This window comes from Hylobates moloch, unplaced genomic scaffold, assembly GCF_009828535.3.
Source record: "Hylobates moloch isolate HMO894 unplaced genomic scaffold, HMol_V3 SCAFFOLD_1, whole genome shotgun sequence".
Lineage (NCBI taxonomy): Eukaryota > Metazoa > Chordata > Mammalia > Primates > Hylobatidae > Hylobates > Hylobates moloch.
Genome location: NW_026652276.1, coordinates 86,872,577 through 86,944,665, shown reverse-complemented (window position 1 = coordinate 86,944,665; position 72,089 = coordinate 86,872,577). Strand labels below are relative to the sequence as shown.

Below are 72,089 nucleotides of genomic sequence, written 5' to 3'. Positions count from 1 at the left end.
GAGATATCCTCATAGAGCACAAGAATGGAATAATAAGAAGATCCTTGGATTTTACATACATTCATATTCGCTCTTTGTGTTGTAAAGTTCTATAGGTTTTGACAAATGCTTAATGTCATGTATATTAGAACCAACAGGAGGTATATATGTGGATATATACATACATATATATATGCATATGTGTATGTATGCATATGGATACACACAAATATATTAACACACATATATACATATTAACACGTGTGCATATATATATATATAGAGAGAGAGCGAGAGAGAGAGAGAGAGACTTTTTATGGGGATTTGCTCATATGATTATAGAGGCCAAGAAGTCCCATCTGCTATCTGTAAGATGAAGAATGAGGTAAAACAGTAGTGTAATTCAATCTCTATCTGACAACCTAAGAACAAGGGGAGCTGATGGTAAAACTCCCAGTCTAAGTCTGAGAACTGAGAAAATATAGGTGGGGTGCAGAATTGGTCTGGAGGGAGGGTAGGGAAAGTACTAAAGTTCAAAAGCCTGAGGATCAAGACCTTCAATGTCTAAGGACAGGAGAAAATGAATATCCCAGACCAAGAAAAGAGAGAGAATTCAGGGTTACATTGGGTCTTCAATGGATTTAATCATGCTCTCCTACATTGGTAAGTCGTCTTTATTCAGTCAGCTGATTCAAATGCTAGCTTCTTCTGAAAACACCCTCACAGACGTACACTGAAAACGTGGAAGTGACTTTGAAACTGGGTAATGGACAGAGGTTGGAACAGATTGGAGTGCTCAGAGGAGGACAGAAAGATGAGGGAAAATTTGGAACTTTCTAGACTTGTTAAATTATTGTGACCAAAATGCTGATAGTGATATGGACAATAAAGTTCAGGCTGAGGGGGGTCTCAGATGGAGATGAGGAAGTTATTAAAAATGGGACCAGAGGTCACTTTTGTTATGCTTTACAAAAATGGTTGGAGGAATTGTGCCCCTGTTCTAGAGGTCTGTGGAACTTGGAACTTGTGATAATTCAGTGATAATTTAGGTTATCTGGCAGAAGAAATTTCTAAGCAGCAAAACATTCAAGATGTTGCCTGACTGACTCTAGCAATCTATGCTTATATTCATGAGCAAAGAGATGATCTTAAATTGGAACTTATATTTAATAGGGAAGCAGCACATAAAGGTTTGGAAATGTTCCAGCCTCACCATGTGGTAGAAAAAAAAAATTTCCTGGGGAGGAATTCAATCTGGCTGCAGAAATTTGCATAAGTAAAAAGAGCCAAATGTTAATACCCAAGAAAATAGGCAAAGTGCTTTGAAGTCATTTCAGACTTTTGTAGCGGCCCCTCCATTACAGCTCTGAGGGCTGGAAGGGAAGAATGGTTTCATGGATGGGCCGAGGACCATGATAACAGCAAAATGTTGGAATGCTGCTCCTTGTACCTCAGCTGCTCCAGCTCCAGTTGTGGCTAAAAGGGCCCCAGATACACCTCAGGCTGCTCCTCAGATGGTACAAGCCATAAGCCTTGGTGGCTTCCATGTGGTGTTAAGCATCCAGGTGTACAGAGAGCAAGAGTTGAGGCTTGGGAGCCTCTGACTAGATTTCAGAGGATGTATGGAAATCCCCAGATGTCCAGGAAGAAGTCTGCTCCATTGGAGGAGCCCTCATGGAGAACTTCTACTAGGGCAGTACAAAGAGGAAATGTGGGATTGGAGCCCCCACACAGTCCCCACTGGGACACTGCCTAGTTGAACTGTGAGAAGAGGGCCACGGTCCTTTAGACTCCAGAATGGTAGATCCATTGACAAGTTTCAATGTGCACCTGGAAAAGCCACAGGCACTCAATGGCAGGCCATGAAAGGAGCTGAGGAGGTTGTACCTTGCAGAGCCACAGGGGTTTAGATGTTCCAGGTCTTGGGAACCCACCTCTTGCATCAGCATGGCCTGGATGTGAGACAAGGAGTCAAAGGAGATTATTTTGGAGCTTTAAGATTTAATGACTGTCCTGCTGGGTTTTAAACTTTCGTGGGGCCTGTAGCCCCATTGTTTTGTCTGATTTCTCCTTTTTTGAATGGGAGTATTTACCCAATGTCTGTACTCCCATTTTATCTTGGAAGTAACTAACTTGTTTTATTTTACAGGCTCTTAAGTGGAAGGCACTTGCCTGGTCTCAAATGACACTTTGGACTGTGGATTTTTGAATTAATGCTGAAGTGAGTTAAGACTCGCAGGACTCTTGAGAAGAGATTATTGTATTTTGCAATGTGAGAAGGACACAAAATTTGGAAGGGCCAGGGGCAGAATGATGTGGTTTGGATTTGTGTGTCTGTACAAATCTCATGTTAAGTTGTAATTCCCAGTGTTGGAGAAGGGCCCTGGTAGGAGGTGACTAATCATGATGGCAGATATCCTAGCTGTTCTTGTGTGAGTGAGTGGGTTCTCATGAGATCTGGTTGGATAAAAGTGTGTACCACCTCCCCCTTCACTCTTTCCCTTGCTCCAGCTATGTAGGACATGCTTGCTTCCCCTTCACTTTTTGCCATTATTGTAAGTTTCTTTAGGCTTCCTCAGCCATGCTTCCTGTACATCCCGTGGACCTGTGAGTCAATTAAACCTCTTTTCTTTATAAATTACCCAGTCTTAGGTAATTCTTTGTAGGAGGATGAGAATGGACTAACACAAAAACAATTTGCATGTTGTAGTGTAGAAATAACTTTTGAACTTGATTGTGTAGAAATAAATCTTCAACTCTATTAGTTTTATAAGATACTGATGAATTGTCTTCCAAAATGGCTGTCTCATTTTGAATCTCACCAACAATAAATGTAAGTTCCTTTGCTCTGCAATTCTCATCAGCATATTAAACTGTTAGGGTTTTAAAAAATTTTATTTTAGCTTTTCTACTAAGTGTGTACTGATACCTTGTTTTTAACTTCCAATTTCAAATGACAAATGATGTGAGAAGATTTTCATATTATTTGACATATATATGTCTTCTTTGGTGAGCTGTCTGTACAGTTTGATTATCTGATTGTATCATTTGTTTTCAGAAAATGTAAGTCCTCTAACTTCATTCTTGTTTTTCAGTATTATTTCTTCTCTTCTAGTTTGTTTTTTACCTTTCTCTGTAAATTTTAGAAATAGTTTGTTCATATACATAAAATAGCTTGCTGGTACTTTCATTAGAATTGTGATAAATCTGTAGATCAAGTTGGAAAGAATTAACATCTTAACATTATGGCATCTTCCAATCAATAAATATGGAATATTTTTTATTTAATTGTCTCCTCTTTAAATTTTTTCTCTAGACTTATAATTTTCTGTATTGAATTTCTATAAATATTTAGATTTACACATATGTATTTATGTTTATGCTATCATAACTAGTATTATGGTTCTTATTGCAAAATCAAATGTTTCAGCATGGATGTAAAACAATTGACTTTTGTTTACTAACCTCATGTCATGTGACCTTGCTATAATTGCTTATTAGTTTCAAAAGTTTGTTTGTTTTTTAGATTTGTGGGGAATTTCTATTAGACAATCATGTCATCTTTGAACAAAGACAGTTTTATTTCCCTTTACAGTCAATAAATGTTTTATTTTCTTTTCTTGTCTTATTGCAATTGTTAAAGTTTCCTGTACAATATTGAAAAGCAGTGGTGGGAATGGACATCCTTGCCTTGTTTCTGGTCTTTGAGGAAACGTGTCCAGTTTCTCATCATTAGGTATGATTAAAGCTGTAGAAAAGCTGTGGATTGGGGGTGAAAATTTATATATCCAGTTTTATCAAGTTTCAATTCCTAATATGTTCAGAGTTCTGATCATGAATATGTTAGATTTTGTCAAATGTTTTCTCCGTCAATTGATATAATCATATAATTTTTCTTGTTTGGTGTTTTGATGTGGAAGAATATATTAATTGATTTTTAAATGTTGAAACTGCTTTACACAACTGGAATACATCTTACTCTGTTGTGGCATATAATTCCTCTTTTTACATTGTCAGATTTAATTTGATAATTTTTTATTGAGAATTTTTTGTCTTTGTCCATAAGATTAGTTTTCTATTCTTGAAATGTCTATTTGGTTTTAGTAAAACTAGAGTAATGCTGGACCTATAGAATTAGTTTCAAAGTATTCTCTCTGATTCTATTTGTTGGAAGAAATTATAAAGAATTGCTATCACCTCTTCCTTCAGTGTTCGATAGAATTCTCATGTGAAACTGCCTGGGCATGGTGATTTCTTTTTTGGAAGATTATTAATTATCAATTCAATCTATTTAATGGTTACAGGCCTATTAGGAATATCTGTTTGTCCTTGGGCAGGTTTTGATAGATTGCATCTTTCAAATAATTGACCCATTTCAAGTAAGTTATTAAGTTTTTGGAAATAGATACATTCATAACATTTGCTATTCTTTAATATTCATGAAATCAGTATTTATAATTACTTATTCAATTTTGAAATCACTAGTTTCTATCTTATTTTGTTGTTGGTTAGCCTGGCTGAAGGATGTAATTTTATTGATTTTTTTGCAAAGGACTAGCTTTTGTTTACATAAAATTTTGTTATTAATTTCCTGTTTTCAGTTTTATTGATTTCTGTTAAAAGTTTTGCTAAAGTTTTGCTTCTTTTTTTTTTTAATACTTTAAATTCTGAGGTACATGTGCAGAATGTGCAGGTTTGATATATATATGTGCCATGATGGTTTACTGCACACATCAACCCATCATATACATTAGGTATTTCTCCCAATGCTATCCCTCCCCTAGCCCCCCACTCCACACAGGCCCCAGTGTGTGTTCCTCTCGTCGTGTCCACGTGTTCTCATTGTTCAACTCCCACTTATGAGTGAGAACATGCAGTGTGTGGTTTTCTTTCCTTGTGTTAGTTTGCTGAGAATGATGGTTTCCAGCATCATCCAGGTCCCTGCAAAGGACATGAACTTATCCTTTTATATGGCTTCATAGTATTCCATGGTGTATATGTGCCACATTTTCTTTATCCATGCAATCCTTGATGGGCATTTGGGTTGGTTCCAAGTCTTTGCTATTATGAACAGTGCCACAGTAAACATACGTGTGCATGTGTCTTTATAGGAGAATGAATTATAATCCTTTGGGTATGTACCCAGTAATGGGATTGCTAGGTCAAATGGTATTTCTAGATCTAGACCCTTGAGGAATCATCTCACTGTCTTCCACAATGGTTGAACTAATTTACACTCCCTCCAACTGTGTAAAAGTGTTCCTATTTCTCTACGTCCTCTGCAGCATCTGCTGTTTCCTGACATTTTAATGATCGCCATTCTAACTGGCATGAGATGGTATCTTATTGTGGTTTTGATTTGCATTTCTCTTAAGACTAGTGATGATGAGCTTTTTTTCATATATTTCTTGGCTGCATAAATGTCTTCTTTTTAGAAGTGTCTGTTCATATCCTTTGCCCACTTTTTGATGGGGTTGTCTGTGTTTTTCTTGTAAATTTGTTTAAGTTATTTGTAAATTCTAGATATTAGCCCTTTGTCAGATGAATAGATTGCAAAAAATTTCTCCCAATCTGTAATTTGCCTGTTCACTCTGATAATAGTTTCCTTTGCTGTGCAGAAGCTCTTTAATTTAATCAAAACTCATTTGTCTATTTTGGAGTTTGTTGCCATTGCTATTGCTGTTTTAGTCATGAAGTCTTTGCCCATGCCTATGTCCTGAGTGGCTTTGCCTAGGTTTTCTTCTAGGGTTTTTATGGCTTTAGGTCTTACATTTAAGTGTTTAATCCATCTTGAGTTAATTTTTGTATAAGGTGTAAGGAAGGGGTCCAGTTTCAGTTTTCTACATATGGTTATCCAGTTTTCCCAACACCATTTATTAAATAGGGAATCCTTTCTTCATTGCTTGTTTGTGTCAGGTTTGTTAAAGATCAGATGGTTGTAGGTGTGTGGTGTTATTTCTGAGACTTCTGTTATGTTCCCCTGGTCTCTATATATGTTTTGGTACCAGTACCATGCTGTTTTGGTTACTGTAGCCTTGTAGTATAGTTTGAAGTCAGGTAGCATGATGCCTCCAGCTTTGTTCTTTTTGCTTAGGATTGTCTTGGCTATGCGGGCTCTTTTTTGATTTCATATGAAATTTGAAGTAGCTTTTTCCAATTCTGTCAAGAAATTGGAAAAAAAATTAGTGCTATATTGGGATAGCCCTGAATCTGTAAATTACTTTGGGCAGTATGGTCATTTTCACGATATTGATTCTTCCTATCCATGAGCATGGAAAGTGTTTCCATTTGTTTGTGTCCTCTCTTATTTCCTTGAGCAGTGGTTTGTAGTTCCCCTTGAAGAGGTCCTTCACATCTCTTGCAAGTTGTATTCCTAGGTAATTCATTCTCTTTGTAGCAATTGTGAATTGGAGTTCACTCATGATTTGTCTGTTATTGGTGTATAGGAATGCTTATGATTTTTGCACATTGATTTTGTATCTTGAGAATTTGCTGAAGTTGCTTATCAGATTAAGGAGATTTTGGGCTGAGACGATGGGGTTTTCTAAATATACAATGATGTCATCTGCAAACACAGACAATTTGACTTGCTCTGTTCCTAATTGAATACACTGTTTTGCTCTTTCTTTCTTGATTATCCTGACCAGAACTTCCAATAGTATGTTCAATAGGAGTAGTAAAAGAGGGCATTCTTGTCTTGTGCCAGTTTTCAAAGGGAATGCTTCCAGTTTTTGCCCATTCAGTATGATGTTGGCTGTGGGTCTGTCATAAACAGCAATTATTATTTTGAAATATGTTTCATCAATGCCTAGTTTATTGAGAGTTTTTAGCATGAAGGGCTGTTGAATTTTGTCGAAGGCCTTTTCTGCATCTATTGAGATAATCATGTGGTTTCTGTCGGTAGTTCTGTTTATGTGATGGGTTACATTTATTGATTTGCATACATTGAACCAGCCTTGCATCCCAGGGATGAAGCCAACTTGATCATGGTGGATAAGCTTTTTGATGTGCTGTTGGATTCATTTTGCCGTATTTTATTGAGTATTTTTTCATCGATGTTCATCAAGGATATTATTCTGAAATTTTCTTTTTTTGTTGTATCTCTGCAAGGTTTTGGTATCAGGATGATGCTGGCCTCATAAAATGAGTTAGGGATGAGTTCCTCTTTTTCTATTGTTTGGAATACTTTCAGAAGGCATGGTACCAGCTCCTTCTTGTACCTGTGGTAGAATGTGGCTGTGAATCCATCTGGTCCTGGACATTTTTTGGTTGGTAAGCTATTAATTGCTGCCTCGATTTCAGACTTGCTATTGGTCTATTCAGGGATTTGACTTCTTCCTGGTTTAGTCTTGGGATGGTGTATGTGTCCGGGAATTTATCCATTTCTTCTAGATTTTCTAGTTTATTTGCATAGAGGTATTTATAGTATTCTCTGAGGGTAGTTTGTATTTCTGTGGGATCTGGGGTGATATCCTTTTTATCACTTTTTATTGCATCTATTTCATTCTTCTCTCTTTTCTTCTTAATTAGTCTGGCTAGTGGTCTATCTATTTATTGATCTTTTCAAAAAAATACCTCCTTGATTCATTGATTTTTTGAAGGGTTTTTCATGTCTCTATCTCCTTCAGTTCTGCTCTGATCTGAGTTATTTCTAGTATTCTGCTAGCTTTTGAATTTGTTTGCTCTTGCTTCTGTAGTTCTTTTAATTGTGATGTTAGAGTGTTGATTTTAGATCTTTCCTGCTTTCTCTTGTGGGTATTTAGTGCATAAATTTCCCTCTACATACTGCTTTAAATGTGTCCCAGAGATTCTGATACATGTGTCTTTGTTCTCATTGGTCCCAAAGAACATCTTTATTTCTGCCTTAATTTTGTTATTTACCCAGTAGTCATTCAGGAGCAGGTTGTTCAGTTTCCTTGTAGTTGTGCAGTTTTAGTTTCTTAATCCTGAGTTCTAATTTGATTTCACTATCTGAGGATTTCCGTTCTTTTGCATTTGCTGAGGAGTGTTTTACTTCCAATTCTGTGGCCAATTTTAGAATAAGTGCAATGTGATGCTGAGAAGAATCTATATTCCATTAATTTGGGGTGGAGAATTCTGTAGATGTCTATTAGGTCTGCTTGGTGCAGAGCCTGGATATCCTTGTTAATTTTCTGTCTCATTGATTTGTCTAATATTGACAGTAGGGTGTTAAAAATCTCCCACTATTATTGAGTGGGAGTCTAAGTCTCTTTGTAGGTCTCTAAGAACTTGTTTTATGAATTTGGGTGCTCCTGAATTGGGTGCATATATATTTAAGATAGTTAGCTCTTCTTGATACATTTATCCCTTTACCATTTTATAATGTCGTTCTTTGTCTCTGTTGAGTTTGTTGGTTTAAAGTCTGCTTCATCAGAGACTAGGATTGCAACTGCTGCTTTTTTTGGCTTTCCATTTGCTTGGGAAATATTCCTCCACTCCTTTATTTTGAGCCGAAGTGTGTCTCTGCACACGAGATGTGTCTCCTGAATACAGCACACCAATGGTCTTGACTCTTTATCCAATTTGCCAGTCTGTATATTTTAATATGGGCATTTAGCCCATTTACATTTAAGGTTAATAAATTTGTGTATGAATTTGATCCTGCCATTGTGATGCTAGCTTGTTATTTTACTCATTAGTTGATGCAGTTTCTTCATAGCATCAATGGTCTTTACAATTTGGTATGTTTTTGCAGTGGCTGGTACTGTTTGTTCCTTTCCATATTTAGTGCTTCCTTCAGGAACTATTGTAGGGCAAACCAGGTGGTGAAAATAATCTCTCAGCATTTCCTTCTCTGTAAAGGATTTTATTTCTCCTTTGCTTATGAAGCTTTGTTTGGCTGGATATGAAATTCTGAGTTGAAAATTTTTTTCTTTAAGAATGTTGAATATTTGCTGCCACTCTCTTCTGGCTTGTAGGTTTTCGGCTGAGAGTTCTGCTCTTAGTATGATGGGCTTCTTTTTGTGGGTAACCTGACCTTTCTCTCTGGCTGCCTTTAACGTTTTTTCCTCATTTCAACCTTGGTGAATTAAATGATTATGTGTCTTGGGGTTGCTCTTCTCGAGGAATATCTTTGTGGTGTTCTCTGTATTTCCTGAATTTGAATGTTGGCCTGCCTTGCTAGGTTGGGGACGTAATATCCTGAAGAGTGTTTTCCAGCTTGGCTCCATTCTCCCTATCACTTTCAGGTACACCAAATGTAGGCTTGGTTTTTTCACATAGTCCCATACTTCTTGGAGTCCTTGTTCATTTCTTTTCACTCTTTTTTCTCTAATCTTGTTTTCTTGCTTTATTTCATTGAATTGGTCTTCCATCTCTGATATCCTTTCTTCCACTTGATCAATTCAGCTATTGATACTTTTGTATGCTTCACAAAGTTCTCCTGCTGTGTTTTTCAGCTCCATCAGGTCATTTTTGTTCTTCTATAAACTGGTTATTCCAGTTAGCAATTCCCCTATCCTTTTTTGAAGGTTCTTAGCTTCCTTGCATTGGGTTAGAACATGCTCCTTTATCTCAAAGGAGTTTGTTATTACCTACTTTCTGAAGCCTAATTCTGTTAATTTGTCAAACTCATTCTCCGTCCAGTTTTGTTCCCTTGCTGGCAAGAAGTTATGATCCCTTGGAGGAGAAGAAGTGTTCTGGTTTTTGGAATTTTCAGCCTTTTTGCACTGGTTTCTCCCCATCCTCATGGATTTATATACCTTCAGTCTTTGAAATTGGTGACCTTTGGATGGGGTCTCTGAATGAACGTCCTTTTTGTTGATGTTGATACTATTCCTGTTTGTTAGTTTTCCTTCTAACAGTCAGGCCCCTCTACTGCAGGTCTGCTGGAGTTTGCTGGAGGTCTGCTCCAGACCCTGTTTGCCTGGCTATCACTGGAGGAGACTGCAGACCACCAAAGAATGCTGCCTGTTCCTTCCTCTGGAAGCTTCGTCCCAGGGGGTACCTGCCAGATGCCAGCCAGAGCTCTCCTGTATGTTGGCCCCTACTGGGAGGTGTCTCCAACTCAGGAGCCACGGAGGTCAGGGACCCACTTGAGGAGGCATCTGTCCCTTTTCAGAACTTGAATGCTGTGCTGGTCGATCTGCTGCTCTCTTCAGAGCTGCCAGGTAGGGACATTTAAGTCTGCTGAAGCTGCACCCACAGCAGCCCCTTCCCCCAGGTGCTCTGCCCCATGGAGGTGGGGGTTTTGTCTATAATTTCCTGACTGGGGCTGCTACCATTTTTTCAGAGATGCCTTGCCCAGAAAGGAGGCCTTCTGGCCGCAATGGCCTTGCTGAGCTGGGGTCCACCAGTTTGAACTTCCTTGCAGCTTTGTTTATACTGTGAGGGTGAAACCACCTACTCGAGCTTCAGCAACCGCCCCTGCCCCGACCAAGCTCGAGTGTCACAGGTTGATCTCAGACTGCTGTGCTGGTGTGAGAATTTCAAGCCAGTGGATCTTAGCTTGCTGGGCTTTGTGGGGGTGGGACCCACCAAGCCAGATCACTTTGCTCCCTGTCTTCAGCCTCCTTTCCAGGGGAGTAAATGGTTCTGTCTCACTGGCATTCCAGGTGCCACTGGGGTATGAAAAAAACTGCGGCTAGCTCGGTGTCTGCCCAAACAGCCACCCAGTTTTGTGTTGGAAACCCAGGGCCCTGGTGGTGTAGGCACTGGAAGGAATCTCCTGGTCTGTGGGTTGCGAAGATCATGAGAAAAGCACAGTATCTGGGCTGGAGAGCATGGTACAGTCCCTAATGGCTTCCCTTGGCTGGGAGAGGGAGTTCCCCAACCCCTTGCACTTCCCAGGTGAGGTGACGCACCACCCTGCTTCGGCTCACCCTCCTTGAGCTGCATGCACTGTCCAACCAGTCCCAGTGAGATGAACGAGGTACCTCAGTTGGAAATGCAGAAATCACCCACCTTGTGCATCAATCTCACTTGGAGCTACAGACCGGAGCTGTTCCTATTCGGCCATCTTGCCAGCCAACTCAAGTTTTGCTTATTTTCTTGTGGATGTTTTAAGCTTAGATTTCTCTTCCTTCTCTAGTTTCCTATGGTAGAAACTTACATTATCGATGTTAGATATTTCTTTTTAAAAATATTCACTCAATTCTATAAATATTCATCCGAGTAATTCTTTGGCTATATCAAATTTTCCTAAGTTGTAATTTCACATTTATTTATTTAAAAATATTTGCTTAACTTGCCCTGAGGCCATTAATAATGGCTCACAGTTGTAATTCCTGCACTTTGGGAGGCCAAGGTGGGCAGATTTCTTGAACTCAAAGAGTTTAAGACAAGCCTGTGCAACATAGCCAAGCCCCATCACTACCAAAAAAAAAAAAAAAAAAAATTAGCTGGGCAAGGTGATGTGCTGTAGTTCCAGCTACTTGGGAGGCTAAAGTGGGAGGATTGCTTGAGCCCAGGAGGTGGAGGTTGCAGTGAGCTGAGATCATGCAACTCACCCCAGCCTGGGTGACAAAGCCAGACCCTGTCTCAAAAAAAAAAAAAAAAAAATTCCTGGGGACTTTGTTAAGCTATGCATTACTTAGAAGTGTGTTGTTTAATGTAATGTAATGTAATTCAATTGATTTCCAATTTAATTTTATTGTGCTCTAAAAACATATTTTTTATTCTTTTAAATTTGTTAAAGTGTGTTTTATGGCCCAGAATGTGGTCTATCCTGGTGAAGGTTCCAAGCTTAAAAAGAATGATTAGTCTGCTGTCCCTGGATGTAGCATTCTATAAATGTCAGTTGGATTCAGCTGATTAATGACGCTAGTCATTTCATATACATTTTTACTGATGTTCTACCCGCTTGGTCTATCAAGTGAAAAAGAGATTTCTAACTTACTTTGATGTATTTAGACCATTCACATTTAAAGTAATCATTGATAGAGTAGGGTTAATATCTACCACGTTTGTAACTATTTTCTAATTTTTTGCACTTGCTCCTTCCTTCTTTTTACCCCTCTTTTCCTGCCTTTTCTGGTTTTAATTGAGAATTTTATGTAATTCCATTTTTCTCTCCTTTTCTAACATATCAATTATACTTTAAAAAATTATTGTCCAGGCATGGTGGCTCACACTTCTAATCTCAGCACTTTGGGAGGCTGAGGCAGGAGGATCACTTGAGCCCAGGAGTTCAAGGCCACATTGAGCTGTGATCATGCCACTGCACTCCAGCCTGAGTGACAGAGCAAGACCGTGTCTCAAGACAAAAAAAAAATGTGTTTCCTAAAGTTTGCAATATGATTGTAAAAGTAATGTAATTCCTGTTTGAATTAACACTAGCACTTCTCAACTAGTGCAGGTACATATAACAGAGTATACTCAATTCCTCCTTCCAGTTCTTAAAGAGAACATTGCAGTTATTCATTCATTTCTCTATCTGTTATAATCACACAATACATTGCTACCATTATTACTTTGAACAATTATCTACTAAGTCAATTAAGAATAAGAAAAATAATAAATATATTTTACCTCCATTTGTTTTTTCTCCAGCACTATTTATGTAAATCTGAGTTTCTGACTTACATAAAGTTTCTGATTTTCTGCTAATCTGGCTGGGAGTTGAGCTGTGATTGAAGGTTGCCACAGTTATAGGTGTCAAGATTTTCTAATTTCCCCTATGGCTGTTGTTTTACCCTCCTTTGTTATATTTTGGTTCCCTAAGGATTCCTTCTAAAATACAGTCTGTGCCTTGCAGCTCCTCCTGCTCTAATCAACTGTTACTATACCAGAGCCCTGAGTGTTGGTGTTCTATGATGTTATGATTAAATCTCAGTCTTTTAATGGGCCTGTGTCCCTGTGCTGTAACCTTTATAAGTGTTTCTTATGTTGTTTTGTTGTTTGTTTCCCTTTCTTCCTTCTGAGGTGAGGTAGGAAGGCTAGACTTGACTAGAGTTGGGTAATTGCCCTTTCGCAGAATAGGTAAGACAAATTTCTGATAAAATCTTCTTCGCTAGATTATAGGCCTTTGTTATATAAAACACACTGGGCATATTTCAAGTGTTCACTTCTTTCCTTCTCTGCCAATGGCTAAAGATGTTTTTTCTTGGCTCTTCACAATGACTACCTAAAGGAGTTCCTGGAGGTAAAACCCATGGAAGTGTGAGGACTCTCTAAGACTGAATGCCCAGGAGCTTCTCACTCTCAGGCTAGCTCACACCCAGCATCCAGAAGTTCATCACAAATACTATATGTGTCCCTTCCAGTTTATGGCTCAGATGGCTTCTGCTCCACTAAGGTAATCTCAGCTGTGCTTCTCTATACTAACCACTCTTTTCAGATTTCAAAATAGTGATTTTCCTTGTGTTCTCAATTCTTTGATGGATCCAAAAATAGTCATTGATTCTGTTCCTTTAGCTTTCTTCTTGTTCTAGAGACAGATGTAATGATTTTCCAGCACTGTACATTTAGGAGCTAAAATTAAAAGTCCTCAAAACTGGTTTGTAAAATAAGAAGGCACCTTGATGAATTCTATGCTGATAATTGAAAAACTTACATGCAACTCTGTTATTGCTCACTTATTATCACAACACATGTGAATGAATTTTGGGAAGCATTGTCAGTCATCATTGTCATCATCATCATCACCAACATCATCATCATCATTTTGTTACACTTCCCCAGGATGTAAAAGTTGGTAAAACGTGGTGGTGAAATTGTGTTTTCAACACAACTTCTTAAAGAAAAAAGTCTGCAAGTGCCTGTAATCCCAGCTACTTGGGAGGCTGAGAAAGGAGAATTGCTTGAGCCCAAGAGGTGGAAATTGCAGTGAGCCAAGATCGTGCCACTGCACTCCAGTCTGGGTGACAGGGCAAGACTACATTAAAAAAAAAAAAAATCCTTCCTGTGAAGTGACACCACCTACCTAAGGATTTACTTCAGTTACATACAAGAGCATATCTAGATATAAAACATAAGTATAAATGTTTGTCTAATATAACAATTTCAAAATGAAAAAACAAAAAGGAGTAAACAACTTACCAGTGGCTTAATACATCAAAAAGTAGAATTGATGCATTTTTAGAATCATGTCTTCAGACTGATCAAGGACATCAAATTCTTTAAGACAGATGACTATTCTGGGATGAATTTTAAAATGCAGTGTACATACCTCTGCAAACTATACATAAAATGATAAGAAATTCTTGCTAACATTCCTAATGCTAACTTTCATGGGAACCAGACCTCTTGGGAAATATAGTCCTTTAGTGTAAATGCTTAAATACAGAGTTATGTGAGCTGTGCAGGCAATATGAAATATGATGAGGTTTACTTTTAGCTAGGACTTAACTGAGCCTTAGAATGATTCTGGAATGAGACTTCCAATGGTGAAAGATAAATGTCTAAATTTACTGTCCCTCTTAATTCTAAACTTTTTCTGTAAATCCCCCCATTCCTCTTTATTAATGTAGTACAAGAATAAAAGACAAATTAGTGAAACCATGACCTAAGAATTTGTTTGCAGTACCACTGATTATGCCATTTTTTAATTCAAATGACTTTAGTGGCTAAGGTTTAGGTCCACCCCAAATTCTTATTTTTTGAGGCTTTTGAAAGTTATTTGCATAATTGCAAATAACCTAAAATTATTCTTACAGACATACAAAAAGTAACGATTTTGTAAGTATTTACCAAGGGTGGGTGGTATTCCGCCTATTATAAAGAAATTTGTGTGATTTTAAAAAGTGTTCTTATTCCTAACACAAATTTATTTTTGCCTTCTCCTTCAGTGCTCAAAATAGAAAGAAGATTAAAAAAAAAACACACGCTAAATCTAATTCTCTCATCATTTTCTTAAAGGCTAATGAAAGGCATTTTCAAAAAGGAATAATCCAATTATCAATGATGGTTCAATCCAAGAAAAAAATTTAGTTTCTCAATAGGCACCCATGAAGAACTGTTTATGGGCTGGCCAACAAAACAACATAAAAGTTAATTTATACATAAGCTTATAATAAATACAAACATATGCATGAGTGCTAGATTATTTATAAAATGTTACATGTTTACAGAGGTCAAGACTTTTTTTTCTTGTGTATCTTATAGCATATGGTATAGGCTAAAATTAGGGTAAACTTCAAACTAATACATTATCACATGTTTATGGACCCATCACCTCTACCATACTGGGAGCTTATCAAAGGTGGTATTCATTGCCTGTCATATACTGGATCCTAAATACATTGCTGTTAAATGCAACTGCCCAAATTCAAATGTATGTGCTATGACTTCTTTCCCAAAATATGTTGTGAGATCCTTGAAGGTAGCCACATTTCTTTGATTCTTTTTTTTTTCCTTCACCTTTTGGTGCTTAGAACATGGTCAGTTGATCAGTATACCCCAAGGAAAGTGTGACCATTGTTACAAATCATTGATTCTGGCCCGGATCACAGACTTACTTTCTTTGGATCATGCAATGACTTTTAAGAACTAGAATTAGGAGCCAATACTTTTAACCTTGGGAAATGTTATATTTTTTAAAGAGATCTAGATGTTTTGCTTTAATCCAAAAAATTGGTAGGTGCAGCCACAAAAGACCTACACTCATACCTACCATCCTCCACTGAAGATGCTCCTGTCAAGGTGGGGAGAGCACACTCCACTTAGCACAGTCTGCTACCAGGTTGTTTTGCTTATTTACATTACTTCCCTGGATCCTCTGAGATTTGAATTTTCTACCATTTATCTTCTTTAAATACTACTTTTCATGAAGTGTTCTGGATATACTAGTCTCAGTGGATGCTCTAAGGAAAAAAAATCACAACAACAACAAACTTAACTAAACTTGTTTACCCAACATTTTCAGACACTGTTGGCTGCAGAGGCCTTTAATGATACGTAACAGATGTGTAATGATACATAACAGAACTGGCAATTCATGGTACCTATTTCATATTTATATTAGTAAGTTAAATGTTCTCACCCACTGAAAAAATATGATTTGTCTTATCCAGGATCCTTTAGTTTGAGGCAAAGTTTATATGCTAACATATTTTTGTGGAGCAAAAGGATGAAAAAGATTTGCAGTTGCAGGGTAACAAGAGTATGGGTAAAAGGAGATTAAAACAGAGAAAGAGGAAACGCTATCCTAAGGTGGTACTCCACTAAGCCAGTCAGGCTTCATAATGACATGTAGCTGAATGCTCAACAACACTAGGTACCACTGGACTGGCCATATGGAGCCATCATGCCTTAGAACAACCATTGCTGGTTCCTTGTTGCCTTCTGTCTCTCCAAAATTCCCTGCCTATTTTAAGTTAGTTAGCTGTCCCCTCCAGGTAGACACTAGGAAAGCCATATTCAGCCACAAGCATTAGGAGATGATATTGCCAGTGACGCCTAAGAATCTTCAGTAGGCAAATGGTCCAGAAGGTAAGTAGGAACTATCAAACCTGGAAGGTAGATAAGAGTTTGATATACTCCTTATAAGGTGATACTTCACTCTGAAAATTTAATGCAGCAAGAACAAAGCAGGAGTTTTCCAGTTTGTATCTGTTTCCACTAAAATCATTGCATTTCTGCCTTCCAAGACTGGCTATCTTCCATTCTTACATGAAATCAAAAATATTGCAAATGTATTCACAATAATTATGTTTAAATGTACTTTATGTCAATAATGTACAAATAAAGATTGTAACTAAAACCTGCTTTCTTCCTTGGAAGACAATAACTGTTTTAAAAAAATGAAGACAAAGTGTAAAATCCCATTTATACTCTCTGGGATCTAAGTTTGAAGAATTATAACAAATATACCATAATATTTTCTGCTAATGATGTAAAGAGCTTAAAATTATCGTTTCTTTAGAAAGAAAAGTTTCTTTGTGGTATACTTACACCATGGAATACTATGTAGCCACTGAAAGAATGAAATCATGTCTCTTGCAGCAACATAGATGGAGCTGGAGGACATTGTCCTAAGTGAGGTAACTCAGAAATAGAAAGCCAAATATTGCATGTTTGCACTTATAAGTGGAGACTAAACAATGGTTACACATGGACATAAGATGGAATAATAAATACTGGAGACTCCAAAACGGGGAGACAAGGGATGAAAAATTATTTATTAGGAACAATGTTTACTCTTTGGGTGATGGGTACACTAGAAGCCCAATTCCCACCAGTATGCGATATATCCATGTAACAAACATGCACACGTACCCACCGAATCTAAAATAAAATTAAATCTTTAAAAATAGAGAATTCTCTTTCAGGATACTAGATATGAGGAGAGTATAAAGAAAGATTCAATTATTTCATTATTTGATAGACACATTTATTTTCCATTGCTTCATTTTTGTTTTTCCACTCTATATTCCTATGTTCATTTTTTTTCACCTAGATATTACCTTTTTCAAAAAAATTCAGAGCAATTTTAGGTTTATAGCAAAATAGAGCAGAAAGTACATAGAGTTCCCATAAGACCCCTGTACACACAGAAGCACAGCCTTGTCCACTACCAATGTCTTACACAGAGTGGTAAATTTGTTACAATCAGTAGGCATACACGGACACATAATTATCACTCAAACTCATGGATATGACCTTTGATGTTGCATCTAAAATGTCATTCAATACAACAGCAAATACAAATAGCAAAGAATTCTCAGTCTCTCCACCTACAAACACTTCACACTTTATTCTTCTGCATTTTTGCATAGGAGATTTTCCCCTATGTTATAGTCGAAGAGTTTTATTTATAGTTTACATTTATGTGTAAAATCCCTTTAGAGTTAACTTTTGTAAATGGTATAAGGTCTGTATCTAGATTCGTTTTTTATCACGTAGATACTGTATCCAGTTGTTCCAAGCACCATTTGTTGAAAAAACTACCTTTTCTTTGTTTCTTTGCCTTTGTTTCTTATCAAAGATCAGTTTACCTTATTTGAGTAGGTCTGTTTCTGAGCTAGCTATCCTGTTCCATGGATCTATTTGTGTATTCTTCTGCCCACTATGATACTGTCTTGATTACTGTAGCTTTACAGTAAGTTTTAAGGTTTGATAGTGTCAGTCCTTTCACTGCTTTTCTCATTCAATATTGTGTTGCCTATTCTGGGCTTTTCTCCTCTTCATATAAACCTTAGAATCAATTTGTCAACATGTTCAAAATATTTTGCTGGGATTTTGACTGTGATGGCATTAAATCCATAGACATGTTGATAATACTGAGTCTTCCTATCCATGAACATGAAACATCTCTTAATTTATTTTGCTCTTCTTTAATACCTTTCATCAGTGTTGCAATTTTCTTCATATATATTTTGTACTTATTCTGTATATGTATTTGTGGAATTCCTAAGTATTTCATTTTGGAGGGTGCTAATGTAAATGACACTGTGTTTAAAATTTCTAATTTCAGCTGTTCAAGTTTGGTATGAATGCTTGCTTAAAATTCACAATACTGTAAGGTGAGTTTTATTATATTTTTTATACACATGAAGCCACTGAGTCTTATAGAAGCTAAGTAATTTGGTCTTGGTTGCATCAACAGTTAAGTAGCAAATGGAATTTGATCCCAAAACTTTCTGGCTTCAAAGTTCTCCCCCACCTCTATGACTCACAGCCTTCAGTGATCACAGTAATCTACACACAGCTATCACACATTTGATGGAAAATTACAAATATTGCACAACTATAGTACTGTGGATACCTTCAGTTCCTGAGTCTCTTCAGGAACAGGATTTAATATAAAATGGTTGTTGATAACATAGTTTACAGTCTCTTCATCTGTTCTTCTGCTCTCAGGTGAGTTTGCCCAAGCAAAGGTCAAGTTTGAAGACCATAAGCATTTTACATGCTTTGAAAAGGGAGAGACTGAAGTTATATTTTCCTAGTCATCTTCGAATATGATCTCAGAATATAACCATGCCACAAAATATTTCAGAAAGCAACTCATTTGGAGAATTAAAGATGGCTTTGCTTTCCCCAAACTTCACTGAAATTAAGACAATTTTAATGAATTTTCAAAGACTGAGCAAGATATTTTTGGCAACATTACTTCTTACCTGGAACATTCAGAAAATATGTAAACTCTCAATGTCTTGTTGAAAACATGCAACAATTATTCTGTAAATGTTCCCAACACTTTACATATATATATATATATGACAATTTTATTGTGCTTTCTTCATGCAGCTGCCTTCTCTTCTCATTTCAATTAGTCTTAAATACAGTTTTCCTATATTGTAACAAATACTTGTATCCGTCCATAAATAAATTCAGGCTGTTTAGGTAAATGAAATTACAACATGTAAATATTGTTTTACATTTATTTATTCAGAAGAAGCAATTGTACAAACAGAAAAGTTGGAGTAGTGAATCATCCACCTTATAATGCAATCAAAGATAGCACTGGTATTCCAGTGGTAGCAAATACCTGCATATTCCCAAACTTGTCTTGTATACTTACACCATCTCTTGGTATAAATGAAGTTTTCTTTTTCAAGTTTTCCTTTCACTCTACATATACTTCAAGCACACCATTTATACCAGTGGCTTCAAGTCTCAACTGAAATATAGATTCTAAATATTGACCATTGCCAAATCTATGTCTCTAGCACAGAATTCAAAAGTTTTGGAATACTATGCAGCCATAAAAAAGAATGAGTTCCTGTCCTTTGGAGGGACATGGATGAAACTGGAAACCATCATTCTTAGCAAACTAACAAAGAACAGAAAACCAAACACTGTATGATCTCACTCATAAGTGGGAGTTGAACAACGAGAACACATGGACACAGGGAAGGGAACATCACACACAGGGTCCTGTCGGAGGGTAGGGGGCTAGGAGAAGGATAGCATTAGGAGAAATACCTAATGTAAATGATGGGTTGACGGATGCAGCAAACCACCATGGCACATGTATACCTATGTAACAAACCTGCACATTCTGAACATGTATCCAAGAACTTAAAGTATAATTTAAACAATAAAATAAATAAGAATTACTCACCCATTAAATAAAAAGATAATGTATTTTCCAGTGTGCTTTACTTTTATTTTCTTAGGCTCTATTTTTACATTTCCATTTTTCTTTTTGACCTCTCAGAGGATGCTACACTATAATTTCATGGGTATTCCCTATACATATTCAGTTGGTCCCTACTTGTCTCTGTTCTCCCAGGGACTTAGCCTTTGCACTGATGTCTTCACTTCAGCTTACATGTACTCTATTCTCAATGGCCGACTCTTCTTTCATCACATCTGAAGGCTTTTTCTCCTTCTATCTGACACACAAAAAATTCCATTTTTATATGAATTTAAAAAATTTTTCCATTATAATCTAAATTTCTTGTAATTATATGTTTTAATAAGTCTTCTTTTATGAAGATCTAATTTCTGACTGCATCTTCCCTTATAAAATATTCTAGATGACTGTAACATATATGTTAACATTTTTCTAGTACTTACCAATAGAAACCATTACATTGTTTTTTATATGCATTAACTCAGTTAATCTCATTTCAACACTATATTTGGCAGATATTATTATCTCAATTTCAGAAATGAGGAAATTTAAATATACAAAGTTAACTAACTTGTACCAGGTCACACCAATAGAAAGTGCAGGTTTTAAATCCAGGCTATCTGATTCCTGAGTCTGTCCTCTTTTCCTCTATGCTATATTGCTTTGTTATTAGGTAAATATGAAGCATTCATTTAGAGATAATTGTGGCTTCTATGACACAATAAGAAAACTGAAGAGGTTACTATAAAAAATAATGGGTTTTGAAATTAAAAACCCTTTTGTCAAAATACCAGTTTTATTTAGTAGCGGTGTGACCTTGAACAGTTCATTCCATCAGAAAACAATACTGAACATTTAAGAATTAAAAAGCTGAAAAATAAAAGGGAGTGGGAAGATAATCCCAAAGGATATGAAAGTAATAAGGAAAACAAAAGATAACTCAAAATTTGTATTACGCAATTTAAAAGAGCTCTAAAAAAACACATACATAAAACAAGAACAGATTACTGTAAGAAGTTTCCAAGAATTAAATACATAATTATCAAAGTTTCAAAAGTAATAATAATTAATAGAATGCATAATACATGTAGCTGAAGTCTGAGTTTGTGAACTGGAAGATGGACAGAGAAGAATTCTTGGGGCAAGTGTAAAATTTCAAGCCTGATACTGAACACAGTGGAAGTGGCGTCTTTAGAGAGAAAAAGAGAAGCAAATATCCTTGAACAAATACTGATGTCTAAAAACAAAAACGACAACAACAAAAAAAGGGCCACTCTACATTTAGTGAAAAAACTGGGGAAGAGTATTTCTTACTAAACGATCTTGATGAAATTTAAGAATACTAAGAATCAAGAGGAAAATTCTCCAAACCTCCAGAAAGAAAACAGGGATAACCTACAAATCAGTAGGATCAGATTTCCATACACTTGCACATATGAATCTGTAGAATAATGATGACAAAAATCTGAAGGAAAGGATTTTAAAATCTTATTTTTATAATCAACAGACCTATCTTTAAATACTGTTACACATTTTTAAAATACTCAAACTCAGAAATTATATTATTCACATAAACCTAGAAACCATTTCTGAACAAAATAATTGCAGCAGTATATGCCAATAAAATACAAAGTAATACCAAACACCGAAGCCATAGAATACAAGAAAAGTGAATTAATGTCTACTAATAAAATGTATAATTAATATAAGATAATTGTTGCTATTATGATTGTATATGTTTTCTTTCAAATGGAGATTTCTGAAATAGAAGAAACACAATGGAAAACATTTATTAGCAATGTGAAAATAAAGTTGCAGAAGATTTAAGAGAAGGGATGGGCAATAGTCAAGTTGAAGAAGAAGGTCTTGTCTTATTTGAAGAAAAGCTGTACCTACTGATTATTATATAGCCTTAATTTTTTCTGTCTAAGAAAAGCAGAATAGTAGAATAAAAGTAAAACAATAATAAAATAGAAATAGAAAACTTTGACTCTAATAACAGACACAAAACTAAACATATCAGTTACCAATTACAATGTTAGATAGACATTAGACAAAACATATCAATGACTATAATAAATGAATGTTTAAAATTTCTCCCCTCTTACACATCTAAGACATTCAAAAGGAATTTTCTTTAGTGCCCCATATCATTCTAACTTGCACATGTCTTACTTTATTCCTTTTTGTTATCTCTTGCTCCTTCATGGGCCCTAATTTCTTTAAGCATTAATAATGGAACATGACTGATGTGTTACTAAGAGGAAAATGTATACCCTTAAATTATTCAGTTCTAAATGACCCAGGTGTCTAGACAATTGTGAAGGACCTTTTTCAGGGGAACAGATTAAGTCAGATTTTATTTAACAGCCTGTTACCATAATACATAATTGTTAAATATTTAGAGATATGATGTCTAGGTTTCTATCTTTACGCCCACTCTATACGCTGCTAATGTCACAGGTGGGCCTGTACTTAGATTTACAAATGTGTTTGACAATGTTTTGCACATTATTTTTGTTGCATCCTCCTCTTTCTTCCAAGATTAATTTCTATTTTGATGATATTTATACTTAGTGTTCCTCTAATGAAGGTTTGTGAATTGTAATCCTCCTCGGTCTAGGCCAGGGAACACCTTCATTTTGTTCTTATAATTTGAATCATAGGTAGAAAATTCTGGGAGATGTTTACCTTCAGCATCCTCAAAATATGATTCTGATATTTTTATTATTTATTTTGTTGGTAATGAATCTGCCAAGAATCCAGTGATTTTTCCTTACAGCCTATCTCTTGTTTCTTGCCTCTTTAATGATTTTCTTTATTTTTCATGTTCTCAGTTCTCTACAATGCAACTTAGGTGCAAATTTATGGTTTTTATTCTACTCAACAAAAAATAATATCCTTCTTCAAACTGGAGACTGGTAACTTTTATTTGATTTTTGATGTTCAGTTTTTTGCAAGTAACTCAAATTACCTCCCAAGTACACCAAAGCAGGCCTATTGGATTTTTCTCCCAGTATAAGCATTAGGGCCTAACCTCAAAAACATCCAGAAGCAAAAACCCCCGTGAGCTTTCTAGATTTAACATTTGCTCACAGCTCTTCCGTTTAGGCCCTCCTTCTTATAAAGCAACCTGGAATTCTCTTTTCTGGGATTCAAATTCAGCTAAGTACATATTAGTTTCTGCTTGGTCCTACCTATCTACATATATATGGGTGAAGGGTATTAAGATCTTTCCTCATCAGTTTAACCAGTCTCCATTACTGATTCAAAAATTTTCTCTCTCCTTCATTTGCTCACTAAGGTAATCTCAGTTTGGGAATAAAATTTTTGTTGATATATAAAGAAACACTGGAAATTTCTTATTATTTCCTTACTACTTTTTTTTATCAAGAATTAAGTAGAGGAAAGAAGATATTTATGACATCCCTACATCCTTCCATCCTATTTTTAATGGTAAATCAAGGAAATCTACATGTTATCCTGTGAGTCACTCTGGTCATTATGTTCCATTTATGATATCATCTAACAACATGTCCTTCTCTCTTTTTGTATTTCCCTAAACCAAAAACTATATGTGAAATATCTCTTACCACAAAGATTTTTAGTACTCACACAATAACAAAAACATATGAGACTGGCAAGGTAGGGTGGCAGGGAGACCCTGTGTAAGAATAGTGTTATTTTTCACTTGGAATAGGGAAACTTATCCTTATTTCTAGGGATACCTGGAAGTCTGGTACTAATCCTTGATCAGAAAAAAAATGAAGTGTAGATGCAATAGATAGTGATTATCATATCCCTTTTAAAGCTGGAAACACCACTAGAGAAATCCTCTACTATTAATAGCTTGTCTACATTCTTTGGGATATATAAATAAATGTTCTGTATTTGGTTTAAATGGTTTCCCAGCCTGTCTTTAGCTGTGTGATATGTAGGAAAAAATGACTGCTCTGTTCTGTGGTTGGGCTTCCTGGAAACTGATCTACCTCACACTGATCTGATCATTTCAGTATCTGAATGTGAAGCAAGTCCTATGTGGCTGAGAAGGATCCTGAAGGGCTGCAGCTGTAAGTTTGAGACATCTCTGTGACTTTCTGCTCCTTGTTTCTCCTGTTGAGTGTATATTTTAACTTCCTTAAAGACTTTATTCCATCTCATCCTGTGGAGTCTTGTGAGTCCTTTCAATTAACTGACCCAGTGTAATTGATGCAGGTATAAATAAAATATGTAAAGTATCACTCTATTTATTAAAGACACTATAAGAGGAAATCTCTAAATCTCTATCTCATTTTACAGATAGAGAAAATAAAGTAGAGAAGCTACACGATTTGTACCATATTGTAGAGTAAATTCTAAATTGCTGTATTTTTAATTATATAGAGGAATGGTTATTGAGTTAATAATCGTAAGAATTGTGATTCCAACAAAGATCAAAAAAGACAAAGAAAAGCATTATATAATAGTAAAGGGTTCAATTCAACAAGAAGATCTAACTATCCTAAATATATATGCACCAAACACAAGAGCACCCAGATTCGTAAAGCAAGTTCTTAGAGACCTCCAACGAGAGCACAATAATAGTGGGAGACTTCAAAACTGCACTGATATTATTAGATGAATTATCGAGGCAGAAAAGTAACAAAGATATTCAGGACCTGAATTTAGCACTGGAACAAACAGACCTACAGACTTCTACAGAACTCTGCACCCAAATGCAACAGAATATACATCCTTACTACCACATGGCACATACTCTAAAATTGATTATATAATCAGAAGTAAAACACTCCTCAGCAAATGCAAAAGAACTGAAATCATAACAGACTCTGGGACCACAGCACAATCAAATTAGAAATCAAGACAAAGAAATTCACTCAAAACCATACAGTTTCATGGAGATTGAATAATCTGTTCCTCAAGATTTTTGGGTAAATGATGAAATTAAGGAAAAAATCAAGAATTTGTTTGAAAATAATGAGAACAAAGATACAACATACCAGAATCTCTGGGATGCAGCTAAGGCAGGGTTAAGAGGAAAATTTATAGCATTAAATGCCCACAACAAAAAGTTAGAAAGATCTCAAGTTAACAACCTAACATCACAACTGAAAGAACTAGAGAACCAAGAGCAAACCAATCCCAAAGCTACCAGAAGAGAAGAAATAACAAAAATCGAGCTGAACTGAAGGTGATAGAGACATGAAAAACCATTCAAAAGATCAACGAATTCAGGAGCTGGTTTTCTGAAAAAAATTAATAAAATAGACCAATAGCTAGATTCATAAAGAAGAAAAAATAGATGATTCAAATAAACACAGTCAGAACGACAAGGGGGATATTACCATTGACCCCATAAACATACAAACGACCATCAGAGAATATTACAAACACCTCTATGCATATAAACTAGAAAGTCTAGAAGAAATGGATAAATTTCAGGACACATATACCCTCCCAAGACTGAATTAGGAAGAAAATCCCTGAACAGAGCAATAACAAGCTCTGAAATTGAGGCAGTAATAAATAGCCTACCAACCAAAAAGAGCCCAGGACTAGACAGATTCACAGCTGAATTCTACCAGATGTACAAAGAACAGCTGGTACCATTCCTACAGAAACTATTCCAAAACAATTGAGAAGGAGGGACTCCTCCCTAACTCATTCTATGAGGCCAGCATCATGCCGATACCAAAACCTGGCAGAGATACAACGGAAAAGAAAGCTTCAGGCCAATATCCCTGATGAAACTCGATGCAAAAATTCTTAACAAAATACTGGTAAACCTTATCCACCACGACCAAGTAGGTTTTATCTCCAGGATGCAAGGTTGGTTCAGCATATACAAATCAATAAATGTGATTCATGACATAAAGACGACTAAAGACAAAAACCACATTATTATCTCAATAGATAAGCAAAAGATTTTTGATAAAATTCAACATCTCTTCGTGTTAAAAACTCTCAATAAACTAGGAGCTGAAAATATTAAAAGCCATATGCAATTGACACACAGCCAACATAATACCAAATGGACAAAAGCTGAAAGCATTCCCCTTGAAAACTGGCACAAAACAAGGATGCCATCTCTCACAACTCCTATTCAACATAGTATTGGAAGCCCTGGCTGGGGCACTCAAGCAAGAGAAAGAAATAAAGCACATTCAAATAGGAAGAGGGGAAGTCAAACTATCCCAGTTTGCAGATGACATGATCCTATATCTAGAAACCCCATAGTCTCCACCCAAAAGCTTCTAAAGTTGATAAACAATTTCAGCAGTTTCAGGATACAAAATTAAGGTACAAAAATCATTAGCATTTCTATATACCAACAACGGTCAAGCCAAGAGCTAAATCAGGAATGAACTCCCATTCACAATTGCCAAAAAAAGAATAAAATACCTAGAAGTACAGCTAACAAGGGAGGTGAAAGATCTCTACAAGGAAAACTACAAAACACTGCTCAAAGAAATCAGAGATAACCCAAACAAATGGAAAAATTTTCCATGCTCATGGATAGGAAGAATCAATATCATAAAAATAGACATACTACCCAAAGCAATTTATAGTTTCAGTGCTATTCCTATTAAATTACCATTGACATTCTTCATGGAACTAAGGAAAACTATTTTAAAATTCCTAGGGAACCAAAAAAGAGCCTAAATAGCCAAGGCAATCCTAAGCAAAAAGAATACAGCTGGAGGCAACATGCTACCTGACTCCAAACTATACTAAAGGACTATAGTAACCAAAACAGCATGGTACTGGCACAAGAACAGACACATAGGCCAATGGAGCAGAACAGAAAACCCAGAAATAACACTGCACACCTACAACTATCTGATCATTGGCAAATCTGACAAAAACAAGCAACGGGGAAAAATTTCCTATTTAATAAGTGGTGCTGGGATAACTGGCAAGCCATATGCAGAAGACTGAAACTGATCCCCTCCCTTACATCTTATAGAAAAATTAACTCAAGATGGATTAAAACTTAAATGTATAACCCAAAATTATAAAAATCTGGGAAGACAACCTAAGCAATACCATTTAGAATACAGGGGCAAAGATTTTATGACAAAGATGCCAAAAGCAATTACAACAAAAGCAAAAATCGACAAATGGGATCTAATGAAACTAAAGAGTTTCTGCACAGCAAAAGAGGCTATCAAGAGAATGAACAGACAACCTACAGAATGGTAGAAAATTTTTGCAAACTATGCATCTGACAAAGGTCTAATATCCAGCTTCTATAAGGAATTTAAACAAATTTCTGCATTAGCTTGATAAGGATAATGGCTCCATCTATGTCCCTGTTTTTTCCCTACAAGAAAAAAAAATACTCTATTAAAAAGTGTTCTAAGTACATGAACAGACACTTTTCCAAAGAAGACACAGGTGGCCAACAAACAAATGAAAAAAAGCTCAATATCACTTATCATTAGAGAAATGCAAATCAAAACCACAATAAGATACCATCTAACACCAGTCAGAATAATTATTACTAAAAAGTCAAAAGATAATATGCTGGTGAGGTTGTAGAGAAAAAGGAAGACTTATACAGTGTTGGTAGGAGTGTAAATTAGTTCAACCATTGTGGAAGACAGTGTGGCAATTCCTTAAACACCTAAATAAAGAAATACCATTTGACCCAGAAATCCCATTACTGGTTATATACCCAAAAGAATATAAATCATTTTATTATAAAGACATATGCACGTGTTTATTCCTTGCAGCACTATTCACAATAGCACAGACATAGAATCAACGCCCATCAATGGTAGGCTGGATAACGAAAATGTGGTACATATACATACACACCATGCATTACTACGCAGCTATAAGAAAGAACCAGATAGTGTCTCTTGCAGGGACATAGATGGAGCTGGAGAACATTATTTTTAGCAAGCTAATGCACAAATAGAAAACCAAATACCAAATGTCCTCACTTATAAGTGGGAGCTAAATGATGAGAACACGTGGACACATAAAGGGGAACAACACACACTGGAGCGTATTAGATGGTGAAGGTGAGGGAGGGAGAGAATCAGGAAAAATAACTAATAGGTACTGGGCTTAATGCCTGGGTGATAAAATAATCTGTACAACAAACCCTTATGACACAAGTTTATCTATGTAACAAACCTGCACATGTACCCCTGAACTTAAAATAAAAAGTAAAAAAAAAAAAAAAAAGAGCTCAATTGAGAATTCACAAATAAACTGAAGAGTTTTCTCTTTTAATAAAGTTAACAAAAAATGTATTAAAAAGAACAAGTATGTCAGAACAAGACATCTAATCTGTAGAGGAAATAATACTCAGAAGCAGATATTATCACAGAAATGAGTACCATTAAACTACTGAAAGTAACTTACTGATTTTGAACTAAAGGTTTCTGTTTTCACTAGCATGAGAGACAGATACGAATTAAACACTAAGGAAAAACAGAAATGAGTGACACAAAGGGCATTTTATATGTATACACATGTATAAAATGTATATATGCTTATCTCTTCCTATATAGAGAGAAAGAACATAGAATAGAGAGTAAGAGAGAGAACAGAAGACAATGAAGGGAATTCTCAAGGGTATACTCCAAATAAAATATATTTATTTCACAGAGTTCTTGCTATGAAAACCAATGTAAGAAGCGGAGCATTGTGTGCTGGTAACTGGTGAAAAAAGTCAATGATTGATACAAATGAAGACTTAAGAAGGAAATTTTTCAAGTTTAAAACATAAGGAAGTTTTTGATCAAACAATACATGATTCTCCTTTTAAAACTATATAAGTAACATCTAATGTTAAAAAAGTATAAAGAGCAGATACTGGCTTTATTTCTATATTAATAGTAAAACAGAGGGTAATAAACTGGAGGTTACTAAGTGTTGAAGTGAGATACAGTGTTACAACTAAAAAATCAGCAAAACCTAGAAATGGAATCATCACAGGGTTTTAAATAATTGTCTACTATTTGGGGGAACCAATAAATGTGCACATAGAATTATTTTATAGTACATTATATTAAAAATTAAATACAAGTGAGTTTACAGTAAGCTATTAGAAATAGTGAGCTATTCTATAACATTTCTGTTTTTATTATAACCAGTGTTACAAAGAACATTTGTAAACTCATGTTTGCCTACTTGCCTATTGTCTTTGGAGAAAACACAAGGAATTACACTGCTTGGTTAAAGGAATTACACTGCTTGGTTAAAGGAATTACACTGCTTGGTTAAAGGAATTATATTGCTTGGTTGAAGTTAATTATTTAATATAAACTGGCATAAAGATTGATAAAAAAAGATAATTGAAATCATGATTTTGTCTTTCTTGGTGTAGAATCATGATATAGAAATTTAAATTGAATACAGATCACTTTACATTTTCTTCAGAGAAGAGTTAAGATCATTTAACAGGTTGTCGACAAATCCTAAGACACTTGGCTTTTTGAGCTTACTTTTCTTTTATGTGGAAAGTCCAAATTTGAAAATTTCCACTAGATTTTATGACATTCTGTTACACTCTTTCTAATTTAGTCATTCTGCCTTACAATCAGCCATTACATCCCTTGGGGAAATGTAAAATTTAAACCGACATTAAACTCAAATAATTTCCCTGCCTATCAGAGAAATGACAAGGAAATACTGTTACACATCATGTCATTTACGACACTTGTGATTAAGAGCATATATATATAGATATACATATATATGTTGAATGCTAAAGAACTGGATGTACGGAATGGATGTATTTGGATATTCCCAAATTTTAAAAGGAAAAAATCATAGTAAAATAAATTATACAGTAAAAATACAGTTTTAGTTGGTATCAACTTTAAAAAGCTGTGCTTCAAATGTTGACAGAACTCTTCAAACTTTAGGATATACTTACGTAGAATACTTTTATGATTGTAGATAAGATACCAAGATATCCCACAGTAGATTATTTAAACCAAAATGGGATCAGTTTATAAATCTTGCAGTACTGGTTTGAAATCCGGACATTACAGACAACAGAGGACAAAAGGGGAATAATATAAGCAAAAAGAATAAAATAAAATATATGAAATATTGTTGGTACATATTAACCTATTCTGTATAATTTTTCACTTCACAGTGTCATTTTCTTTGTGTCTGCAAGTACCCAATGTGCTAACTTTGCTCTAAGTCACTTCCTGAGTCAAATCCTCTGTCCCCTGTAATTTAAAGTTGCCCACCTCGCCCCTCCTCCAAATTTGGAAACTACATCTCTCAGAACAGTTAACCTCATTTACATATTAGATACAAGTTAACTTTACCAAACTAATTTAATGTTTGTCTAACTTGGCTGATGATAATAATAATCTGGGTTACACATTAAATACTAAAACGTTTAGAAACTCCCAGGTCTCATTCAAGACCAGTTGATTGGTCTGTTTGAATTACCGATCCCAACCAGGGTATGTGTGAATGATGTGTTTATGTGTATATGTGTGTGTATATCTATATCTGTAATGTTATGTGTACTACTAATAATGTGCTTTTACTTATACCACACAAGTATACATTGTAATATATATTTATATGCAACATAATATATGTTGTAACAGTATATCATGTAAATATACATTTTATGGCAAGCTATAAAATGCACTTAGTAAGTGAAGGACATTTAAATTATTTCATATAATTAAAATGTATTATGAATAACACTGACAAACCTCTTTTTTTGAGACAGGGTCTCACTCTGTCACCAGGCTGGAGTGCAGTGGTACAATCATTGCACCTCAACCTCCTGGGCTGAAGAAATCATCCCGCTTCAGCTTCCCAAGTAGCTAGGACTACAGGTGTGCACCACTGAACATCTTTGTAAGTAAATGTCCCTTTCCCTTTGTGACTTTTGCTTTGCATAATCTTTTATCTAAAAACAATAGAAAAAATGTTTTCAAATGTTTTGTGAAATCCTGACACTTCATCTGCTTTTTATATTTAGAAAGGTGCATAGTTTAGATAAAATAAGTTGACTTGTTGGGGGAGAAAATCATCTGGCAGATTGTATGTAGATAAAAGGCAAAGCTCTTCAAGAAAAGGAGCACGAAAAAGGAGGGCAGAGGACTGAAATGTTCTGCATTAAAAAATTAGAGGAATTCAAAGTTTGTACCCAGTAGTAGGGAAAAAGAGATGCAGAGGAGAAAATGATGGGAATAGATGGAGGGAAAATGAGAAGGAAAAATTTATCTAGAAAAGCGTAAAAAGAAGGAGAAAGTCAAGCAACATAGTAAGGAAAATATGGTGTAGAATGGAAGAGGGGCTTCTCTGTGCAGGAGTCTGTATGTATGTACAATTTATGCATATCTTTCTGATTCCTGTTAACTATGGAATAAATTCTATAGTTTCCTTTGTAAAAATACATTGCTGGAATTTCCCAAAGTCTTACAGCATCTTAAAGTAGACTAAATTTAATTATTGCATGGTATGACATTACAGAATTTTCACAATGTATTTAACCTAAATACCATTTGATCATAGTAATACAATTTTAGCTATTAGTAATACAATTTTAGGTATTATAAATTCTAAATTAGTGAGCATGTTCAAAAATGAATGTCATCACATAGCTTGATTATTCCTAAAATAGGAATTACTGTAACATATATTTCAAGCATTTTCCTTAATTGAGATTGGTCAGTGAGATAATGGATATTTTTAGGACCCTTTAGTTTATACTTCCAAATTTTCCTTTGGCCTACGAATTTTGCATTATTTCACACTTTATCCGGGTGCATAAGTTTGCCTCCTAGGGTACTCAAACTTCACTAGGTACTAGATGCTTTTTCTTTTCTTAAATTAGCCAAATTGAGGTAAAAAAAAAAAAAGTCTCGATGTGAATTTAAGGTGCATTTCTTTGAACAATGTTTGCACGTTTATAGACCATCTGTATATCTATATTTTTTCTTTAATGAATTGCCTTGCAAAGAAAAACTTTTTCTCGGCTGGGCGCAGTGGCTCACGCCTATAATCCCAGCACTTTGGGAGGCCGAGATGGGCGGATCACGAGGTCAGGAGATCAAGACCATCCTGGCTAACATGGTGAAACCCATCTCTACTAAAAATACAAAAATTAGCTGGGCGTGGTGGCGGGTGCCTATAGTCCCAGCTACTCGGGAGGCTGAGGCAGGAGAATGATGTGAACCACCTGGGAGGTGGAGCTTGCAGTGAGCCGAGATCGTGCCACTGCACTCCAGCCTGGGTGACAGAGCGAGACTCCATCTCAAAAACAAAAACAAAACAAAACAAAACAAAAACTTTTTCTTCTGTTAGAAGTAGTGTAAAAGTCTTTTAGCTATTAAGATGATCAATAATGTATAAGATGTGCTATAATGTAGCCCAACATTATCATATTTTTATTTTGATATGGACATATACTTTCTTTTTTATGTTTATGCTATCCAAACTTCTAATATTTTTCCTTAGGCTTTTTATCACTCCTTGCATATTTAAATGCAAGGAGTTGCATTTAAATATTAAATGGTTCCTCCTAATATTGTTATTATTTAATTCTTATTTTATTAATATGTTTAATATATCTAAGACTTCTTTGGCTAAATGGTGTGATCTGACAATATAGCTATATCATTTTCCAAATTGCTAAATCGGTAGTCCAAATAATGTTTATTACAAAAGCCTCCCTCTTCTTCACTGATTTTTTAAATACTCCAAATTATACATAACATTTTAATGCATTATATTAGTATTTTACTATACCTATGTGAGCATCTCAAAGTTAAAATTATCTTAACTCTCCTTTCTCCAACAATAGTAGAAGAAGGGAAACATAGTGGGAGAAACTTAGAAGTTACACAAATAGAAAAAAAGATTGGTGTTCTGGTAAATACTAGCATATGATTATAGGAGTGGGGAATTTCCATGATCAGATGATATCAAGAGTGTATACTAAATAAATCCAAAATTCTACTTTGGTATTTCTGGAGAATGTAATGTGGTTTATCGCTTTTAAATAATTAATATGTTGTGTTACATTAATCAATTACCTGATATAACATTTCTTACATTCCTTAAATGAATACATTTGGTTACTCTGGATTATTTTGAATAGTCTGTTACACTAAATTGGCTAGTATGCTATTTAGAATTTTATCTATTTCATAAGCAAAATTGGCATGTAGTTGTCTATCATTTAGTAGAGAAGCCATACCATCTTATTAAAATAAATTTTGAGGTGTCTTTCAGTCTACGTATACTTAGTAGATATAGCATTGAAACTAATAAATTGATATTTTGAACTTACTTTTTATTCTGCTCTTTAATTTCTTATTTACTCTAAGTTTCCTTTTAGAAATCTAAATTTGTACAGGCAGATAATTATATTTTCATCTTTTTTAAATTTTTTAAATCACTATGCTTTAGAGCAATAAGCAAACAGTCCATAAGAAAGCTAACTAGGCTGGGCACGGAGGCTCACACCTGTAATCCCAGCACTTTGGGAGGCCAAGGCGGGTGGATCACGAGGTCGGGAGTTCAAGACCACCCCGGCCAAGATGGTGAAACTCTGTCTCTACTAAAAATACAAAAATTAGCCAAGCGTGGTGGTGGACACCTGTAATCCCAGCTACTTGAGAGACTGAGGCAAGAGAATCGCTTGAACCTGAGAGGCAGAGGTTGCAGTGAGCCGAGATCATGCCACTGCGCTATAGACAGTAAGACTCCATCTCAAAAAAAAAAACGGAAAGGAAGAAAGCTAATTAATATGGGGTAGTTCTTTATATTTGGCTTCTGCTTTTAATAAGAATGGCTCTATTCTCTTATTATTAACATAATATTAAGTAATTAAATAAATATTATTTACAGATGAATTAAAAGTATACAGTAATACATTGGATGTTCTTAATTGATCAAGGGCTATACTATTTTACCTGTAGTTCATCAAGGTTATTTAAAATCCTTGAACTACATCAGCATCTATTGATATTTCAATTTCTCTAGCATACATCTTAAGAGAAGCTTCTCTGGAGCCAAAATACCTGGGTTTAAATCCTAGCTGCACTACTTTGTCACTTGTGTGACCTTGTGTAGTTTGCTTCTTTTTGTCATTATTTGCATGTCTGAAAATAGAATGATCATCAAAGTATCTACCTCACAGGATTGTTGTGAGAATTAAAGGCTGTGTGTGTGTATATATATTAAATAATATATTTTATATAATTATATAATACATTATATATAATTATATATAATACATAATATATAATTATGTAAAATACATAATATATATGTTTATTTTATTTTATTTCACTTTAAGTCCTGGGATACATGTGCTGAACTTGCAGGTTTGTTACATAAGTATACAAGTGCCATGGTGGTTTGCTGCACCTATCAGTCTGTCTTCTAAGCACTTAAAACCATACCTGTCCCATAGGAAGGGCTAAATGTGTTTATTATTTTACTCTGAGATGTATTAAAGTGATTGATTTTATTTTCCAATATTAAATTCTTATACAAATACATCTGTATATGTAAACCAATAGGTATTTTAGTTATCTTAGCATTAACCTTCCTTTTTTTTGTTTTTTTTTTTTGTTTTTTTTCCAGTAGAGATGGGGTTTCACCATGTTGGCCAGGTTGGTCTTGAACTCCAGACCTCAAGGGATCTGCCCACCTCAGCCTCCCAAAGCTGTGAGATTACAGGCGTGAGCCACCGCACCCAGCCTCACCTTCCCTATATTGTTTTCCTTAGTGTGGTTGGACTAATATTTTATTTATAGGCTATGGCAAGTTTTGACTGTGTATACTACTTCATGTGTCCATATGTTATGTCCTGTGGTCCAAATTTGTAGAATCTAATTTGTGTAGTTTTTTATTGCTGCCACTACAAATGGCTGCAAACTTATTGACTTAAAAAATACAAATTTATTGTCTAAAAAGTTTTGCAGTTCAGTATTCTGACATGAGTCACACTGAACCAAAATCAAGGTATCAACAGGGCAGTCTTCTTTTCTGGAGGCTCAAGGGAAGAATCTGTTTTCCTGAGTTTTTCAGTTTATAGAAACTGCCTCTCTTTCTTGGTTTGTGGTCTCTGTTATTCCTCCTTAATGACAATTCTGTCATCACATCTCTTTCACTGACTACAACCAAGAAAGTTTCTTCATTTTAAGGATTCATGTAATTAGGTTGAACCCACGTGGATAATCCAAGTAAATTCCCCTAGCTCAAGGTCCATGATCTTAATCACATCTGCAAAGTTTCTTTTTTGCTTTTACATATAAGGTTACAGATTCTTAAGATTAAGAGATGGACATCTTAGATTATTAGTTCTGCCTTCAATTGTATGTGGTATTTTAAGCATCTCCTTACCTATCAAAACTGTACTCCTCACTTAAAATCTCTTGATACCTCATTTACTAATGCTTAGCTGACTCTCTCACTCACACCCTCTAAAATTCTTCCAAAGATTTTGTAACTACCTTGTTTAGTTGTTGCAGTTATTATGTACAAACTTCTCAGATGACTTTACTATGGCTTCTCTGTTTCAGAGACATTTCAGGGGGCACCTTTCAATTATTTCCTAGATACAGACATTAAACAGGAAAAATCATCTCAGTGTACTTTCAGATATTTTCCCTCTCCCCTGGCAGTTAAATTATTTCATATCTAAATCATTCTTCTTCACCCAGTAATAATTAAAATATCTCCCTCTTTCCTCCCTGTATTGATCTGCTTGGGTTGCCATAAGAAAATTCCTTAGACTGGGTGGCTTAAGCAACATAGATTTATTTCTCACAGTTTTGGAGGCTGAGAAGTTCAAGATCAAGCTGCCTGCAAGGTAGGTTTCATTCTGAGGGCTTTTTCCTTAGTTAGTAGATGGTCACAATTTTTCTACGTGCTCATATGACCTTTTCTACATGCATTCAGAGAGATCTCTGGTGTCATATAGAAAATAAAATTTTGAAATATAAATAAGAGTCAACAAATATAAAAAGCAATAAGCTTACATCAACACCTCTCTAATTTTGGAATATAGAAAAACAATAGGTGATGGAAATAAAATAAAATTTATGCTATAATGATATCTTCATTAGGACAAGAATCTCTTTAGCTCCCTCTTGTATCCTTATAATCTATTCATATGATAGCATTAATAAAGCCTGTTTAAAATGATTACAAAGATAAAGAAATATTAGAATATATGTGGAAATAACAATACACCAGGAAAATAAGAACAGGAAGTATTTCTACAAAGAATCATATAGAATTTCTAGAAATAAAAATATGGGGATAGAAATTAAAAACTCATTTTATGTTGTAGAAATCAGATTAGACACAACTGAAGAGAGAATTTGTTAACTGGAAGATACATTTGAAGAAATTACCCAGTATAAAGAGAAAAATAAAGAATTTAAAATATAGAAGAGTCATGGATGATAAAATAAGAAAAAATAATATATGTCCAACAGAAATCCAATATATGTCTAAAAGTATAAAGGGAAAATACAGAGAATGTTGGGAGGCATTGCTTCTGGGTAACAGGTGAGAATTTACTAAAGTATTTGAAAGAGTTGAATACTCAGATTCAAGAAGTGCAAGTGACCCTTATACAATATGGGTTTGAATCATGTGGGTTCATCTATACCTGAATTTTCTTTGCCCTTTGCCATACCTGAGATGACAAGTATATTTTACAAATGATTTTTAAATAACGTTTTCTTTTCTCTAGCTTACTTTATTATAGGAATACAGTATATAGTATCTATAACATCCAAAATATGTGTTAATTGGTTGTTCATGGTATCTATAAGGCTTCCAGGTCAACAGTAAGCTACTAGTAGTTACGTTTTGGAGGAGTCAGAAGTTACATAGATTTTCAACTGTGTAGAGGGTTGGCACTCCTAATCCTAATGCTGTTCAAAGATCAGCTGTATAATATGTCATAAGTAACTTGCTTTATTTTTTTCATTGCTTTCCACTGTTTTTAGAATTCAGACTGAATAACAATATTTAATTTATTTAAAATCTCCTTCAGTCAGACTGGTAACTATATTATTCTAGTGGCAAATTAGTAAATATTAAGGCTTTTATTCTGGCACCATTTCATTTTGTTTTCATATTGGTCCTATGCAAAGCTATGGGATTATTGTTAGTGGGGGAGGTAGGTGTGAAAAGGCCATTCTATTGATTAATGAACTTTTATTCCAGAATTTGTTTTACCACGTTGGAAACCAAGCTTAACCTGTATTTAATAAGCAAGCAGAGTACATTTGAAAACAAAGGGTGTACTCTAAGAGAGACCAAAAAGAAAATTGATGAAGGAAATCTTTAACTCTAGATGGAGTTCAAAACAAGATAAAGTGAAACAGAATTTATGTGACCAATATAGTACCAACTATCAGAGCCTAAATCCAGTTATCAGGCCAATATTGCACATTTAAATTGCCGGTTTCATAGTGATAATTTAAGGTGTGTCCTACCCCTCTAGAAAACACTATAGTGTCTAACACTTAACCTAGTTTATAATGTCTTTTCATTGTGTTTACATATGACAATAACATAATTAGATACAGAATTGCTAAACATTTCCCCACAAGTAGTATTTGTATTTTTGTCTAAATAAATTTAGTTACAAAGAAAAGGCCAGTGGCATCATATATTTGGTTTTTCATGTTATCTTTATTTTTATTTTCAGTAGGTGTGTATAATTTTTCAGTTCTTAAATATAAGAAATGAAAGTAATGAATATGTCTCCATAGAGTATATTTATATCAATTTTATATAAAACAATCTTTTTTTAAACTTAAACTAAGTATTCAAATGCAAATATGTGTTCTTTTTGGTTTTGTTTTAGAAATAATTTTATTATGCAAAATTCATGCATATCAAAATATATAATGTTCACACGAAATATAGAGAATGATACTGAGCTAAATATTCATACAACAAACACCTTGTTCAAGAATTATAACAGTAATAGTACATTGGAAGACATTGTAATAAAATTGCATTCCCTGAGAAAATCACTATTCTGAATACAGTATTCACAATTAATTTGCCTTTAAACATTTTAACAACATATGGATGCATTTCTAAATAAATATGGTTTATTTTTGCATAGTTTTTAACTTTATATGAATGGAAACATTATAAGTTCAGTATGCTGCTATCTACTATTTTTACTACATCTTATATTTGTAGTAGTTATATTAGTTTGTTTTCACATTGCTATGAAGAAACACCCGAGACTGGGTAATTTATAAGGGAAAAGGTTTAATTGACTCACAGTTCCACATGGCTGGGAAGGCCTCAGGAAATTTGCAATCACGGCAGAAGGCACCTCTTCACAGGGAAGCAGGAGAGAGAATGAGATAAAACCATAAGATCGTGTGAGAACTCACTCACTATCATGAAAACAGCATGGGGGAAACCACACCCATGATTCGATTATCTTCACCTGGTCCTATCCTTGATGCAAGGTGATTCTTACAATTCAACGTGGGATTTGGGTGGTGACACAGAGCCAAACCACATTATTGCCCCACTGGCCCTTCCCAAATATCATGTCCTTACATTTCAAAATGCAGTCATTCCCTTCCAACAGTCCCCCAAAGGCTTCACTCATTTCAGCATTAACCCAAAAGTCCAAGTCCAAAATCTCATCTGAAACCAGGCAAGTATCTTCCACCTATGAGCCTATAAAACCAAAAGCAAGTTAGTTACTTCCTAAATACAATGCGGGTACAGGCACTTGGGTAAATACACCCATTCCAAATGGGAGAAATTGGCTAAACCAAAGATGGTACAGGTCCATGCAAGTCTGAGATCCAATAGGGCAGTAATTAAACTTTAAAGTTCCAAAATGATCTCCTTTGATTCTATGTCTCACAACCAGGTCACACTGATGCAAGAGGTAGGCTCCCACAGACGTGGACAGCTCCACCCCTGTGGCTTTGCAGGTTACAGCCCCCCTCCCAGCTGCTTTCACAGGCTGGTGTTGAGTGCCTGTGGCTTTACTAGGCACCCAGTACAAGCTGTCAATGGATCTACCATTCTGGGGTGTGGAGGATGGTGGCCCTCTTCTCACAGCTCCACTAGGCATAGCCCAAATGGGGACTCTGTATGGGGTCTCCAATCTCACATTTCCCTTCCACTCTGCTCTAGCAGAGGTTCTCCATGAGGAGACCTCCATGAGCAGACTTTTGCGTGGACATCCAGGCCTTTGCATACATCCTCTGAATTCTAGATGGAGATTCCCAAACCTAGATTCTTGACTTCTGTGCACCCACAGCCCCAACACCATGTGTAAGTCACTAAGTCTTAGGGCTTGCATTCTCTGTTCTCTGAAGAGCAATGGTCTGAGTTGTACCTTGGCCCCTTTTAGCATGGCTGAAGCTGAAGCAGCTGTACTGAAGGGCACCGGGTCTCAAGACTGCACAGAGCAGAGGGGCCCTGGACCCGGCCCAGGAAACCATTTTTCCCTCCTAGGTCTAAGAGCCTGTGATGGGAGGGGCTGCTGTGAAGGTCTCTGACATGCCCTGGAGACATAATCTCCATTGTCTTGCTGACTAACATTCGGCTCCTTGTTACTTATGCAAATTTCTGCAGACTGCTTTAATTTCTCCTCAGAAAATGGGTTTTTCTTTTCTATTGCATCATCAGGCTGAAAATTTTCCAAACTTTTATGCTCTGCTTCCCTTTTAAACATAAGTTCCAATTCCAAACCATATCTTTGTGAATGCTAAAACTGAATGCTTTTAAGAGAACCCAAGTCACCTCTTGAATGCTTTGCTGCTTAGAAATTTCTTCTACCAGATATGCTAAATCATCTCTCTCAAGTTCAAAGTCCCACAGATATCTAGGGCAGAGGTAAAAAGCTACCAGTCTCTTTGCTAAAGCACAGCAAGAGTCACCTTTACTCCAGTTCCCTACAAGTTTATCATCTCCATCTGAGCTCACCTCAGCCTGGACTTCATGGTGAATATTACTATCAGCATTTTGGTTGAAGCCATTCATCTTGTCTCTAGGAAGTTCCAATCTTTCCCACCAGTTTCTGTCTTCTAAGCCCTCCAAGTCTCTAGGAAGTTCCAAACTTTCCCATATTTTTCTGCCTTCTTCTGAGCCCTCAAAACTATTCTAACCTCTGCCTGTTACCCAGTTCCTAAGTCATTTCCAAATTTTCGGTATCTTTATAGCAGCACCCCACTCTGCGGTACCAATTTACTGTATTAGTTCATTTTTACACTGCTATGGAGAAACACTCAGACTGGGTAATTTATAAGAAAAAGAAGTTTAATTGACTCCTGTTCCACATGGCTGAGGAGGCCTCAGGAGACTTACAGCAGAAAGCACCTCTTCACAGGGTGGCAGGAGATAGAAAGAGTGCTGAGCAAAGTGGAAGCCCCTTATATAAGTATCATATCTTGTGAGAACTCAGTCACTATCATGACAAAGGTATGGGGGAGACTGCCCCCATGATTCTATTATCTCCACCTGGTCTGGCCCTTAACAAGTGGCATTATTAAAATTCAAGGTGAGATTTGGGTGGGGACACAGAGCAAAACCATATCAGTAGTCTTCCATTTAGAGTTGCATCTCTGTATCTGCATGATGTCTTTTCACTATACACATATATTTCCATTTATTTCTGCATTCAAATGTTGACCAAATTTTTGTGTTTGTTGTTATAAACAATATTTCTAATAACATTCTTTCATAAAGCTCCCTATGTAACATGCAAGGTTTCACCAGGGTATATATCTAGAATTTTGAGCATCTTTTCATGTTTTTTAACTGTTTCCTTTTGTGTAAAATGTCTATTAATGTCTTTTCTCTTTTTTGATTATGTTGGGATTTTTTCCTAATTGATTCTTAAAACAATTGCATAATGCTTTTTGCCTAAGTCTATTCTGATTGACATTAACATGGCTATAAAGATTTCTTTCAAGTATTCATGTAATATCTATATATCTATATATACTATTTATATTATTCTGTGTATATATATACATATATACTTACAAAACTATTATTTTAGAAATTTGTATTTTTTTTGTAGTCTATCTAGACAATATTTATAAATAATGACAGTTTTTATATTTTCCACACATTTGTACCATTTATTTTTATTTTTGTTTCTGGGTTACTATGTTTATGTCAAAATGCAATAAAATAAAGAACAGAAATGGGTAAATATGAGTATTCTTGTCTTACTCCTATCTTAATGGAAATAAATTTAACATTTCAACATTGCTATATTATTTAATACAGGCTTTTGATACATATCTTTTTCAGATTAAATAATTTATCTTCTTTCCCTGGTTTTCAAATAGGTGGTTTCTGTTTTGCTCATTTACCATAAGTTGGTATTTACTTTGTCTAAATGTTTTCCTCTGCATCTTTTATTAATTAAGTTCTTCTTTTCCTTTTAAAATTGTTCAGATAAAGAATTAAGTTGATGACTTTTCTAATGCTAAATCCATTTGCATTTCTGGGACAAATCCTACATGGTTTACACATTTTATACTTTGTTGGATTTAATTTGTTCATCTTTATTGGTTTTTGCATCTGGGATCATGATTGATATTGGCCTATGATTTTTCTTTCTTATATGTTTCTTGTCTGATTTTGGTTTTAATATTATATCAGCCACACACATATTTGCATGTGTGGTTGTTTTGGGAAGTGCCCTTTCTTGTATTGTCTTCACAATTATTTGTTTATTTTGGCTATTAACTACATTTGGTATTGTTTAATTTTATTTGGTTGAACCACCCTGTAAAACTTTCTAGCTTTTTTATGTGCTGATTTCAATTACTATTTTAATATTTTAGGAGTTATAGGGCCATTTAAATATTCTATGTCTTCTTGAAGCTCAATTAGAAAGCTAAATTTTGCTGGGAATATGACGAATTAGTCTACATTTTCAAATTTCTAATTCACTGGCATAAATGTTGTTCATAATATTTTTCGACATCATCTAAATCTTTATGGTGTTTACTCCTGCTTTCTTAATTGGAAATGTGCTTATTTGAGCCTACATTCTTTTTATTTTAAAAAGTCTTGCTGAAGATTTAACAGTTTTGTTAGTCTACTCAAACAACATATTCTGGCTTTTTTGATCATGCTAAATGTTTCATTTCTTACATCAATTTTATTTTAATATTTTCTCATCTTTATTTTTAAAATTTTTCTATTTAGGATTGTTTGTTCTGTTCTCATTACTGGAATTTGATTGCATAACTTATTTATGTTTGCCCTATCATAATATAAGTATCTGAAGGCTACAAATTTTTTACTGTTAACTTCAGCTATATCCACTAAGTATTGATATATGAATTTTTCATTGATTTTTAAATATTGTCTAATTTTATTTTAGATAGTAGATTCTTGAGATGTTCTTTTTAAGACCATTTTTATTTCTTCTAAAATATATCTTTTAAGTTAACTTAGGTTTGAATATTATTCAGTTTTTTTCTAGACATGAAGAAAAGGAAATACACTATCCTATGAAAGATGAAGAATCCTGGAGGAACAGAATACTTGGAAGAGTTCTAGTTCAAACTCAGATATTGTGACTTGAAATATCAGACTCCTAGACAAGTGGAAATGTAAAGAAGGCAGATAGACCTCAGAGGGAAATACAGGCCTGAAATATAAGTTTAAAAGTTGTTGGCATAGAGATGTATTTAAAACCCCCGGGAATTGATATGATCTTCTGGGGAGAGAGTGAATGATTAGAACACAAGAGGGCCCAGGACCATAGTCTAAGGAATCCCAGCATCTAGACCTCAGGACACTTCAAGTGATAAAGTTGAGGTAGCTTAATTGATAAGGTGAAGAAACATACTTGTTAAGCAGAGTAGAGAAATAATTTGGTAGCTGAAGGGGGACATTGGTCAAAAATTTTGTTTTGCTTCGTTTTTCAAGGAGGAAAGTACCAGAGCATGTTTGAAGGCTGATAAAAAGAATTCTGGAGAAAGAGAGTGGTTGAAGACAAAAGAAATGAGGAAAAATCTAGAGACGTAAAAATGCAAGGGAACCTAAAATAAAAAGCCTGACAATAATGGATGTTGTCAAGGAGGTGAGACAACCAGAATTTTAATTTAATGTTAGTAGGAATATAAAGAGGAGCATTAATTTCGTTAAAAGGCCCATCAGTTTCTTATAAAAGTAGCCATATACCTACTCTATTATCAGCAATTCGACTAAGCTATTTTTCCAAAGGAAATATAATCATATGTCCATAAAAAGAATGTTCAAGGGGGGTGAGGGATAAAAGACTACATACTGGGTAGAGTGTACACTGCTTAGGTAACAGATGCACCACGATCTCAGAAATTACCACTAACCAACTTATCCATGTAAGAAAAAGCCACCTGTACTCTCAAAACTATTGAAACTAAAATCATAAATAACAAAGAATATTCATGGAAGTTTTATTTATAATACCTAAAAACTAGAAAAAGCCCAAGTGCCCATCAATATGAGAATAGATAAATAAACTTCACTGTATTCAGAGAATGTAATACTATTCAGCCATAAAAAGAAACAAACTACTGATACATTTAGCATGGATGGATCTCAAAAAATGATTTGCAAAGTGAAAGAAGCCACCCACAAAGGAGTACATACTGTATTTATTCCATTTTATATGAAGTTCTGAAACAAGAAAAACTAATCTGTATTGAAGAAACAGAACAGCAGTTTCCTCTCTTGGGGTGGAAGTAGAATATTGATTAGAAACGGGATGAGGGAATTTTCTGGGATACAGGTAGTGACCTATATCTTGATAGGGGGTTGGGTTATACAAATGTATGCATTCATCAGAACTCAGCAAGTATATATTTCTTGTGTATGTAAAATGTACTTGAAGAGAAAAAAATATGATAAACATATATTAACCTCTAGTTAATTATAGGCATGCTGATGTATTTAGGGAAAGTGTAATGTTGTCTGCAATTTCTTAGAAATGCATTAAAAATTATAAGTTGGATTGATGGCTAGATAATTGGATATGTGATGAAACGTTTATAGTAAAATATCAATGGTAGAATTTAGGTAGTGGCCACATAAATGTTCACCTTGAATCTGTTTGAAATTTTGTATCACAAAATATTGGGAAAATAGGCAGTAAGGAGATAGTGTCTGGAGCGTTTTGCTTGGACTGTTTTGTTTTTTTATGCCACTGCAAGGGTTTGGATGGGAAAAAAATGATTCAGAGAAGTGCTGATCCTGAAATGAACCAACACTGACTGAAAAAGAAGAAATGGACATAATTAAGTCACTTATGTAGGATAAAATTTTTCAGAAAACTCAGTGGCAAAATTATAAGAAGTTTCTGCACATTTTGTATTACCCAACTTCCCACCAGTTTGTAAGATTCTTAAGGGTGTAGCCAACATATATTTTTCTCTGTACACTTGACCTGTGGTGACCATGCAATGACGTTTCAATTAATCAGGTGCTCCTCTTCTTCTTCTACCATATTCCTGAACCATGCAAATGGCCAAAAATCAAGATCTTGTAACTGCATAGAGAATCTTCTTTTCCAGTCTTTTGGTGAATTTAAAATCTATTCTTCACTTTAAGGATCTTTTCTTTTGCTCTCTAAATGTTTTGGAGTCAAATGCATCTTCATTTCCTTTTTTGCATGTCCCTCTGACAGATGATGCAAGCTGGCAGAAGATGAGAAGTATTTAAAGTGTAGCAGCAGGGCTCAGTTCACATAAAGCAATCATCTTCTCCTCCAACACAGTCTTGATCACTCTGAACTGTGCTGGTTAAACAAGTCCAATCTCACTATAGTACCTCATACAGGATTTGAATTTTCCTTAGAGGGGCATGCCCTCATTCATTTGTTTGCATGTTTGCATTTTCTGTGGCAAGCAAGGACGAAAAACAAATGAAAGGTGAGGGTCATCTCTAATGGAGAAATGCTGATGTAGACTAACCTGAAATGTGCTGTTCTGGGCATCAGGGCAAACCTAAGCATCCTTTATGGAAAAGGAAAACACCACACATAAGAAGCACTGCCATCCCTAAAATGTTCCCTAAACCCAGTGCGCCCTTTATGGGCACACTATATAAACTGGACCAAGAAATCAAAAGCACAATAAACATTTTTGTTTTCTTTTTTAAATGACAGAAAGTTTCAGTTATGTTCTACCATCCAGGTTGAGGAAAAAAAGTCAAAGCAAAATGAGTTGAAAAGTGGCATGTACATTCAAAATTTAAATTTCTTTCCAGTTCAGCAATGTTAGATGTCATAGGTAACACAGGGAATACTTATTTAAGTGGTTCATATACTCTTAGAAGGAATCAAGATTAAAATGAGGAGGTGCACATAATAGCGTAAAAAGGAGCAAAATCTCAAGCTTTTTTCTAGGTGAAAGATTAGTCATTTAAGTCCTTTGAATCCAGAAAGCAAACAGCAACTGCTATATTTGCTTGCTTTAGAAACATGCTTGTTAAAAATAGTTCTCTAGACATTTCTACTCTGTTAAATATCTAACATACACTTTTTTAAAAACCACCCTTTTCTCTACTCATCAAAAATAAGGAGCTTTGAAGTACATTTGATGTGATCAAACATGAGTGGACATATAAACTCTGCTTTAAGTAGCATGACACATCCAAGCATTTAAAAATATGTTTAGAAATTTTAGTATACCTTATATTGAGGAGTTTTGTTTTTATCTTTGGTATCGTTAGTGCTGTTCCAGAGTAGGTTAGTATATTCTTTTATTATCAAACATAAAAACAAATGAGAAAACATTTTTATTTCAAATTCTGATTTTTTTCTTCCACATTCTAGTCGTTACTGGTATTAGACACGAAGACATGTAGAAAGATAAGGGACAAGACACAGATAACGCAAATAAAAATTGAACAAAACACAGGAAGATGACATTTACAATGCAGCTGACAAAGCCAGTCACTTCACTTTAAATAATGTGGCAGGCTGCAAAACTATAGTAATTACTAGAATTTCATTTTCATTAACTAATAAACCAAGGAAAACAATTTAAGTATCTGAATGTCATTTTTCAAATGAAAATAAACTGTAAACATTTGAATAACATCACAGCAGGGATAATATACCTAAGGAAATCTATTGAAATATGTTAGTGGATTCATCCTCTTCTATCACATTAAAACTGCAATTGACTGTAAACCTCCTACCACTCTCCACTGAGACTTTAATTGTAAAGATTCCTGTTACATATCATATTAGAATTTAGTTAAAATTGTAGAACACATTATTTCCAATCAGACAGCCAACCATCACTCACGAAGATTTTTAAAAAGGTGATTAATAATTCATCTCAGATAAGGAAAAGATCTATATTTATACCATCTTCTCAGCCACCATAAACTACCTGACAATTGTTCAGTAATGATGCCCAGTAAATTCTTTAAAATGGTAATTTGTCATTCTGTCACTTCATTTGTGACCTAAAATTCCTCACTTGAGGCATCATCAAATAAATTAATCACTTTCCAGGATCCATTTCTCTGTTCTGCACGTTATTATGCCGGGGCTCTCTTGTGTTTCTCTTCATTTACATATATTTAATGGCTGAGCCGTGGTTCACGATGGCACATAACGCACACATCTCATTACAGGTGAAATATTCTAACTGCCACTATCACTGGGAAAGAAAATAACTCTCCCAATTTAATTTTCCTGATGTAACAAAACCATGATTCTTCACTATGAAATGTTGATGCCATCCATCAGTCACAATCAATAAAATCATCATAGAAGTACGCCTTCTTCAGCATCTTTCCTTCATACTGGTATTATTTGAGGAAGGTAATTAAACTCATAATATGTAATGAATGTAAATGAAGTAAAAATCCTCATGTTAGCTCTCTAACTATGCTTATATTACAGCGTTGATTTAAAATATTTTTCCCCAACTTACAAATACATAAGACCCAAAAAAAGAGCTATCAGCTGTAAAGACAATATTCATCAATAAATAGAACTAATTTTAAAGGAGCATTTTAAATGTAACAGTACCAAGTATTAACTATTTATAGATTTTTCACTTAAAATGATACATTCTCTTTGGATTTACATATTTCCAAGCTTTCTGGAAATGTAGCTAGTAGTTTGGATGTACATGTTATCATGTCACTAAATTAGTGATTTTTTTTCAGTAACCTGGTCTACTTGATTCCTGCCATTTAAAGGCTGCAGGTACCATCTGTTCTCAAGTAAGAAATTTTCTTGTTGAACTGGCAATCTCGCCAATCTCTGCCTTAAAAAGCCTATGAAAATGTAGATCAAAGAAGCAGGACATTTTGCAAACAGTGGTTTGGGAATTAGCCCTTCAGAACTATTTCCACATACTGTAAATATTCATCTCAAATTGCTATCGTATTATTTTTGTAAAGGTCAATAGGGAGTGTTTTAAAGTAAACCAGTGTCGCATAAACATCACCCTGCCTCTAAGTATGTTACTACTTAATTTAACATTCATTAACTAGTTCTCCCCACATACCTAGGAACATTAATTTCAGGGGAATGGTGCCTTATAGAAGTCCGTTTGGAAGGAGGATTCCCTTCACTATGAATTCACCATCAAAAGAATGGCGACTTTCTTTATCTTGGAAGTGGTCCCTGTTTGCCTGTTTAAAATAATGCTTGCAAGAGTGTCTAAAATATAAAGTGAAATATTAATTGTACATCTCTGTAACAAAGGAGAAAGTAGGTGAATACCACTGCTCCACAGATGAATGACCTAACTACAATATTGACAAACCATCTACACAGTACTATTTTCCTTCCTCATTAATTATCATATAGTTATTTTTAATGGGCACTTATTCAAGAAAAAAAAGACCGCAAGTGCAGTTTGTATGTGTTTTCATTAACACAGCAGCAGTCTGTTAACCTAAAGCAACACACTAACACTCACAGGCCTAGCTGGAAAATAGTGATTGACCACTTTCCGGAGTTTTTGGGGGACTGCCTAAGGTGCATCTGCATTTTGGAAAACGCAATCAGTTCAGACTGAAGCAAGAACTGACAGCTTTCATGGGTGTTCCTATATGAGACAGGACTGTAGTCCCAGATGATCTTCTGGTATGGAATACAGCTCATTGAATCTTCAAGTACACCTCAAAGTGACTTGGAATGGCTCATTGTGATGATGGTGATAGGGGATAGAAAATGAACTTCTACCATAATCTGACAAAACAGATACAACTCATGTCCTATAGATAATATTATTAGGATGCAGTGGTGTGGATTAGAAGACGTAAGCTTGAAAAGTTTTTGGAAAATATCATAAAAACTATAGACAAATAATGCTAAATGTATTAAAACAGAGACACTGGGCAGGATATATTAAACTGCTTTAAACAATAGGAAAAAGAGAGAAAAATGCTATTTATGAATCACGAATAAACGCTATGCATTTTAGCAAATTTGGTGCTCTGAATATTTAATGAACTAAACTACATTTTAAGAATAGAAAAATGAAGGTGAATAAGGTTCATGGCATGAACAAAGGAAAGAGGAAAGATCCTTGCAAGTACAAACGCCTATATTAATTATGTTAAATGTATCACAGAAACTAGTGATTGCCCACATTGTGGAAGAATGCACTTAACAAGACCAAACCTTCAATGGGAATAGGAGACATTTCTTTATTATTTAAATAATCTTCTCCTTTTTGCAGAAGCATTCACTCCCCCAGTCATATTTATATTATAATTCTACTAACAAAACCTGTCCAAGCTCAGATCCTTTGATATTTTACTCATAGACACCTAGCCATTAAGATGTGTACCATAGTAATAGCACTAGAAAATATTGTTACTACAATTGGTTGCCTCAAATATCGTTTTCTCAGATCACAGAAAATTTGAGTTAACGGTTAGTAAACAGTTGCTAAATTAATGCTGCTTGGGGACTTCCAAGTAAACTGAAGTTTCTATGGGGCTAATCTTAGTAAACCCAAGGTAGAAAGCTTAGTTTAGCCATCTGTCTATGGCCAAAGGCCAATGTTTATAGACTTAAATAACCAGTTTTGCCTGAGACAAATCATTGGTGAAAATCTGGATTACCCTAGAATGCAAAGCAGTGCACTGGGGCTCAACCAGGCTGTTTGATCCACTTGTTAACTATGTGACTTGCATAAGTTACTTTTCCTCTTGAGAGTCTCTTTTTCCTGATCTGTAAAATGGGAACTAAAACAAAACAAAAACATAATTCATAGGGTGGCTATCAAAATAAATAAGCAAATGGGTGAAAGGGAGTTATAGAGCTTTAAATAATAGGCTAAATTACATTTCTTTTTCTTTGGTGGTGTATTGGTCTGCTAGGGCTGCCATAACAAATTACCCAGACTGGGTGGCTTAAACAACAGAAATGTATTTTCTCACAGTTCTGGAGGCTGAAAGTCCAAAATCGAGGTGTTAGCAGGTTTGGTTTCTCCTGAGGCCCTCCTCTCCTTGGCTAGCAGACAACCACCTTTATGTTCTATACTTACACGACCTTTTCTCTGTAAGCTCACATCCCGTGTCACTTTATTTTCTCATAAGGACACCAGTTATTTGATTAGGACCCTACCTTATGACCTTATTTAACCCCAGTTTTCTCTTTAAAGGCCCTATCTCCAAATAGTCATATTGGGGTTAGACCTTTAACATCACTTAGGCATTTGAGGCAGATTAGACATCCTGTCTTTTTGCAGTTAGGTAGGAATTTGTGGCTAGTTTTGGCCAATTGGTCATGATTCTGTGAGATCATTTTAACTCTTTGTGCGAAGCTCTCCAACACTCTATTTTCCTGCGATAGTGATCTGATCTTGAGTTGAGATGAAGTTTCACAAGACCTCATGAGGAAGCCCAGTCAGCTGGGTATCTACATGGAGGAAAACAACCGTGTTGTGACTCAAAACTGCACCAGACTTTGCAGGCACAAGAAATAAACCCTTATTTTGATAAACCACTGTAGAAGGCATGTCCTAAAGTGAGCCCCGATGAGTTGTGCCCTTATATAATCTATTATCGTTGAGTGTAGGCAAAACCAATAACTTGCTCTTACCAAGAGAACATAGCAAAGGTAAGTGGATGGTCAACTCCTTGAATAGGTTATGTCACATGGCGAAGATAATGGGATGTCATACCATGACTGTATTATGTTGTTAGAACAGACTCTATCTTACAGACTATAGGAGAAAGACTCTCCTGGTGCCCTTAGAAGCTGCTATGATATGAATTGCCCAAGGAAAAGGACACCCAGCAAGAAACTGTGGAAGGTCTCTAGGTCCTGAGGGCATCCTCTAGCCAAAAGACAGCAAAAGAGCTGGACCCTTGGTTTTAAAATTTTAAAGAACAAAATTATACCAACAAGTATGTGAACTTGGAAGAGGACCTCAATCTCTAGAAAGGTACACAGCCTGGTTAACTTCTTGTGTGTAGCTTTGTGTCTTTCTGAGCAGAAAACTCCAGTAAATTGTGCTGAGACTTCTGATTCATTAACACTGGGAGATAATAAATGTATTTCACTTTGAGCTAATGAATTGGTAATAATTTGTGGGCTGTAGTAGAAATGTAATACAACTGCTGAGATTTGGAGGCTTTTTGCCTTTACAGAAAAGACCTGTCTTGACTGACATTGGAACAACTGATTAAGGTGAAAGCAATAGGGGCTGATTGCCAAAGCATTTGGATAGAGGGTGGGTTGAACAGTCACAACCAATGTGAGTACAGAAGACTGGACTGATACCACTCAGAAGCGTGTCACACACAACTCCTACCATTACTAGTCTCTCACTTGCATTTGTGTCTATTGAAAAATGGGAAGAGACATACTTCTTGAATTTCAAGATATCACAAAGTTTAGAAGGCTATCAAAAAGATTAGATTTCAGAAATAAGATCTGAGGATACCTGTAAGTATAAATCTAACAAATATCAATTAAAATGAGACAAAAAGTAGGCTCATTTTTACCAAATCCTGCTCTAAACTTTAACAACTACAACTACTTAATTTACACGCCATGAATTCAACTGTTCCTCTTACCTAATATAAGAGGAGTAAACCTGAAACAATTATCTTTCATTCTGGAATATTTGACACCACATTTAATCTGATGTCCTCTTCTTTCCTCTCTTTAGTATCTTCAACAAAAAACATGTATTAAGGACCATGCGGGCTTATACGCAGAATAAATAACAGAAACAATCCCTGCATATGGGAAGCTTCACATCTAAGATATTCCTTTGCACTCATTAAAAGAAAAGATGGATATAGTTAAAATACAGTCATGAGTTGCATAACGATGCTTTGGTCAACCATGGACCATGTATATATGACAGTGGTCCCATAGATTATAATATGGTAGTTTTACTGGAGGTTTTCTATGTTAGATATGTTTACATAAACAAATACTTATCACTGCATTACGATTGAATAGAGTACTTACTACATGATGTACAGATTTGTAGTCTAGAAGCAACATGCTATACCATATAGTCTAGGAGTGCAGTAGGCTATACCACCTAGGTTTGTGTAAGTACACTCTAGGATGTTTCTGCAATGACAAAATCACCGAATGATGTATTTCTCAGAATGCATCCCTGTCATTAACGGTCACATGACTGTAGTGAAATACACAATTCTTAGGCATGTAAAGAACTAAATTCTTTAAAGCTTAGAAAACGGCTGGCTGATGAGTCACACAATGGGATCTTAAAGCATGACAAATTCAGAGTCTTTGTTTGCTTGTTTTTGTTTGGGGGTTGGAACACCAAACAAAACATCAGAGACGGCCCTGGTTACTTCAAAAAGGCAACATCACAACAAAAATAATAAAGTGCAATATTTTCTCTACAGTATGTAGAACATCAACAAGTACATTAAGTAAATAATCTCTCTTACACACATTGCCATGGGAATCCATGATAAGAAAGCTCATGGTATCTGTTTGTATATAAACTCAGTAATATTCTCTACTGTCCAATAGAATATAAACACAGACCTCATTGAAAGCATGGTACTGTCTCATTTAGTCTTTGATTTTTCGTTTTTGATTGATTTTATAATATCTCATTCAAAAATGCTAAAGTGGCTTCCTTTTTTTCCTCTTTTGACAATGGATTGCAATAGGTACACTGAGTTCTATATTAAGGACTTTTGAAATATTTAAAAGGGAGAAGTTGTTTATTGTGAATAATGCTGCTGTAATTCAGATGGGCAGTGGGTATGTGGACTTGAACATTTTCAGTGAAACAATGTCCAGTAAATATAGGAGCATTTTTTCACCTCTGTATATTTTGCAAAATTGGATGGAATGGAACTGACAAGTACAACTAACTAATTCCAAAGTTTCTCCTAATTAAGTCATTTTAGTTCTAGAGAGGAAAACTTAAACCCTGAAATGTGGTCTCCCTGTTTTTCTTGTTACACAATATAGTGAGGGTTTTTTTTTCTTTTAAATTATTAACGTCACCATTTGCTGTTTTGGTGTTCTGTGGTACTCAATTTCAATGACAACAATTAGTAGTAGACGTGCATTTGTTCCTCAATGCTGGGAATTGAATTTTTTTTATAAGCACATCCTGTTTTCAGTAATTGGATATACCACCAAGGAGTAAAACAAAGGATGAAACATCCTTCAAAGGAAGACAAATGGAATTAATATTCCAACCGGGTAATTACAATCCACGAGCCTAAAAAAACTCTTGTCCTTTCCTTTTCAGTCCCAGATTATTGTGCAACATGGCTCTGCTCTGTACACTTAAAGCCTACTTTCTTACACCAAACACAAGAATGCTTTTCAAATTTGGGTTAAAATAATTTATTTTAATGTTTAGACAAATGAGTTCTTTGACTTTTTGGGAATTTTCTGGCAAAATACAGCAAAATAACTAATTTTTCTCAGTGTTCTTGCTGCTCCTATCTTAATTTAAGGTTCAAATAATATGCATCATTTACATGACACAATGTAACATGTAAGATTTATTTTGCTGAAAATAAGTGTGGAATTAATGTTAAGAATATGGACAGGAGTCATACAAACTTGGTTCAAATCTTAATAATGTCATTTGTTAACAGCATGAAGCATGACGCTGGGAAAGTTACTTAAATATTCTTGGTTTTCGCCTATGCACAATAGTAATAGTTTTTATCTTATTGTACATAATAATAGTAGTTAACCTTTGTGAGCATTTAATATGCATCAATCACAGTTCTAAATCTTTACACATATACTGAGTCATTACATGAACCACTTGGAATTTTTTCTGGTATATTCTGAGCACTCAATAAATGTTAGCAATAATAATGATAATTATTAGTATCAGTAGCAATCCTAATAATAGAAACAGATGTAGTAGAGTTCTTACCTCATTGTAATACCATTTGTTGTTATAGATTACAAGCCAGGCTCTTAACCTAAAGGGTGTTTCAAAAGTTCTCTTTCAGTTCTAGTAAGAAATTCAGAGAATATGTTATGAAGATGTATCAAGGAGAATGAAAATTTCACATTAAATCCTTAATATTTTTAAACTGACTTAAAAATATACTATGTATTGGCACAAAGTAAGTTACATATAGGTAAGTATAGGAAAGCCATCTAGAGAAAACATAGATTGTAATGTCAGTTCTGAAAATTAATAGAGCCTTACTGAAATACTGAACACTTGTCAACTCTCACCTTTTCTATTAAAAATACAGCTTTTGTGATGATGGGGAGATGCTGGGTGTAGGAATAAAAATTGAAAATGTTAGGGTGCCCTTCTTCCCTATGAATATTACAACTGATTACAACTGCTCTGTCTTTGGACCCAAAAGGCCCCACACCTCTTAAGTGGGAATAGAGTAAGAAGCAACATATTGCATGCATACACCTTTGTGCATGCTCTCAAGTGTATCCACTGCACTCATGAGCACATTTTCTCCCTAGTTCACTCACTTATTCCTGGGAGAGAAAATTTACTGGAATAAATTTATAATCTCAAACATCAACTCTCTTTTGAAACTGTTAAAGGATATCAATAAGTTTTGCCATCTATTTTAAAGTTAAGTCAGCATTTTGTTGTTCTTTGATATTTTTTAAATGTCAAATAAACACATGCTTCTTGTTAAAAAATAAATCAGTTCAGTAGGACGTAAAGTAAAAGAGCTAAATCCTCCATTCTACTCCTTTGAAGGAACCATTGCTGATGATAGATTGGTTTACATTTTTGCAGGTATATTCTAAACAAAAACAAATACATTCATACACACAGATTTTTCTACAAATTAAGAATATAAACACATCATTCTATGACTTGCTTTTTTCTGGACAACATATGACTATCCTTTCATGACAGTGCTCATAGCTTTCTTTTAACAAATATTTGAGTACTCTACACACATTGTGAAACAAAACAAAATCTGGAGCTTACATTAGATAGGGTGATCAAGAAAGTAGGAGGGGATATTTGAACAGAGGCTTGAATAAATATATGAGCATGCTGTCCCAGGAAATGGATTTATGATTAGGACATATAGATTGGTTCCATATTTCTACTATTTCAAGGAACTGAGTGATCAGTCCTATGTCAAACAAATGCTGTGTACTTCTGTGTTTTTCCATCATAAAGATTTCTAAAAGTACAATAGATACACATTTAAAATGTTGACAACTATTTCCAAATTGTTCTCCAGTCTAGTTTTACTAAAGTACCTCAATACCTGACACCAAGACTGTGTAAGTATTCTATTTTCCCAAAACCTTGCCAACCCTGTAGACTGTCACACTTTTTCATTGTTCTGTAAACTTAATGGTGAGAAATGGCATTTCTACTTCCATTTCCCTGATTACCAGTGAGTTTACAGATCTTATCCTATATGTTATGACAATTATTATTGTTTTTTATCTTCACTACCTATTTATATATGCATTATTTTTTTCCTAAGGGATGTGTAAGAGCTCTTTTTATATTCAATTTCCCTTTTCTATCAGTGGGGTTGAAAAAAATTACCCAGTTTAATATTGATCTTTTGACTTTGCTTATGCTGCTTTTCTTAACAATTTTAGAAGTTTTGTATAGTCAAAAATTACTAGTTTTCCCAGATCTATTCATCACTGAGTACCTACACTCTTTCCTAGGAGGCAAAGATATAGGATTAAAAACAATGTTTACAGGCCGGAAGCAGTGACTCACACCTGCAGTTCCAACATTTGGGGAAGCCAAGGTGGGCGGACCACTTGAGCCCTAGAGTCTGAGACCAGCCTGAGTAACATGGTAAAACTCCATCTCTCCAAAAATTATCCCAGTGTGGTGGTGCGCACCTGTAGTCCCAGGTACTCAGGTGGCTGATGGGAGAATCACTTGAGCCAGAGAGGTCGAGGCTGCAGTGAGCTGTGTTTGCACCACTGCACTCCAACATGAGAGACAGAGAAAGACCCCGTCAACAGAATGAGACCCTGACTCAATTAAATATATATATATATATATATATATATATATATATATATATATGATTCCTATGTCATGCAAAGGATGAGGATAAGCAAGAGAGAGAGTAAAAAAGTGTTTGGGGGAGGGGGCTACTCCTTTATATAAAGCAATCAAGAAAGGCCTCTCTGAGAGGATGCTACTTAATAAGACTCTAAAAGAAAGTAAGGAAGTGAACCACATAGGGGAACAACAGATGAAGCAGGATCCTACTAAGTGCATGTGAAGAATGGCAAAGAGGCCAAAGGCTGAGGGGATCCGTGAGTGCTAGGCTGTGATGTGAGAAGCCACTGGAAGATTGCGAGCAAAGGGGTGACATTATCTGACTTACATTACAAAGGATCATTCAGGCTGCACCACAAGGAATAGACCATAGGAGATGAGAATGAAAGCTAAGTAGACAGAACATTTATCAGGAAATTGCAATAGCCCAGGTAAGAGATGTCGAGAGCCTCTAGGCATTTGGACACACTTATAAAAAAATGTACTTTCATTAAATGTATAAAGACAACCAAGCATGGTGGCTGACACCTGTAATCTTAGTACTTTGGGACCCAGAGGCAGAATCATCACTTGAGCTTCAGGAATTCAAGTCCAGCCTGGGCAGCACAGTGAAACTTTATCTCTACAAAAAATTTAAAACCATTTGTTGAGTATGGTGACACGTGCCTATAGTCTCAGCTACTTGGGAGGTTGAAGTGGGAGGATCACTTGAGTCTAGGAGGTCAAGGCTGCAGTGAGCTGTGTTTGCGCCACTGCACTCCAGCCTAAGAGACAGAGAAAGAGCCCATCAAAAAAAAAAAGAGTATAAAGACAGTATTTACATATATTTTCAATTTAATTTAGGTAACTTATTTTAGAGTAAAAGGTAAAATAACATTTCAGTGCCTTTTTCCCACATGTACCTATGTTAGGATTGAATGTTACACACTTAGATCTTTTATCCACTGAGAACCTATTTTGTAAGGGACAAATTGAACATCAAATTTTAAGGGTTTTTCTCACAAAATGCTTTTATTCAAACAATCATTTATTTAAAAATTTATCTCTTCCCCACTGGTGTGAGAACTTTTATTTCTATATGTACAGTCCTTCATCACTTAACAATGGGGAAATGTTCTACAAAATACATTGTTAGACAATTTCGTCATTGAGCCAACATGCTAGAGTGCATTACACAAACCTAGATGGTATAGCCTACACCTAGGCTACATGGCACAGTCTGTTGTTGTTAAGCTACAGACCTGTGAAGCATATTACTGCACTAAATACTGTAGGCAATTTTAACAAATAGTAAGTATTTGTGTATCTAAGCATTTTTAAGCATACAAAAAGTACATAAAATACAATATACAAGATTTTTAAAATGGTATACCTGTATAAGGCACTTACCATAAATGGAGCCTGCAGGAGTCTGGCTGAGTCAGTGAATGAATGGTGACTGAATGTGAAGGCCTAGAATATTACTAACACTACTGTAGACTTCATAAACATTGTATATTTAGGCTACACTAAATTTATTTAAAAATAAAGTAATTGAACTATAACATTATGATGACTACACCATCACTAGGAGATAGAAAATTGTCAGCTCCTTTATCTTCTTACAGGGTCACCACATTGTATGCAATCTATCATTGACCAAAACATCTTTATGCATGCCCAAGTGTACTTGAATATATTTCTGGACCGTGAATTCATGGATCTGTCTCTTTATCATTGTGCCAGGAAAATGTTATTCTAATTATTGTTGCTTTTAATATATTTAATATATTTCTAGATTTAGTAAAGACAGTAAAATCATTATCTGATATAAACTAGCTACAACCCTTCTATAAATCTATTTATGATAACTGACGTTCTCTATCATCATTATAAACTGAAAAAAGCAGAAAATAAGGGCCAAAAAAAAATGATGCTTTTTGAAATGTTACTTACATTTCAGAATTGTTTCATGGCCATTAGCACATGTCCCCAAAACTAAACCCTTCCTCTGTCTTCTGTGTTTCTTCATCCTCTGTTTATGAATTTCTATGATCCTCTATGAAAACAAATACTTCATTATGCTGTGTCTTATGTCTAATTGTTTGTGCATCCAAATCTGCAGATTTCCAGATGCTGGAGGACAGAAACACTACATATTAAATTCAAAGAGCTTAGTCATTTAGCATAGTTTGAAGCAAGGCTTTTTAAAAATTTTTGATGAAGTCCAATTTATCTATCTTTTTCTTTTGTTGTCATATTGTTTTGCTCTTATTTTGATGCCATATGTAAACAAACCATTGTCACATCTGCAATTATGCAGTTTTAGCCCTATCTTTCTTCTAAGAGTTTTAGTTTTAGCTCTAGCATTTAAGTCTTTGAAAAACTTTTGAGTTACTTTTTATATATGATGTGATAGAATATAATATCATTCTTTTGTATATGGATATCCAATTTCTCAATATCATTCACCTAAAACACAATTTTTCCCCCATTGAATGGTTTTGGCATCTTTGTCAAAATTAGATTAACTTTCTTTCTCTTTTCAAAATGGTTGACTAGAAACATCAGATACCAGTTTCCTTCAGGAAAAGAAAAAAAAAGTTATCGAAGGGAAAGTGAAAACCTCACAGGAAGAAACTGGGGCACAGACAAAGAAGGAAGCACGAGGCTGGCAGGGATTGGCTGGGAACCCAAAGGACTTGTTACTTCATCAAAAGGATAGGTGTGTGTCGTATTGTCTCCCTTTGCCCCTACAGTAGACTACCGGTGTCTGAACTAAGAGTGCTACTCTTTCCTTGAAAACCCAAACACTGCTGTGAGTGTCAATTTAGGGACTTCTTAAGAGCATTACACCAGACTACCAGTTTGCACAAAGTCGCTTGCCCTCCCACTAGATCAGAGCTGTGGTGGTGGGTGCTATACTTTGAGTACACAGACTGGGGGACTGTGTCCAGCTCAGGAAACCTCAGCCCTTGTGTCACCATGTCACCAGAGACCCTGCAGACATTCCCTGGCACCCGCTTGGATTGTAACAGCTACACAGGACTTGCTGGACCCAGGGGAGTGACAGGATTACCATTTGTCTAGCCCTCAGGGAGGGCTGCTCCAAAGAGAAGGGAAAGAGCAACATACCAAGGGAGTGTGAACACAGAGGAGACCAGTGCAAACACTCTACTGGCCCGGGAGCTCCAGCTGGTAGACTGAGAGTGACTGTGCCACTTCCAGCAGAGATGTGGGTGGTGTTGCTTGTCTCTGCAACAAAGGAGTGTGGTTCCAACCCAGTGGACAGAAAGCCTCAGTGCTCAGGCATGGACATGGAGAGGGAGAGAGGAACTTCTCCTCTCCCCACCTACAGCTTCAGAGACAGCCCTGGCTTCACCTGTGAGAGGTTGGCAAAAACATATCAGAGGATGGCCATTCTAGGGCTATTAGGGATGGCCATGTCCCCACTGGCAGTGTGCCCACTGGGCCCAGGCTTGCATGAAAGATAAGGCCTGTCATGATCTCTACATGAACAGCAAGATGTCTGCAGTGGTGAGCAGGAGAGCCAAAAACCTGAGTGTTATGGGCTGAAAGAGGAGATTTTGCACAGAAGATATTTCAGCAGTGAGTGAGAAGGTAAACGTCTTTCATGGCTCTTGGCTATACTGCCGCCTGGAGATAGACAGCAGTGTCCATCCTATTTGCATGTCCCAAGCACTGAGACAAGGGTGTGGCAGGGAGCAGATCACATTTTTGCCTGCCCAGGCCTTGGAGCTGGGGCAACCCTGCTCCTCCTCTGTAGAGATCTTAATAAATTTGACCCTGCCATCCTAATCAGGGCTGGTGCTTGTGCCTGATGTTGGGATTTCCAAGGGCAGCCTTGGTGGTTCAACTCAGCCCAGGTTTGTCCCCAACTCAAGGACTGAAAAGGGAGTTCAAGCCACTGTGCATTCCACAAACCAGTTCATGTCCTAACACAAGTGAGAGCTTCATTAAGTAAACAAAGATCAAGCATATTCCCACCTGCTTTTGCTATAACCAGCTCTTACCCTTAAGCACCACCCATTGGCCTGAAGGTTGAATTGCACAACCCACTACAAAATCTGCTGACACAAGTGCACACCACTGGGAAACAAAATAAGCTTCCTGAGACCTCCATCATCATCATCCCAGCCCCACAGGAGGCAGTGAGTTAGCTCACATACCCAGTCCATCACTATTATAGCCAGCATTTAAAAAAGCCACCCCACAAAAGTTACCTACAACCAAGAAACTTACACAGTCTTTGCCACTGAAAGCACCCAGAACCAAACCTAAATGACCTTACACAACATACATTATAGTCACATCATCAATTGGAAAAGAAAAAATTTCTTCCCAAATGAAACAATAAGTACATTACGAAATAAGAAGAGATAAGTTATCCAGTTAAGAAGAAACCATAGAAACAATTTTGGATGTACAGAAAACAGAATATTACAACACGCCAAAAGGATCCTACTAACTGTCCAGCAATTGAACCTAAGCAAAATGACATCTTTGAAATATCAGATAAATAATTTTAAATATTTATTTTAAAGAAGCTTAATGAAATATAACAAAATGTTGAAAATCAACACACACAAAAATAAGAAAAATAATTCAAGGTATGAATGATAAATTTGCTAAATATATAGATGTTAAAAACGAAAAACAAGCGAAACATCTGGAATTTAAAAATTTGTTGAAGGAATTTCAAACTATTGTTGAAATCTTTAACAATAAACTAGATCAAGTGAAAGAAAGTTTCCCAGAGCTTGAAAACAGGTCATTCCAATTAACCCAGTGAGACAAAAATAAAGAAAAACTTTTTTTAATGAATAAAGCCTTTGAGTAGTACACGGTTATGAAAACAACCAAGCCTGCAAGTTGTTGTAGGTATCCCTAAGGGAGAAGAAAGAGTAAAAAGTTTGGGAAACTTCTTTGAGGAAATAAGTGAAAGTTTCTTCACTCTTGCTAGAGACTTAGACATCCAGATATAAAGACTCAAAGAACTTTAACAAGATACACTGCAAGACGGACTTCGCAATGACATATAGTCATCAAATTACACACAGTCAATATGAAGAAACAGGACCCAAATGTCAACAAGAGAAAAAAAAGGCATCTCATAACATATAAAGGAAATTCCATAAGACTAACAGTGGATATCTTAGCAGAAAACTCACAAGCCAGAAGAGATTGGGGTCCAATTTTCAGATTCTCAAATAAAAAATATTATCAATCACAAATTTTGTAACTTGCTAAATTAAGCTTTATAAATAAAGGAGAAATAAAGTCTTTCTGGCCAAGCAAACACTAATAGAATTCACTATCACTAGGCCAGTTCTGCAAGAAAGGCTCAAGGCAATCTAAACCTTGAAATGAAAGGTTGATAATCACCATCATAGAAACACATGAAATTATAAAACTCACAGGCCTTATAAAACAGTAATTGAGACTATAAAGCAACTAGACAACTGACATTATGACAAAACAAAACCTAACATATATTAACTTTGAAAATAAATGAATTAAATATTCCACTTAAATGGTATAGATTGGTGGAATGAATAAAAAAATAAGATCCAACTATATGCTGCTTATAAGAAACCAATCTAATTGTTAAAGACACATAGATTCAAAGTAAAGGATGGAAAAAAATATTTCAAACAATTGGAGACCAAAAGCAAACAGGATTAACTACAGTTATGTCAAATGAAACAGACTAAATCTACAACAGTTAACAAAGACAGAGTCATTATATAATGATAAAAAGATCAATTGAATGGGAAGATGTAATAATCCTAAATATATAAGCACCCAACACTGGAACACCCAGAATGATAATGCAAATACTACTTAATATGGTTTGGCTCTATATCCACACCCAAATCTCATCCGGAGTTGTAATCCCCACATGTCAAGTAAGGGACTTGCTCAGAGGTGACTGGATCATGGGGGTGGTCTCCCTCATACTGTTCTCGTGATAGTGAGTGAGTTCTCATAAGAGCTGATGGCTTTAAAGTGTAGCACTTCCGCTTTCTCTCTCTCTCCTGATACCTTGTAAGATGCGCCCTGCTTTCCCTTCACCTTCCACCATGATCATAAGTTTCCTGAGGCCTCCCCAACCATGCAGAATTGTGAGTCAATTAAATTTATTTTCTTTATAAATTACCCAGTCTCAGGTATTGTTTTATAGCATTGTGAAAACAGATAACACAGCGAATTGGTGCCAGCAGAGTAGGCTGCTGCTATAAAGAAAACCTGAAAATGTAGAATTGACTTTGGAACTGGGTAATGGGCAGAGGTTGGAACAGTTTGAGGGGCTCAGAAGAAGATAGAAAGATGTGGGAAGGTTTGGAACTTCCTAGAAACTTGTTGAATGGTTTTGACCAAAATGCTGGCAATGATATAGACAATGAAGTCTGCATCAGATGGGGATGTGGTACTACTGGGGACTGAAGCAAAGGTGACTCTTGCTATGCTTTAGCTAAGAGACTGGTGGCATTTTCTCCCTGTCCTAGAGATCTGGGGAACTTTAAACTTGAGAGAGATGATTTAGGATATCTGGTGGAAGAAATATCTAAGCAGCAAAGCATTCAAGAGGTGACCTTGCTTTTATGAAGAGATGATATGAAATTGGAACTTATGTTTAAAAGGGAAGTAGAGTGTAAAAGTTTGGAAACTTTGCAGCCTGACCATGGTAGAAAAGAAAAACCCATTTTGTCAGAGGAAATTCAAGCAGGCTGCAGAAGTTTGCATAAATAACGAGGAGCCAATGTTAATCATCAGGACAATGGGGAAAATGTCTCCAGGGCATTTCAGAGATCTTCAAGGCAGCCCCTTCCATCATAGGCCCAGAGGTCTAGGAGGAAAAAATAGTTTTTGCGGGTCAGGCCCAGAGCCCCACTGCTCTGTGCAGCCTTGGGATTTGGTGCTCTGTGTCCCAGCTGAAAGCTCCAGCCATGGCTATAAGAAGCCAACATACAGTTCAGGCCGTTGCTTCAGAGGGTGCAAGCACCAAGTCTTGGTGGTTTACACATGGTGTTGGAGGGAAAAACGGTTTTGTGGGGCAGGCTCAGGGCCCCACTGCTCTGTGCAGCTTTGAGACTTGGTGCTCTGCATCCCAGCCAAAAGTTCCAGCATGGGTAAAAGAGGCCAATGTACAGCTCAGGCCATTGCTTCATAGAGTGCAAGCTCCAAGCCTTCACGGCTTACATGTGGTTTTGGGCCTGCAGGTGCACAGAAGACAAGAGTTGAAGTTTGAGAACCTTCACCTAGATTTCAGCAGATGTGTGGAAATGCCTGGATGTCTGGGCAGAAGTTTGCTGCAGAGGTGGAGCCTTCATGGCAAACCTCTTCTTGGGCAATGCAAAGGGGAAAAGTGGCATTGGAGCCCCCCACACAGAATCTCCAGTGGGGCACTGTCTAACGGAGCTGTGAGAAACAGGCCACTGTCCTCTAGACCTCAGAAAGGTAGGTCCACCAACAGCTTGCACCATGCACCTGGAAAACCTGCAGGCATTCAATGACAGTCCGTGAAAGAAACCATGGGGACTGTACCCTGCAGAGCCACAGAAATGGAGCTTCCCAAGGCCATGGGAGTAACCCCCTGCATGAGCATGCAGGATGACCTAGATGTCAGACATGAAATCAAAGATTATGGAGCTTTAAGTTTTTTTTTTTTTGAGACAGAGTCTCACTCTGTCACCCAGGCTGGAGTGCAGTGGCATGATCTCAGCTCACTGCAACTTCCACCTCACAGGTTCATGCAATTCTCCTGCCTCAGCCTCCCAAGGAGCTGGGATTACAGTTGCCCATCACCACTAGCTAGCTAATTTTTGTATTTTCAGTAGAGACAGGGTTTCACTGCATTGGCCAGGCTGGTCTTGAACTCCTGACCTCAGGTGATCTGCTTGGAGCTTTAAGATTTAATGACTGCCTAGCCAAGTTTTTGACTTGCATAGGCCCTGTGGCCCCTTTGTTTTGGCTGAATTATCCCACTTAAAATGGGAACATTTACCCAATGCCAGTACCCCTAATTGTATCATGGAAGTAACTAACTTATTTTTGATTTTACCATCCTATAGGTAGAAGAAACTTGCCTTGTCTCAGATGAGACTTTGGACTTGGACTTTTGGGTTAATGCTGGAATGAGCTAAGACTTTGGGGGACTGTTCAGAAGGAATGATTGGTTTTAAAATGTGAAAAAAACATGAGATTTGGGAGAGGTCAGGGACAGAATAATATGGTTTGGCTTTGTGTCCCCACCCATATCTCATCTTGTATTGTAATCCCCACATGTCAAGGGAGAAACCTGGTAGGAGGTGATTGGATCATGGGGGCAGTTTCACCCATGCTGTTCTTGTGATAATGGGTGAATTCTAACAAGAGCTGATGACTTTAAAGTGTGGCACTTCCTCATTGTCTCTCTCCTGCAACCATGTAAGGCATGCCTTGCTTCCTCTTCACCTTCCACCATAATTGTTAGTTTCCTGAGGCCTCCCCAGCCATATGGAACTGTGAATCAATTAAACCTCTTTTTTAAATAAATTACCCAGTCTCCGTTAGTATATACATAGCAGTGTGAAAACTGACAAATACACTACTATATCTAAGAAAAGAGATAGACAGCAATACAATAATAGTGGAATTTTAACACCCCACTGACAGCACTAGAAACATAATCCAGGCAGTAAATGAACAAAGCAACACTGGACTTAAATTAGACTTTAGGCAAAATTGAACTGATAGACATTTACAGAATATTCTACCCAACAACTGCAGAATATACACTTTTCACATCATTACATGGAAGTTTTAAGGTAGACCACCTGTAAGTCCACAAAACAAATATTAATAAGTTTAAATAAATCAAAATTATATCAAGTATCTTCTCAGACCACAGTAGAATGAAAGTAGAAATTCATTTTAAGAGGAACTCAGAAAACTATACAAATACATGGAAACGAAAGAACATGATCTTCAGTTATCTTTGTGTCAACAATGAAATTAACACGGAAATTTAAAAATTTTTAAAATGAATAAAAATAGATGCACAACAAAGCAAAACATTTGGGATACTACAAAAGCAGTATGGAAAGGGAAGTTAATAGCATTAAATGCCTACATCAAGAAAATAGAAAGATCACAAATTTACAACCTAACATTATACCTCGAGAAACTAGGAAAACAAGAACAAACCAAACCCAAAGCTAGCAGAAGAAAAAATTATAAAAGACATTAAAGAAGAGCTAAATGAAATTGAGACCAAAATATAAAAATAAAAAGGATTAATATAATTAAAAGCTAATGTTTTGAAAGGATGAACAAAATAAATAGACTGATAGCTAGATTAACCAAGAAAGGATGAGAGAAGCTTCAAATAAGCAAAATCAGAGATGAAAATGGAGACATTACAAGTGATGCCATAGAAATATAAAGATCATGAGAGACTATTAGGAACAGCTAGCTCTACACTCACAAACTAGAAAACCTAGAGGAAATGTATAAAGTCGTAAGTGACTTCAGTGAAGTTTCAGGATACAAAATCAATGTACGAATATTAGGAACATTTCTATACACCAATAATCACTAAGCTGAAAATCAAATTAATTCTATGTATTATAGCTACAAAAACAATAAATAAAATACCTAGAAATTCATTTAACCAAGGAGGTAAAAGGTCTCTACAAGGAAAACTACAAAACAGTGATGAATAAATGAAAAAACATCCTATGCTCAGGGATTGGAAGAATCAATGTTGTTAAAATGACCATACTCCCTAAAGCTAGATACAGATTCAGTGAAATTACTATCAAAATACCAAAGTCAGAAAACTCACCTGGAACCTACAAGACCCTGAATAGCCAACCCAAGTCTAAATGAAAAGAATAAAACTGGAGACATCACGTTAGCTGACTTTAAATTATACGATAAGTTTATAGTAACCAAAATAGCACGGTACTGGTATAAAAATAGACACATATATCAATGGACCAAAATAGGGAACCCAGAAATAAAGCCATATACCTATGACCAACTGCTCTTTGACGAAGTCAACTAAAAATGTACACTGGGGAAACAATACCCTATTCGACAAATTGTGCTAGGAAAATTGGATTGTCATATGCAGAAAAATGAAACTGGACCCCTATTTCTCACCATATACAAAAATTAACTGAAGATGATTAGATATTTAAAATTAAAACCTGAAGCCATAAAATTCCTAAAATAAAACCTAGGAGAAACTTCTGGACATTGACCTAGGCCAAGAATTTATGACCAAAACTTCAAAAGCACAAGCAACAACAACAACAAAAGTAGACAAATGGGACTTCCTCAAGTGAAAATGCTTCTGCACAGCAAAAGAAATAATCAGCAGAGTAAATAGGTAATCTACAGAATGGGAGAAGATATTTCCAAACTGTGCATCTGACAAAGAACAAATACTCAGATTCTCCAAGGAAGTCAAACGACTCAAGAAGAAAAAACAAAACAAATAACTTCATTTAAAAATGAGTAAAAAAACAAGAAGACACTTCTTAAAAGAAGACATACACATTGCCAAAAAACATGAAAAAACGTTAAACAACATTAATGATAGAGAAATGCAAATTAAAACCACAATGAGATATCATCTTATACCAATCAGAATGGCTATTCTCAAAAAGTCAAAAAACAACAGATGTTGGTGAGAGTGTGGAGAAAAGGGAATACTTATACACTGTTAGTGGGAATGTAAATTAGTTCAATCTCAATGGAAAACAGTATGGAGATTCTCAAAGAACTAAAAATAGAAATACCATTCGACCCAGCAATCCCACTACTGGTATCTACCCAAGGGAAAAGAAATCTTCATATGAACAACAAAAAAAAGACACATGCACTTTTATGTTTATCACAGCCCTATTCAGAATAGCAAAGATATAAAATTGACCTAAGTGTCCATCAACAGATGATTGCATAAAGAAAATGTTCTGTATATATGTACACACAAACACACACACATGTACACATACACCATGGAGCACTATTGTCATAAAAAAAGAATAAAATCATGTCTTTTGCAGCAAAATGGATGCAATCAGTGGCCATTATATTACAGGAAATAAATCAGAAACCAAAAGTTAAATACTGACTTGTTCTCATGCATAGGTGGGTGCTAAATAATGTGTACACATGGTCATAGTGAGTTGAATAATAGACATTGGAGACTTAAAATGGTGGAATGGTGGGAGGGGGTGGGGGATGGAAATTATTTAATGAGTACAATGTACACTCTTCTGTTGATGGTTAAACTAAAAGCCCAGCCTGTTGTTTAATTTCCACGTATATGTAAGTTTCTCTAATTTGTGTTATTTTGACATTATTTTATTGTAGTCAGAGAACATACTTTATATTGTTTCTATTCTTTGAAACTTATTGAGTTTTTCTAAAATGACATAACATATTAACTATCTTAAAGAATATTCCCTGTGTACTTGAAAAGAATGTATATTCTTCTGATATTGAATGGACTGTTCTACACATATCTATTAGATTTCATTTGTTTATAATGTTGTTCGAATCTTCTTTTTTGTTGATGTGTGTATTTGATCTATCTGTTATCAGAAGTGGGCATCTGAGTTCTCTATTAGTGTTTAATTATCTATATCACCTTTCATTTCTGTCAGTTTTTGCTTTATGTATTTTGGTGCTCTGTTATTAAGTACATATATATGTATAATTGTCATATCTTCCTGATGGATTATTTTATCATTACAAATATCTTCCTTTATGTCTAGTAACATTATTTGTTTCTAAGTCTATTTTGTTTATTGTTATTATAGTCACTTCCTAATTTTCTCTTTGTGTAAATCTTTTTCCATTTTCTATTTTTTAAATTGATTAATGTATTTAAATCTCAAGTGTCTTAGATCTTGTTTTTTTAATCCTGTCCAAAAATTACTGCTTATTAATTGGAATATTTTATTCATGAAGATTTACTGTTACTATTGACATAATTGGATTTTCACATACCATTTTACTTTTTGTTTTTATATCTCCTACATCTTTTTCCTCCTCTTTTCCTCTTTTACTGCTTTTTTTGCATCAGGTAAATATTTTCTCTGGAAGTATGTTAATTTTTTATGAATGGTTTACTCTATTGTTATTTCCATAGTGGCTGCTTTCAGGCTTATCATATAGATATTAACTTATAAGAAATGGCTTTATAGTTATACAAACTTAATTTCACTGAGATAGGAAAACATTACTCCCATATAACTATTTTCTTTCCCTCCTTTTGTGATATTACTCTCAAACATACTACATTTATAATTTCTACAAACCAAATGATGCTTATTAAAATCGTAATTTTATATAGTATTATGTACTTTAAAGAAGCTAAGGTAAGAAGGGTGAGCAAATATTTATTTATAGCTTTTGTTATGTTAACCTTCTCATCTACGATTTGTGATTCTGTTTGTTTATTCCCATGGTTTCAAGTTTTTATTTGTAGTCATTTCCTTAGCCCAATACAGCTTTGCTTCCAACCCACATGTTCTGTGCTGTTATTAGACAATATATTACAATTCTATATGTTATAAGTCCAACAATACTATATACACATATAGTGTATGAATGTATGTGTGTGTATATGTATTAAATAGGTATGTGTGTGTATACATGTGCAGACTAGGCATCCTTAATCCAAAAAATTCAAAATCTTTAATGCTCCAAAATCCAAAACTTTTTGAGCATTGACATGATGCCACAAGTGGAAAATTTCACACCTAACTTCGGTGATGGGTCACAGTCAAAACACAGGCCTACAACACACAGTTTATTCAGCATCTGTACAGTAACCTTTTAATCAAGACACACAATTGCAGGTGGAGACTGACAGCCTGCTGTTGTTTCCTGTTGCTGTTGTTTAACAGCCTACACAGGTATTCTGGTGCTGCTACTGTGCTTCTTAGTTACTATGAACACATAATTTTTTCACTATTAATGGTATGTCATACTTTTTACTGTTAAGTACATATGTGTGAATAAGTGTAAGAAAATAATCACTTATTGATAGCACAGAAATTCAGATTCAGGAATGATCGTGATACCAACAAAAACAGATTTTCCACATGAGTGGCTGAGATAGTGACACTTTTGCTTTCTGATGTTTCAATACACAGAAACTTTGTTTCATATAAAACATTATTAAAAATATTATATAGAATTACTTTCAGGCTATGTGGATAAGGTATATATGAAATATAAATAAATGTTGTGTTTACACTTGGGTCTCCTCTCCAAGATATCTCATTATGTATATGCAAATATTCTACAATTAAAAAACATCTGAAATCTGAAACACTTCTGTTCCCAAGCATTTTGGATAAGGGATACTCAACCTGTATATATTTCCTCTGAATCTTTATTTTTCCTCGTTAATGTCTTCAAATTTTCTAATTCTTCCCTCTGCCTGTTAAAATCTACTAATGAGCCCTTCTGGTAAATGTTTCATTTCAGTTATTACATTTTTCAGTTTCAGATTTTTCTATTTTTCAAATAATTTCTATATTTTTGTTGATATTCTTTATCTAATGTAACACTTTCATCATAATTTACTTCTTTAATAATGGTTTTCTTTAGCTCTTCGAACATATTTATAAGGACTACTTTGAAGTATTTATCTATTATGCACAATTTCTTTTTTTATTTTTATTTTATTTATTTATTTATTTTTTTTATTATACTTTAGGTTTTAGGGTACATGTGCACAATGTGCAGGTTTGTTACATATGTATCCATGTGCCATGTTGATTTCCTGCACCCATTAGCTCGTCATTTAGCATTAGGTATATCTCCTAATGCTGTCCCCGCCCCCGCCACCCCCCACCCCACAACAGTACCCGGAATGTGATGTTCCCCTTCCTGTGTCCATGAGTTCTCATTGTTCAATTCCCACCTATGAGTGAGAACATGCGGTGTTTGGTTTTTTGTCCTTGCGATAGTTTACTGAGAATGATGTTTTCCAGTTTCATCCATGTCCCTACAAAGGACACGAACTCATCATTTTTTATGGCTGCATAGTATTCCATGGTGTATATGTGCCACATTTTCTTAATCCAGTCTATTGTTGTTGGACATTTGGGTTGGTTCCAAGTCTTTGCTATTGTGAATAGTGCCGCAATAAACATACGTGTGCATGTGTCTTTATAGCAGCATGATTTATAGTCCTTTGGGTATATACCCAGTAATGGGATGGCTGGGTCAAATGGTATTTCTAGTTCTAGATCCCTGAGGAATCGCCACACTGACTTCCACAATGGTTGAACTAGTTTACAGTCCCACCAACAGTGTAAAAGTGTTCCTATTTCTCCACATCCTCTCCAGCACCTGTTGTTTCCTGATTTTTTAATGATGGCCATTCTAACTGGTGTGAGATGGTATCTCACTGTGGTTTTGATTTGCATTTCTCTGATGGCCAGTGATGATGAGCATTTCTTCATGTGTTTTTTGGCTGCATAAATGTCTTCTTTTGAGAAGTGTCTGTTCATGTCCTTTGCCCACTTTTTGATGGGGTTGTTTGTTTTTTTCTTGTAAATTTGTTTGAGTTCATTGTAGATTCTGGATATTAGCCCTTTGTCAGATGAGTAGGTTGCAAAAATTTTCTCCCATTCTGTAGGTTGCCTGTTCACTCTGATGGTAGTATCTTTTGCTGTGCAGAAGCTCTTTAGTTTAATGAGATCCCATTTGTCAATTTTGGCTTTTGTTGCCATTGCTTTTGGTGTTTTAGACATGAAGTCCTTGCCCACGCCTATGGCCTGAATGGTATTGCCTAGGTTTTCTTGTAGGATTTTAATGGTTTTAGGTCTAACATTTAAGTCTTTAATCCATCTTGAATTAATTTTTGTATAAGGTGTAAGGAAGGGATCCAGTTTCAGCTTTCTACATATGGCAATTTCTGTTGTTTCTCACTGGCAGTTTTTTTGCTTGCTTTTTGTCTAGTATTTGGCTCACCCTTTCATGTTTCTTTGAATGTCTCTTTTTTTTTTTTTTCTGGAAACTGAACAATTGTATTGTAGCAATTTTCCTCTCCATTCTAGAGCTCGTTATTGATATTTTCTTCTTTACTTGTTTAGTAACTGGCTGGGTTGCTTTAGTGAAGTCTGTGTGATGTTGCTTTTCAGAGGATACACCCTTTGGTAAGCCCAGAGTTATTCTGGGTTGACAGTGGCTTCGACAGGGCTCTCTTTATCCCTCCTTACCACACCAGATGTTAAGCTCCAGCAATTGCTGGCTCATTGCTCTACTGTTTACAATAATATCCCAGGGCATAAATTGTTCCACAGACTAATCCAATCAAAATTAGGCTCCTTGAAGGTGTAGTTCCAAAGGTCAGTGTTTGAGATTTGTTCTGACACCAGAAAGGCTCTTGCAAGTTGTCCGTTTCTCCATTTCTTTCCAACAAGCTAGCTTCTCTAAAAATAGCTCGTATTTCACACGAATGTGTTAATTACTTGTCAATTGCTTTGTACCTAGATGTCCTCCTGAGAGTGCTCTAATGCCTGACTCTTTTGCATTCTGCTGCAAATGAAGTTCCTTTCTTTAAAGTGGCCTTTGAAGTTCTCTGTTCTATGGCTTTCTTGTTTTCTCAGACAAAATATTAACCCAGTGTTTGGTGTTGGGACAGGGAAAATGGCGAGCTTCTTTCTAAGTGACACCCCAGTTGAAAAGCTGAACACTCAGTGGATAAGAAGCGGGCAGCATCTTCAGGTATCTTTGGCATGCTTCCTTTGTTCTTATAAAATCCTCATCCCATGAGCCAGGGCAAGGGCAACTGGGGGCTCCTGTATGCCCAGACACCACTCCCAAACTAGATCATTTTTCCCATAAGTGAGGACTAGGCAATAAAAGTGGTCCTCCATGCCTTAGCCATACTCATCCAGAATTTAGATTCAGAAACAGGTAGTTGGGATCAAGATGAAAAATGTTGATGTTCTGAACCCTAAGGAAAGAGAGCCCTCCAACTTGATGCTGGAAGAAGAGAGAAGCCTGTGTTCTTGGCTGTTCCACTTTGGAGTAGAGTTTCTGTCCAGCTGTTCTGGAAAAGGGGTGATGAAAGGCATGGGTCTTGGCTTAAGTATCCAGGCTTTCGCAGTTTTTACTAAGTATAATAGATTTTTTTGAATAAGTGTTTTTTTTTCATTTACTATATACAATTTTCTGAAAACTTCAATGTTGTTTTTATTTATAATATTTACAAGTTTCACCAGGGAGTGGACCCATTGAGCTCCTCACAGTGATATCAGAAGTGGAACTCCCATTTTCCTCCCTGTTGAAGTACATATAAAGAGAATCACAAAGAGGTACTTTTGTGATATCTGCTTCTTTTACTGAGCATTATGCATCTGAGATACTATTATGCTGTTGTGTATAGCAATCATTTCTTTTCTTTCATTCCTATATAATACTTCATGGTATGAACATGCCATAACAAGTCTTTGTTCTCTTCAGTGTCATTTGGATCATTTTCAGTTTGGGGTTATTATAGGTAAAGCTCTTATAACAATTATCATACACTTTTTAATCAACACAATCATTTGTTCTCAGCACACTCCTATGAATGAAACTTATGGGTCATAAAATGTATGTATGTTTAACTTTAGTAATATTTGCCAATTTCTCAACAATATGGTTCCAAT

At 35.6% G+C, this 72,089-nt stretch overlaps 1 long non-coding RNA gene across 1 annotated transcript; it reads left to right on the top strand.

The window, feature by feature from the left end:
- The first annotated feature begins 30,749 nt into the window (after positions 1-30,749).
- LOC131383059 (uncharacterized) lies at positions 30,750-58,041 on the top strand. Its single transcript, XR_009212778.1, has 3 exons — positions 30,750-30,811; positions 42,875-43,028; positions 57,958-58,041. It is a non-coding gene; the product is annotated as an uncharacterized LOC131383059 (long non-coding RNA).
- Positions 58,042-72,089: the final 14,048 nt, after the last annotated feature.